This window comes from Dermacentor silvarum, chromosome 3 (assembly GCF_013339745.2).
Source record: "Dermacentor silvarum isolate Dsil-2018 chromosome 3, BIME_Dsil_1.4, whole genome shotgun sequence".
Classification (NCBI taxonomy): domain Eukaryota; kingdom Metazoa; phylum Arthropoda; class Arachnida; order Ixodida; family Ixodidae; genus Dermacentor; species Dermacentor silvarum.
Genome location: NC_051156.1, coordinates 60055538 through 60127626, shown reverse-complemented (window position 1 = coordinate 60127626; position 72089 = coordinate 60055538). Strand labels below are relative to the sequence as shown.

General features: G+C 47.6%; 1 protein-coding gene across 1 annotated transcript; it reads left to right on the top strand.

The window, feature by feature from the left end:
- The first annotated feature begins 32478 nt into the window (after positions 1–32478).
- LOC125944245 (uncharacterized) lies at positions 32479–37281 on the top strand. The gene is made up of 3 exons (XM_049664582.1): positions 32479–32574; positions 32699–32806; positions 36178–37281. The coding sequence occupies exons 1-3, from the start codon at positions 32479–32481 to the stop codon at positions 37279–37281; spliced, it is 1308 nt and encodes a 435-aa protein (XP_049520539.1).
- Positions 37282–72089: the final 34808 nt, after the last annotated feature.

Below are 72089 nucleotides of genomic sequence, written 5' to 3'. Positions count from 1 at the left end.
TAACCGGTCCTGCACATGTGCTCGAGGAGTTTGCCCACGCAGGACGTGAGGGAGATGGGACGGAGCTTTTCGATGCGAAGGGGTTTGTTGGGTTTGGGGATCATGGTGACCTCCGAATGCTTCCAGGCTGCTGATAGGTCCCCCTTTTCCCAGCAGTCGTTGTAGTACTGGAGTAGTGCTGTTGCGGCCGATTGCGGAAGGTTGCGTAGGAGCTTATTAGTGATTCTGTCCTTGCCGGGACTAGTGTTTCTAGTGAGTTTGGCTAAGGCTGCGTGGAGCTCTGTCTGCGTGAATGGTCGATCAAGGTCTGGGTTTGGTGCGCCGTCGTACGCCTTGCCGCTCACCGACGAAATGGGCTTGTCGCAGCTAAGTTTCTGCTGAAGTTCACGAAGGATATCATGCTCCGATCCAGCGTGGTTGTGGATTAGTCTGCACAGATCTTGCCGTTGCATTTTGGTGCGGTCGGTAGCTAGGAGAGCGCGGAGGAGGTGCCAGGTTTTCTTTGGTGCTGAGTGTTCCTTGTAGGCTGTCACAAAAGGTGTGCCTAATAAGTTGCTCCGCGTAATCTTGGGCCTGTATGGTGAGAAGGGCGATTCGTTGCTTAAGTTTTCTATTCAGTTTCTGCCTCTTCCACCTCCTCAGGAGGCTTCTTTTGGCCTCCCAGAGATGAAGGAGATGCGGGTCGACTGCGGGGCTGTTGGTGCTTAGTTGGATGTTCTTGGTGTGGTGTTCTGCGGTGATGAGAAGGCCCTTGAGCCAATGGTCAATATCGTCAATTGTTGTGTTGCCGCTGAGGTCTCTGAAAGACTTCCAGTCTGTTAGTCGGGCAACTCCAGTCTTGGTTTGCTTCCGGTTGTGGGCGATGTCAAGTTGGAGAATGTGGTGGTCGCTTCCGAGCGTCTCCGAGAGTCGGCTCCACTCGGCCCAGAGGACGTTCGATGTGAAGGTTAGGTCCGGGTTTGTGTCCCTGGAGACACTGTTTCCGACTCTCGTGGCCTGTAGCGGGTCGTTCCAGAGGGTCAGCCTGTGTTGTTGGGCAGTATCGTGTACGCGGGCTCCCTTCTTAGTGGTATTTGGATACGCCCATGCTGTGTGTGGGGCGTTGAAATCTCCCATGATGACAACTTAATGGCCTTTCGTGCGTTTCCTGAGTTCACGAATAAAGTGGTCGAATTCCGGAAGTTGGTCCCGAGGAGGACTGTATATGCTGACGATAAAGAGGCTTTGCTGCGTTTTTCTATCTGGTAGGATCTCCACTAGGGTGTGCTCGATGGGGATGTCTTCTATTTCATGTTCCTGCGTTGTGAGAGTTTTCCTCGTTAGGATGGCTGTGCGTTGGGTTTGTGTATGAGCAGTGTATCCTTGAAGTCGAATGTTGCGGGTGTTGGTTTCCTGTAGCGCAATGACATCGGGCTGGTCCTGTTTGACGAATTCTTGTAGGTTTGCATAGCGGGGGCGGAAGGACCGACAGTTCCATTGCCAGATACGCAGGGGTTTTTGCGGGCTCTTTGTTGCGGTTTTAGGTGTCGCCATCATTAGGCTCTTCAGTTTCACAGGGCGAGTCACCGTTAGGTGAGATCGAGCGGGATGCATTGTGACTGTTCGTGCGAGCCTTCTTTCTGCCCTGCTCGGTGGTGTTGAGAAGGCTGTCGAGGTAGGACTTGGTGACGTAATTATTCTTCGCGTGCGCTATGAAGTTGTTGACCTGGGCTGTTAGGCCGGTCGGTCACCTGGCTTGTGAGAGTGGTTACTTGATTTGCGAGGGACGCGACTTGCGTGGTAAGGGTTGCAATCTTCTCGACGATAGGCTTGGTGATGTTTTCGATCATGGTGAGGATGTTCTTTGTAAAGACATCCTCGAAAGTCAGGAGGTGCTTCTGAACTCTAGCTTCAATCGCGGCATGAACTGCCTCCGTGGTTAGCGTTGTAGATGGCTGCTTGCTTCCATGTTCGTAGTCTTTGCATCTTTGGAGTAGTCTTTCTATGAGGCTTTGTTGATTTTGCAGTTTGCTCTCGAGGGCTCTTACGGTTACCGTTTCTGCCGATTCGACGCTGGCGCTGCCAGAGCTGCCGACCGCTTCGGCGTAATTCACGCGTTTTCGGGAACGCGACCGCGACCGCGATCTTGACATGGATCTGCTACTTCTTGTGGTGCTACTGGTGGTGTTGCTTGAGTTGGAGGCGTGTCCATTGGCAGCGCTTACTTCAGGGAAGTCGCCGGGGTTGGAGCTCCATCGACTGTCTCGTTCATGGATCCTGTTTTGCCATTGCTGTCTTACTTGGTAAGGTGGTGGGTTAGGCTTGAGCTTTTTTTTTTGCAGTCTTTCCCGGCTGTTTCATGTCCTTCTCCGCAAATCTTGCACGTGGGTTGGCAGTCATGCTTTGAGGGTTGGTTTGTTTGGCCACATTTGTAACAGAAATTTGGGGTTGGTTTTGGGCAAACGTCTTGGCGATGTCCGAGGTTGCCACAGGTTCGGCAATATTGAACTGACTTGCCGTAGGGCTTGCATCGGTAGTCACCGCTCTGATAAATGATGCTGTAGGGAACGTGTGGGCCCTCAAAATAGATGACCGCCGCTGTAGACTGTCCAAGCATGCGGGCGTTGAGGACTGTATAGCGCGCTGGCACTCGGATTCCATCCATTAGCTCCGCACTGCAGGTCCCAGGCGTGATGCCGTAGATAACGCCTTTGCTAACATCTTCGGGTAGACGCAAGTTGGCTTTCACGTTGTAAATGCTGCCTCCAAGCTGTATGTTGCTGATCTTGGCCAAGTTTTGAGCGTAGGTTTTGTTGGCTGTACTTGCAATAATGAGGTTTTCTTCTTTTTGCATTTGTACGCGGACGTTGTCGTGGAATTCCTTTTGCATTATACCGCTGGCTCTTCCGACTGCGTGAGTGACTGCGACAAGTGAGCATTTGGCGAGTTCAAGGCCAGCTTGTGGGCGGTAGACGATCTTGATGTCGTCCAAAGGTAGGGGCGGCATTCTAGGTTTGCGCGGCGCTGGCGGCGTGGCTGGCTGTTGTGTGGATTGGGTGACTGCGGGGGCTTTGATGCGCGTGGTTTCCTTGTTGCTTTTCCTTTCCCATGTCAGCCATTGGTCATTGAGGTCTATAGTTCTGCCACTGTTCTTGTTATAGGTCCAAGATCGCGTGACGTTGGCTAATTCCGATGAGTCTGTTTGCATTGCGCTCGTTTCTTCTTGTCGTTCGCTTGACGTCGCGGGTGTTTCTTGGCTCATCTCAAGTATTGGCTATCAGCCGCAACGCCGGCGAGCGCCGAGCCTTTTCCCCGGCGTGCAGTGCACGTACGGCGCCTATTGCAGTGTTGCGCGTGCAGCGAGCGCTGTCGGCCTCCTCTCCCGCGCACCGTGTGGCTGTTGCACGTGCGTCGGCGGTTCTCCCCGGCAGGCCGGTGTGGTCTCGCGCGGCGTTAGGCTTAGCAAAACGGGAGGTGGTCGGTGAAGTTCAAGTTCAAAATCTTGACGAAAAACGCACTCACTTTTAAAGTAGGTGGTATTCGCCGATTCCTTGTAGCTTGCCGAATCTCTCGGTGCGAAATAAAAGGGGGTGAGCAGCCTATTCCGTAGAAATGAGCGCAAGACGCAGGAGCCCATGTGAGGCACGTCAGTACTCCACGGCCCCCTAGCGGAGAGTCACTTTCTGGGGTATTTGTTTTTTTACAACTGGAACTAACCCTGGGAGTGTACCCCTATTACTTTTAAACCGCGGCTTCGTAGCTTTAGCACCTTCCCGCAAAAATGAGCAAGTAGAACCGGAATTCTAAATATTGCTTAATTTCGGTCGCATTATTAGGAAAGCTAATAAAGGTACATGAATGAAATTTTGCGTCCTAAATGGAAATGCCTTGAGCTCTAATTTACCCAAAATTTAGCTTCCTTGATCATGTAGTTTCCGGGCTGTTTACAACAGATGATTGCGATATTTGGCAATATTCAAAAGCAAATTATCCCAAAAGTAAAAACTCAACATTATTTTGCTGCATCTAAGAAATAGATAAATATGCCCTAAAGCTACAGCGCAAGCCGCAATGCAGTACATGCGGTAGTTTCTTCTAAATATGGTCACAACTGAGACACAGTTCGCAAAAACCATGTATCTCATGCTTGTTCTTGAACATATATTTCTAAATCTCATTAATCAATTTCTTTATGTTATGTATAGTTGAAATCTACAAGAACTAAGCGTTTTATGGTATATTCGACAATCCTAAGTAGAAGATCCGCCACGATTGCTCCGAAAGTACAGAATACGGGGGGCTCGTGCCGCCGGAGTGGGACCGCCACCTTAAATGGATTAGTCAGTTTCTCTATTTGCAAGAGTCCTGCACCATGCGTAATGCGACACACACTAATGAAGTCCTCAGACTCTTCAAGAATAGTTACCTGAATCCTTCAGCAGTGGTCATGTGACCCTTTATCTTCAGTCGTCTGACCCATCTAGAAGAGTTAAGACTCCCTCAGCAGTAGTCTTGCAACCCTCTTGAAAGGGTCCAGGAGACTACTAGAAAGAGTGTGCATGACTATTACGTGGGAAGTTAAGTAACCACCTTGTATACATCAGAGATAGTCTTGGGACTCTCTGGCAAAAGAGACTTCGGGTGTCTTCCCCAAAGTGTGTCATATATGTGGCGAGTACAGACTCCGCAAAAAGAGTAAGGGATACTCTTTTTTCTTAGTGTGTAGATGGCTGCAAAAATAGTGACTGGCATATTGTCACGTAGTAGTGACGATGAAGAAAACAGCAGTAATGCTGTGAATGACGAAACTAGCTTTGTATTGGGCGATAAGACCAGGAAGTGCATGGCCACGACATCAGCCACGATGACAGTTCCAATATAAAGGAATGAATATGTGTGGTCAGTTCGTGGACCGTTGCTACATACGGACAGCCTCTGTTGCCGTCCGTTAATGTACGACTTTCCTCATGGATAAAAAATTACTTTTCACAAACGTTCATGTCAGCGATGTATCGCTTGCCTCCACAGCAAATGCTTCAACCCCGGGACGTCGGCAAGAGTGAGTGCCGCTCTTTAAACAATGACAAAGAGAGTAGCGCCGCTTCCGGGCATAGTAAGTTTAGCGCACGTTATCTACACACGCCTACCACAACTCGCCCGGAAACTTACCTACAATCAATCGTCAATGTAATAAGAATATGTGAATGGGCGCACACTTGCATCAATCCGCGAAAGCATGGGTAACAGCGCGCCTACACCGACAGAACACGAATGGTCGAAGCTGAATGTTTTGTGAGGGTAAGCGCTAGTAACTCGCTTGCAGGAGTAAGCGAGTTACTAGCGATACTACATATTTGCTACAGTTATTACAAAGAACAGAACACCGCAGGGGCGTCTGCGCAAGCAGGCGTTTGGTGAGTTGCGCCACCACGTACCTGAGCACATGGGGGTTGGACCCTCCCACGCGGAGTCGTGGGAGGGTCCAACCCCCATGTTCTCAGGTCTGGGTTTAGCCGTGTCTGGGAAAGGAGGATCCTGGAGGTAGAGCTAATGCCGGGTGTTTGAACTTTTAAGGCCCCCCGGCGGAGGCAACACACCTCTTTGGCCTCTGCTTCACATAGACGGCACCCCCGGACTGACCCACCCGGGGGAAATCGGCGGTCGCCTTTTCCTGTCCCCCTCTCCGCTCTTTTTCTTATCTATTTTTCTGTCCTCACTGTCCTGTCACCTCTTCTCTTCAGTTACTTCCTCACTTTTCATAGGCGGCTTGGGTTAACCTTGTGTAGGTGCCCTCTCTTGGGTGTATATATAAGGTTATAGCGGCAATGTACGGCTGGCGCCTGCAGCCTTACACGTTAAGTGCTGCAGCATCCCCTTGTTGGACTCCGAGGTGGGTGGCTGCCATTGCTGCCGAACTACACCAAATTGCTATGGGAACGCCCGCTTTTCCTAGGCTTCTTGATCGTCTCCATCAGAAGAGGGGACGCACCGATGAGATTATAAACTTGTTCACCCGACCTAAAGACATTTTCCCACGATTTCAAGTAGTCCACAGTGAAAGAACCGAAAAACTAGCAAGAACCACATCCCTATTTGTAGTTGCAAAAAACTTGACCAACACGCTAGGCCCTGGCTACAAGGTCACCAAAATTCCAAGCGGGGACCTTCTCCTTGAACTACGTGATAAAGAACAATACAATAGACTCGGCAAACTTGTTGCTTTTGGTGATGTCCCAGTTACCGTTTCCCTTACAATAGACTCGGCAAACTTGTTGCTTTTGGTGATGTCCCAGTTACCGTTTCCCTGCATCGGTCCATGAATACAGTACGGGGGGTAGTATCAGAAGCAGACCTCATCGACCTATCTGAATCCGAACTGTTGGAAGGAGCAAAACGTCACGAATGTGCAGCGCATTGTTATGAGACCGGACAACAAAGAAATTCCCACGAAACATCTGATACTTACCTTTGAATTGAGCGTATTGCCACAAACCATTGAAACAGGCTACACAAAGATAGCCATAAGACCATACATCCCTAATCCTAGGCGATGCCAAAGATTCGACCATGGCTCGCAGAGCTGCCGTGGTCGTCTCACCTGTGCTAAGTGTGGATTACAAGGTCATGCCTCAGAAAATTGCGATGCCACACCTCACTGCGTTAATTGCAATGGTGACCATCCAGCGTACTCCCGATCTTGTCCAAGCTGGAAAAAAGAAAAACAAATATTAACACTGAAAGTCCGTGAAAACATATCGTTCAGGGAAGCATGCAAAAGGTGCTCAACATTCCACGCGACTACTTACGCTGATGCGGCGCGTCAAGGGGCAGCGTCGCAGCGGCTACTGACACCTGCACAGCCCGCACGCAGCGAGCTGTCGCTTGTGGCTCCTGCCCCCAGGGTGGAAGGCGCTAAGCCTACTCCACCCAACCAGCAAACAGGCCCGGTTATCATATGGTTGCCGGCACCACAACAGTCCTCGGTGGCAGCCCGCGCTACGCGTAGCGAACCCGCAGGCCCGCCAGCAGCTCCCACGGTGGGTGCAGTCAAGGCTGCCTCACCCTCAAAGGCCCCTGCTGGCGCTAGCAGCAGCCGGCGCAGCTCAGGCCCAAAGGCAGCCCCATCGACCACAGGGCTCGTGGGCGCGAATGCCTCGTCCTTCGCGGGATACTTTCCCGCGAAACTTCTCTCACCAAGAGCGCGTGTCCGGCGCTTCACAAGAAGCAATGGACACCACACCCATCCCGACGGCGCACCAAGCGCCTAAGGAGCGGCGAGGTTCCCTCGACCGCTTCAGAAAGGACAACTCCCGCGTTACAGAGCCTGGAAAGGGCTGTGTAATCTAAGGCAACACTTCCTTTTTTTAGTACACACAGCACCTATTTAATTTCAGTATGGATACACAAATCATACAATGGAACATCAGAGGCCTTCTTAGGAATCGATGATGTGCAAGAACTTCTCCACGAACACAATCCAAAAGTGCTGTGTGTACAGGAAAGGCATTTAAAATCGACACATACAAACTTTCTCCGACAGTATGTTACGTTTCCTAAAGATCGTGATGATGCTTTCGCATCATCAGGCGGTGTTGCCATTCTAATTCACAAAAGCATAGCATGCCAACGTTTGCAGCTACAAACGCCCCTCGAAGCAGTGGCAGTTCGACTTGTTCTCCTAAACAGACACATCACCATTTGCTCGCTTTACATACCCCCACATTACCAACTAAACAAACATGAATTTCAGTCATTTATAGACGAATTGCCAGAACCTTATCGTGTTCTTGGCGATTTTAATGCGCACAGCGGTCTGTGGGGCGACTCTCGCATTGATGCACAAGGCCGTCTAATTGAGGACTTTCTTTTCTCATCCGGTGCGTGTCTGTTAAACAAAAAAGAAGCTACATATTACTGTCTCGCAAACAACACCTTTTCCTCCATAGATCTCAGCATAGCTTCTCCATCCATACTACCTGAACTTGAATGGGAAGTTATAAAAAACCCTTATGGGAGCGACCATTTCCCAATACTGCTGAGAGCACAAAGACAATACGTATCTCCACCACATGCCCCCCGGTGGAAGGTCGATGCAGCGAACTGGGAAAAATTCCAAACACTTACCAGTACGATCTCGTGTGCTGACATGTCTTTGCTCGGAGTTGACGGTGCCGTCGAGTATTTTACTAAGTTCCTAATTGATGCAGCATCTAAGTGCATTCCCCGAACAACTGGACTTCCTAGCAAACCCCGCGTTCCGTGGTGGAATGAACAATGCCGGAACGCGCGTAGGCAGCCGAACAAAGCATGGAGGCAGCTTCGCGATTCTCCTACTGCTGAAAACCTTCTCAATTTCAAGAAAATTAAGTCCCAAGGTAGGAGAACGCGCAGACAAGCCACAAGAGACAGCTGACAAAAATTCTTATCAAGTATTAACTCAAACGCGGATGAGGCCAAGGTTTGGAACAGGGTCAATAGAGTAAGAGGACGACAAACACATCCACCTCCCCTGGTACACACGCAGCGAGACAACCTGGAGGACCAAGCGAACCATCTGGGTGCACATTTCCAACATGTGTCTAGTTCGTCGGACTATTCTCCAGCGTTTAAAAGATACAAATCAGCAATAGACACAGAAAAACTAGACCGAAAGAGCACCGGGAACGAGCCATACAACTTGCCTTTCTCTCTAGCAGAACTGCATTCATCAGTGGCGTAGGCAGAAATTTTGTTCGGGGGGGGGGGGGGGGGGGGGGCTCAGCTTGCAGCGCGGCCTCCTCCGTATAGAATTTGTCGAGGGATCAAATACATGAATAATAACTGCATTGCCAATTCCATTGTATAATAGATGCTGCAAACGAATTATTGAACGTTATGCACTGTCCGTTAAAATATGTATGTTTTCATAAAACAATGTATTCGTATGCCCCAAAAATTGTGCCAGAAATAACTGATATCAATGCTTCCGCATTTTTTGTCTAATTAATAAGTAAAGAAACATCACATGAACTTTAGAACTATTGACTCTTTCGCGGAGCAGTTTGTTTTAGAGAAACGAGATGGCGCTCGCGGCGGCGCGCCATACCTCTCCTCAGCGACCGCGCACGAATACGAAATGATCACCGCTTCTACCTTGCTTCTGTGCTATCAGCCGTCGGAAATGCAACTGAGTTTTCGCTAACACACTGTGCTCCAATAATGCTAGATTGAATAATGTGGATTGAAGACGTGTGCAGTAGTTGGCTGCAAAAATAGTGACTGGCATGTTAGGAATAGAATGAATCTGTGTGGCGAAGTGCGCGGACCGCTGCTGCAACTGTCCGAACGTGTTACCGGCACTTCGTGATGTACGGATTTCCTCAAGGATACAGAAATTTGCTCATCCGCCAGCCTTGTATCGCTAACCTTCAAAGAAAGGGCATCATCTCGAGAACGTCGGCAAGAGTGAGTACCACTCGTTAAACAATGACAAAGGGAGTAGCGCCGCTTCTTGTCATAGTAAGTTTCGCGCACGTTATCTATACACATCTGTTCCGAATGGCAGGAAAACTTACGCCCACTCTATCGCCGACGTATCAAGAATAAGCGAATGGACGCACAGTTGAATATATGCGCACTGTATACACACAATAAATGACGGACTACACCTATGGCGCACCAATGGTCGAAGCTGAATGTTTCGTGACGGTCCATAAGAGTAAGCAAGTTACTAGCTGTAATATATATTTGCTACAAAATATTGCAATGTACAAAAAAGCTACGTTTCAAGCCTTGTGCGGAGCAAGAACAAATCTATCGGATTGGGAACTGAGCACACCCGCGAGTGGTTAGGCAGAAAGTAAGCAGATAGTGGCCGCACAGAGGAACTTCACTGAGTCAAACTGACAAGCCACTGCTTCAAAATATTTGCCGAATAAAGAACAAAGAGCAAAACACAGTAATGCTGGCTGAATTCATAATCGGAAAGCTTGGAATGCATATTTAGCCCGCTTTTAGAAGAAGCACCATATACACTGCTTGCGCCGTTTGCACATAGCCACATCCACCTGTGTTAATCACCTGTGTGATGTGTTAATCAGCTCTGAAAGCGCTTTTGCATGTTCTCTGCAGCTGTGATCAAAGCTTCGTGTCGTCCACCTAGTCACCGTCTACGATATCTCCGAAAACAGAGATTTTCTAAGCTGCGCCGGCGTCATACACTTCCATTGTAAACAAGGAGGCTGTGATGTGTGGTGCGCGACGGTTATATTTGTGGTGTGCGACAAGGTGCGGTACATTCAAACAAGAAGCAGACGACAAGGAGAGCACGCGCCGCTCTACCGCGCCGCGCCGAAAACGACGACGCCGAAGACCGTCCGGCGCGTGAACACGCGGCATAAGCAAAATACCAAAAGAAAGCGAATCCAATCACAAAGGAACACGGAGCCTCGAACAGCCAATGAGAAGTCGACGAATCGACCAGAGCAGCAGAAAAAGGAGCCGCGCTGGCAGTAGGGGGAGGAGTTCCAGAAGCGGCACCAGGAGAAGGTCGGCCACCGGATCAGGAGTTGAAGACGGCTGTCGGGTTCCGGACCCGAGCCACCAGGACTTCACCCGGCCGGAGCCTCCTGCCAACCCGTTCCTGGGCGCCGCTACTCCATCCGTTCGAGAGCTGCTGCCCGAGGCCGGCAAGCGTCTCCACCCGTGGGCAGAACGTGAGCTGTCGGGCTACGGGCCCGAGCTCCACGACCAGCTGCCCGGCCAGAACGCCGCCGCCGTCAACCCCTGCTGCCACGCCGCCTGCCTTCCCGGGCATCGTCACTCTGCCCGAGGCCGGTGAGCGTCTGCGCCCGTGGGCAGAACGTGAGCTGTCGGGCTACGAGCCCGAATGCCACGACCAGCTGCCCGGCCAGGACGCCCCCGCCGTCAACCCGTGCTACCGAGCCGTCTATCTTCTCCCACCGAGCCAGAGCTGCCACGCTCTGGCAGCCTGTACGACCTTCCGACACAACGACTTTTGGTGAGACCAACACCGCTTATCTCGTCGTCTCGTCTCCGCTTCGCCGCGTCGAGACTGTAGAGCATACTCACACCCGCAGCCTGCCCGAACTTGCCTCATATCATTAGCGTTCTAGCCACATGTGTGTTGTATTATGAGTTCTTTTTGAGTGTTTATTTTATGGGGTTTTTTTCTCGTTCTAGTTACATTAAACGGTTTGTGTGTGCGTTCCACAAACGGCTTTGTCCTCGATTGGGTTCTGGGAGGCCCTCATAGAACTGTCAAATATTAGAGAAAAGAACCTGCTCATCACAGAGGCAACGGAGGCAGTTGAGGCAAGCAATGGACGTGTCACCAGGTGATCAAATCCTGAGCTCCTTTAACACTGACGCGTTAAAACTAGGTATCTGTTTCAAGGTGGTAATCGAGGGGACATCAGGATTTTCTACCAAATACTCCCGAGGTTCGGCATTTGTTTGGAAATTAATAAGTAATAATGACAGTAAAGAACATTGATAACTACAATGAAATGAAACATTTTATTCTCGATAAGCTGGTCACTGATTTTTTACACATTTTTGTTAACATACATTATCATCGGCATGGGCAACAAGTTGGTCTCCATCAGAGACCTGTCCAATCTTAGAATGTACCTCAGCTGAAAGTTCTCTCGACATCACAGCTTCCATTAGCTAGGCACAACACTATCAATAAGTTACTAACTTGGAGTTAGGCGCGCTCGTTTGGCGGTTGGTTGAGAGCCGTGTAGCGTCCGCTGTGCTGCACGCAGCTTGTGAAATGAACTATAGGTCACTGGAGTTCACTTAAGCAACAAGATCTAACTTCGTTGTAAAAAAAGATAGGTTGGTATGTGGTTTTGGAATTTGGGGATAAATCGGGTTTAACCCAATTCTTCTGCAACAGGTTCGGGGTGTAAAAATCGGGTTTTACTTGAAAACAAACAACCCTGTGTATATGGTGTTGCGCTGCTAGGCACAATGTCATGGGATCAAATCCCAGCTGCAGTGGCCATATTTCGATGGGGGCGAAATGCAAAAAAAAAATGTCACAGTTTCGCCCTAATGGCGAAGCAATGAATGCGATAGCAACACAGCAATGTCATACGAAGTAAGGTGAGCGGCTTTGGTAGCAATATTGCTACACGCGTGTGGTATTTGATTGTTTGACCGAGGCGCGCGGGCGCCATCACTCGAGAAAAGAAGAGGAAGGACGAGCTGGGCTCGCACTGTGAACCTAACCGGTCAGCGCTGCAACCGCTGTTGTAAATACAACCTGTAAATAGTTGCCCGTCTTACTGACTCGTCTGCGTGACTACGGATGTGTCTCCCCGTCATCAATTTTGGCTTGACGAAGCAAGTGTTACCTGAAGGCATAGTGGTGGCCACGCTCCGGTCTGTGACAGACGACCACGTCACTGCTTTTGCAGCCGACGCGTCTCCAGATCCTCCCGATTACCCACAGGATGCCTTGAACCTCGATGGCCCATTACGTCCCATGGTCGCTCCGGACCTCGCCCCTGACCAAGCAGCCGCCCTATATCGCCTTTTGTTGTCCTACCGCAACATATTTGACACTGAAAATCGCCCACTTGGTCAGACGTCCCTTGTTCAGCATCGGATAAACACTGGTGATGCTGTTCCCATTTACCGCCGACCGTATCGTGTGTCCACGGCAGAGCGGCAAGTTATTCAGCAGGAAGTCAACAAGATGCTCGCCGAAGGCATTGTTGAGCCCTCGTCGAGTCCTTGGGCGTCGCCGGTCGTCCTCGTCAAAAAGAAAGATGGCACGTGGCGTTTCTGCGTTGATTACCACCACCTAAACCGAATCACTAAGGACGTTTACCCTTTACCACGAATTGACGACGCTCTTGATTGTCTTCACGGTGCCCAATACTTTTCGTCCATTGACCTTCGATCTGGTTATTGGCAGATTTCCGTCGATGAGCAAGATCAAGAAAAGACCGCTTTCGTCACTCCAGATGGCCTCTACCAATTTAAGGTTATGCCGTTCGGTTTATGCAATGCCCCCGCCATGTTTGAACGGATGATGGACTCTCTGCTTCAAGGTTTCAAATGGTCAACTTGCCTTTGTTACCTCGACGACGTCCTTGTGTTTTCTCCTACATTTGAGACGCACCTTGAGCGCGTTGCAGCCATCCTTGACGTCTTCCGCAAGGCTGGGCTCCAATTAAACTCATCGAAGTGCCACTTCGGGCGCCGACAGATTACAGTGCTCGGCCATCTCGTCGATGCTTCCGGAGTACAACCCGACCCGGAGAAGGTTCGAGCAGTAACGGCTTTCCCTGTACCTGAGTCTGTCAAAGACGTCCGGAGTTTTGTGGGGCTCTGTTCTTATTTCAGACGGTCCGTGAAAGATTTCGCAGCAATCGCTCAACCACTCACACAACTTATGAAAAAAGCTGCACTACGCTGCACACGCTAGCACAACGCGAAAGACGAAGCACGTAACTGACACACTAATACAACGCGCAAGACAAAGCACGTAACTGAATCGTCACCGAGTCAAATCAGCGCGTACAGCGCGTCGTAATTGCAGCCTCCGCGATCAACTTCAGAAACATTTTCAGAGCTAATTGCGGAGGCCACGCTCCGCTGTGCTGAGTACGGTGAACGCCACCTAGGTGGCGTTGGTAGTGCTTCTTGATGCCAGCGTCCCTTCGAATGCTGGCATCGAGGCGTCGTAGTGCTGAGACCACCGAAGCGTTCACTGTCGGTGCGCGTTAGTGTCATAATGCAGTACTTCTCTTTTATTGCGATAGCAATTATATGGACACTCAAAAGCAGATTTCTGCCGTCGGCGTCGCCGTGAGGTTCCGTATGACGTCAATGGAGATGAAATCGTCGCCGATGATAAGTGGTTCTTGAGGGAAAGGGAAAGGTAGGCGCTATCTTCTGCAGCCCTTGAGGGAGCACGGCTCAGCGCCAACGGGGAGGGGTAAGTGGGAGCGAAAGAAGGGATAGAGTGGAGTCGCCATGGCTGGGCGAAGCAAAACCGGCAGGCATAGGCGGCACGTATCAGGCCGAGATGGAAGGCCTTGGTGTGCTGCAGAGTCTGCAGGGGTGTTGTGCCAGGCCGGTCAGGCCCGGGGTGGGGTGGGAGGCCGTGAGGCCTTCCCGCTTGTAGAAATATCCTTAGAGGCGTGCGGAGAGCCCTGACGAGTCAAGGAACTCCACGACGCCTCGAAGTGCAGAAAGGTGGTGTCGGCCGGGGAAGAGGAGATCTTCCTCCTTGCCAGAGGGGAGGCCCAGGCGGCGGAACTCCTGCAGGAGTGGGCCCCGCTGCTGGAGGTACGCCGGGCAGGCCAGCAGGAGATGCGTCGCCGTGCGCCGAACGCTGTATGTGCGAGTGAAAGGGCGCGAGGGACGCGCGCTTTCACGGGGAGTGAACGCACGGCGGAGAACAAACGCGCGTTCTGCGCCGTGCTCGCTTAAGGGCTGCAGAAGTAAGCGTCTCTTTCCTCCTTTACAATCACCATATATGTAGAGCAAACGCGCCTTCTTCCGACGCGCGAGAGGCCGAGGGGGAGGGGCAGGGTGAGGGAAGGGAGGCGACGTTTAGCTGCGGCACCAACTGCCTATATCAGAGGCTCCGGCAACAGTCACCAACGGCGCACGCATTTTGAGCGAACGCGGGCAAAACGCCGAAGGCGTCCACAATAGTTCTGCGTGTTGCCGGTGCTGCTGCATGTCCAAGTTTATACAGCTGATAAAGCTAATATCATTACTCCGTATAGCTCTCTACAAATTTGCTATCGCAATTGATGCTTCGCCTTTCAGGTGAAACTGCGACAACTTTTTCTGCTCGTAGGCGGCGGCACCGCCCCGAGCAAGAGGGCGGGTACGCGGAGGAGTGTTAGATATATAAGGCGCGTCTGTGTAGCTCTCTGCAAATGCGTTTGTGGCGCAATGGGTTAAACGCTCGGCGATCTATCGTCGCGGACCGAGAGGTCGTGAGTTCGATTTCCAAATTTTGCATGTTTGTGGAACTTTTTCTTCTGGTTTCTTTCTTTGTATTATGTTCTATGACGTATTTCCGTGACGGAAATACGTCAGTGAAGTCTTGGTGGACCCCGGCATAAAACACTTTCGTGTTAAAAGACGTGCCTTTTACGTGGGGTTCCCCTCAGGCTGCTGCATTTTCACGCCTTATCACGATTCTGACTAATCCACCGATCTTGGCCCACTTTGACCCGTCCGCACCAACAGAGGTCCGAACCGATGCCAGTGGTTATGGGATCGGCGCCATCTTAGCGCAACGCCAACACGGACACGACCACGTTATAGCCTACGCTAGCCGACTCCTGACAACTGCAGAGCGCAACTATTCGATTACTGAGCGCGAATGTCTTGCTCTCGTCTGGGCTGTTTCAAAGTTCCGCCCATATTTATATGGCAAGCCCTTCTCAGTAATCACAGGCCATCATGCGCTGTGTTCGCTTTCGTCGCTCAAGGATCCTACTGGCCGGCTCGGTCGTTGGGCTCTCCGACTAATATCCCTACACAGTGACGTACAATTCGGGACGCCAACACCAGGACGCAGATTGCCTCTCTCGCTACCCAGTCGAAGACCCGACCTCTACGTCTGAGCCTGACACCGCCGCCTGCGTTCTCTCTGTTTTTCCACTGGTCCATGTCGCCGACGAGCAGCGCCGTGACCCGTCCTTGCATGTCATCATTGACCGCCTGGAATCTCCACTTGCCGACAGTTCCCTTCGCTTATTCACGCTTCAAGATAGCGTACTCTACCGCCACAACGTTCACCCCGACGGCCCAGCGCTACTCCTTGTGCTCCTTCGCTCGGCTGTTCTCCACGAACTTCACGACCTCCCCACTGCCGGTCACCTCGGTGTGTCACGTACCTACTACCGGATCCGCCGACGCTTCTTTTGGCCTGGGCTTGCTCGCTCCGTTCGAAGATGCGTAGCTGCGTGTGATAAATGCCAGCGACGCAAGACACCATCGACGCTACCTGCTGGGTACCTACAACCAATCGACATTTCCGCAGAGCCATTCTTTCGGGTTGGTTTAGATTTACTTGGTCCCTTTCCTCTTTCTACCTCTGGGAACAGGTTGATCGCTGTGGCCACAGATTACGCCACGCGCTACGCCATCACCCGAGCGCTCCCTACAAGCTGCGCCACAGATGTTGCCGATTTTCTTTTACGCGACGTGATTTTATTACATGGAGCTCCGCGACAACCTCTCGCAGACCGTGGCCGGACATTCCTGTCAAAAGTTATCGCGGACATCCTGCAGTCCTGTGCCACGATGCACAAGCTATCCACGTCATACCATCCGCAAACTAATGGCCTCACGGAGCGTCTTAATCGCACTCTCACAGACATGCTCGCGAAGTATGTTCACACAAACTGGGACCTCACTCTGCCGTTTGTCACCTTTGCCTATAATTTCTCGCGCCACGACACAGCCGGCTATTCCCCATTTTTGCTCCTGTTCGGCCGAGAACCAGCACTGCCCCTCGACACAACTCTCCCTGTTCACGCGGCACCCACCAGTGAATATGCACTTGATGCCGTCGCCCGCGCTGCTCACGCAAGGGAAATTGCCCATGACCGCCTTCTGAACTCCCAAGAGAGTCAAAGGCGTTTGTACAACCAGCGACACCGAGACGTGCACTTCCCGCCTGGTTCTTTGGTGCTTCTATGGTCTCCTTCGCGTCAGGTCGGCCTGTCAGAAAAACTGCTGTCGCGTTACACAGGCCCCTACCAAGTGATTCGTGCCGTGACTCCCGTCACATACGAGATCGCCCTGACGCCCCATCTGCTTCCCAGTTCAGCGATATTGTGCACGTTACACGACTGAAGCAGTATCACCCTCCCGGTGATGACATTTAGACGCTCCGGGACGTCGCTTCTGCCGCCGGGGGATTATGCCACACGCGTGTGGTATTTGATTGTTTGGCCGAGGCGCGCGGGCGCCATCACTAGAGAAAAGAAGAGGAAGAACGAGCTGGCCTCGCGCTGTGAACCTAACCGCTCAGCGCGGCAACCGCTGTTTGTAAATACAACCTGTAAATAGTTGCCCGTCTTACTGACTCGTTCTTCGCGTAACAATATGAATTGTAGTAAACATGAGCTGAATAAGTAAGCAGGTGTGCTACGGCGTAAGTAGACCGACATGAAGAGAGACTCGATGACCACGAGAAGGCGCGTATGAAACGGTGGTGTTGATAAAAAGCGCTTCCCGTGGGCAGCGCGTGCGAAGGGACACACCTGTAGTGCTGCACTGCCGATCCGGGCAGCATTGCATGTGTAGCGTGCGTTGGAAAATGTGGCCTGACTATTACTAACTGAATGAACAAGCGTGGTGTGAACGCGCACAAACAAACATGAATAGATCACACTGAATGACTGCAGACAACTGTCAAAACGCTGGCAGCAAGCGCATACGCCGCAGCGGCGAAGGTACGTGCGGTCTGTCGCTTCAACGGAAACTGAGCGGCGAATGCACGGCGCATAAAGGTCAGAGCCGTGTGGAGATAAGAGACGGTGCGGGCGAGCGACGAGCGCGGTTGTTGGCAGAGTAGAAGTGCCCCCTCCCTGCGGCCCTGGCTTCCCGCTTCCTTGCTTGCGCGTGGGAGATTGAGTGCATTCGCTCTTCGTGATAGCGCGCGTCCCCGCACGCTTCCGCTCGGGCATACGGCACGCGGCGAAGATTTTATCTATAGGGAACCTGATGGCGACGCCGACGGCAGAAATCCGGTTGAAGTGTCCATCTAATTGTTATCGCAATAAAACTCTCGTGTATCATGCATTTGGTGCACATTAAAGAACACCAAGTGGACAAACAAGCATGCCTATGCATGTGCATGTAAAACACAGACATGTTTTCATGAAAAAGCGGTTGAACTGATTGCAATCTAAAGTGTTGCATTTGACAAAAAGTGCAGCGCCTACAAGAAGCAGAATTTTGATTTCGGGCCTGATTTATTTTAACTCAAAGTTCATCAACAATTTAATGCTTTCAAATGAAAGTGCTAACAGAATGTTACGGCTAGTGATAATTTATGCATGGCCCTGCTTCAGCTTGATAGCAGAGAGCGAATACTCCAACTCGACGCATGTGCTTTTACGATGAAGCGATACCAGATTGCACGTGGTGCTTTTTCTTGTCCATACAGTGGCAGAACACTCTTAAATCTTGTGTTGTGCAATTTATTGTGATGGTGATGATGTGCAAACAGTCTCTTGAGAATATTGCTTTCACTGCCTATTGCAAACATCAGCTATTCTGAACATGCAAGCAGCCTGTGTACTTTGTCTTCAATCTGTTCTACACATGGTGTTAAAATGTTTTACAATATATGTACATGACTGTTCTTGCATATGCTACTTGTCATTGCAATAAACTTCGAATGTATAAACGCTGTAGCTTAGTTATATTATCCTGAAATTGTTGCAGTGTATATAACTGCTACTGTGTGAAACTGAATGCGCGTGCACACTTAGGTTTGTGACGGGAGCTGACAGATATTCAGTGGCAATAAAGTTCAAGCACCAATGGAGGAATTAGTTCCTTATACAGGCACAGAAGCCTGAATATTTTTTTTTACAAATGCATAACATGTTCTAAATGTATCTCGCAAACAGTAGCCCTTGAAACATCGCAGAACCTAACACAGGAAGTGCACCACTCTGCAGGCAAGTAGTTTTGCATAAATGACCACAGTAACAGGCAATTACCTTTTTTTATTATAAACATGAAACTGGCTCCCATGAATATACATTCAGATAAACAAAAGGCACAAACAACATAGATATAACCACAATTACAGTCAAAGGAGTCTTAAACATTGAACTTTGAAGGGGCTCAAAACATGTTTGAGCATACTACATATCAGTCCGTTAGGCAAGTAGAGGTACAATGGCAAATCGCAGTGCCCTGCACGTGAAAGTGCACTACTCTGCAGGCACGCAGCATTGTATATATGACCAGATTAAGAGAAAGTGAACACACAAGGCATAATTGCTAAAGTGACACAAGTATTGACCCTTTTCGCAAAGCAGTTTGTTCTAGAGAAACGAGATGGCGCTTATGGCTATGCGCCATGTCTCCTCAGCGACCACGCACGCATACGAAACCATTACCGCTTCTGTGCGATCAGCTGCCAGAAATGCAACTGCGCTTTCGCTAATGCACTTTGCTCCATTCATGCTGATTTGAATCGTGGATTGAAGACGTGTGCAGTAGTTGGCAGCAAAAATAGTGACTGACATATTAAGGAATGTAATGAATATGTGGCGGCAAGTTCGCGGACCGCTGCTGCAACTGTCCGTACATGTTTCCGGCACTTCGGGATGTACGGCTTTCCTCGAGGATACACAATTTGCTCATCCGCCAGCGTTGTATTGCTAACCTTCAAAGAAAAGGCTTCAGCCACGGTACTTCGGCAAGAGTGAGTACAGCTTGTTAAACAATGATAACGGGAGTAGCGCCGCTTTCTGTCAGTACATTTCACGCACACTGTCTACATGCATCTACCCCAACAAGCACGGAAACTTACACCCACTCTTTCGCCAACGTGTCAAGAATAAGTGAATGGGCAAACACTTGAATATATGCGCACTATATACGCACAATAAGCGACGGTACTACACCGATAGCGCACGAATGGTCGAAGCTGAATATTTCGTGACGGTCCACAAGAGTAAGCGAGTTACTAGCGATAATACATATTTTGCTACAAGGTATTGCAATGTGCAGAACAGCCACGTTTTAAGTGTTGTGTGCAGCAAGAATGTCTCTAACGGAACTGAGCACACCGACGAGCGATTAGGCAGAAAATGATCAGATAGTGACCGCATCGAGGAACCTTACCGAGTCAGAAACGTGACAAGCCGCTGCTTCAAAATATTTGCCAAATAAAGAACGAAGACCAAAACACCATAATCCTGATTCAATTCATGAGCAGAAAGTTTGGATAGCTTCGAATACATATTTAGCCCCGCTTTTAGAGCAAGCACCATATACGCTGCTCGTGCCATTTGGACATAGCTTAATCAGCTCCGAAAGTGCTTTTACATATTCTCGGAAACTGCGGCCAAATCTTCGTGGCGTCCACCCTGTCACCGTCTACGATATCTCCCAAAACAGAGGTTTGCAAAGCCGCAACGGTGTCATACACATCCATTGTAAACCCGGAGGCATTTGAGACAAGCAATGGACACGTCACCACGTGATCAAACATGGTATATGCTATGTTTGCCCATGGGATCGCCGCGAAAAGGGTCAATACATCACGACTAGAAGCACGAAATAATAGGACAAGAAACTATCTAGAGGTAGCATACTCTGACAAAACATTCTGCCAGAGGTGATCGTTATGAATAAACTAAAAGACAGCATTGCTGTTCAAGAGCTGCTGCTATTAAAGAAAGCAAAAGTAATCATTGCACAATACTGTAAGGCATTATAAATACACACACATATGGCTGTAGCCGTGGCAGTGCTTACTTTGAAGGGGCTCAAAACATGTTTGATCATATTACATCAGTCCGTAATGCAAGTAGTGGTATAAGAGCAAATCACAGTGCCCTGCACGTGAAAGTACACCTCTTCAGGCACAACAAAGCTCAAGATAGCAGATAGTGACAACTTGCGCGACAAACATGTACAGTGCATAATAATGATCATGTACAATCACAGTCGGCTTTAGATGATGCTTAGCGTGAACATATCCGCCTTCAAAGCACAAGTATACATCAAGACTAGAAGCACGAAATAATAGGACAAGAAACTATCTAGAGGTAGCATACTCTGACAAAACAGTCTGCCAGAGGTGATCATTATGAATAAACAAAAGGACAACATTGCAGTTTCAAGAGCTGCTACTAAGAAGCAAAAGTAAAGGAACACTTACAAATATTGCACATTATACTTAAAACTAAACTGCAAGTAACGGGCGGCCTTCATTCATGTACAGAGGATATATTGCACAATAAAAGTAAAATGCAAAAACGCCTGTGTACTTAGATTTAGGTGCACATTAAAGAACCCCAGGTGGTCTAAAACATTCAGGAGTTCACCACTAAGGCGTCCCCCACTTCCACAGCTGCAAGCCCCTCTTAGAACGTGTGGAAGTTTTGGCGAGACACAGCTTGCAGCTCACGCGGAAAATCATAGAAGCTGTTTTCATCCTCTTCTGTCGCACTGACACCTAGTGAAGTCATGTTTCTGAAAAAACTGATAGTTATGTACATTTTTTTCACGTGACTATGTACTTAGCACAAATGACTTCCTGTTAGGGTGGCCCTTCTGTCAGTCTCCTTTTTCAATTTTTGCACACGCCCTCTCATGTATATATGCACGATTTGGCTATGGCAATAAAATAGTTAAATAAATTAAGCTTGACTATCACACATCCGGCTTCCACGGCTTCATTCATTTCAGCCTCTGTAATATTACTGCAAGGCCATGTCCAGGCTTGCAAACATAGAAGCCTTGCTGCAGTTTTTTGTATGAAACATACTGCCCATTTAAATATAACCTGCCGAGTCGTTTCACGCGCTGTGTTATCAGCTCGGGTACAAGTGCCCATTTTGCAAAATGCAGAAGGGCTGGCAGCATTTCAGTTTCCCAAAAGTCACGGTTAAAATATATCCTCTGTACATGAATGAAGTCGGGTTCACCAGCTTTATCATTTTCTATCCAAATGACAAAATCGCACCATGCGTGGCCAGTGATGGCCATTTGCCCTTGCACTTGAAAGTAATAGGGGTGATCTTTTTTAAGTACCACTTCATTATCTTCTTCAAGAAAACAGCAAAACCTCTTGTCTATGCATGCCTCCTCAACTGCAAGACCCTTCTTCGAGAAGGGACACTTAAGCTCCAAGAGGCCTTCCTCTCCATCTAAAAGAACAATTCTGTCGGGTGAGGCTGCCAGAAAAGGATACTGTTGATGAATGTGCAGCCCAGTTTCTTGGATTTGCACATTTGTGCCTCTCAACTGCTGGAGCTGCACATAGGAATCAACAGCATCCTTTTCATGGTTACGTCCATAAACTATGGCCTCAGACATTGCTTTACCATTAGGATAAAGCACAGTCTTCAATAAGCCTTCAGGCTTTACACAACGGCAATACCTTTTGAACATGGATGCAGTTAGACGGCCAGTGCGTGCAGCATGCCACTGTTTGTTGTCTGCCTGGCCTACAGTTTGAAGGCGGATATGTTCACGCTGAGCATCATCTAAAGCAGACTGTGATTGTAGATGGTCACTTATTATGCACTGTACATGTTTGTCACACAAATTTTCGCTATCTGCTATCTTAAGTTTTATTGTGTCAACTACTCTCTTGGGAGGCTTGTGTTCTGCAGTGCCAAGATAACGCAATAGCTTTTTAGTTTTTGGCGAGCTGGTTGGTTGACCAAGTGTCGCTGGAATGCAATTTCTTTGAGGGGCAATCTTGGAGCTGGTTTCTTGGCTGGAATGAAATAGAAACAGCACATTATCAATGTAACTCTATGTACTGATTTGCATTATATGTGCTCAGTATTGTGCGTGGTGTCCCTGCAGAAAGGTGCCTAGTGATTTCAGTGAGTTCAACTGTCAGCGTGGTGCATTATAGAAACACAACTGTTCGCCTTGTAGTGCCTGGTGAAATAAATTGTTTTTTTAAGGCTGGAGAGAATAGGTGATTTGAAACACTCATGGATTAAAAACACACTCAATGAAGAAGAGAGTTCCAACTACAAAAGACTATGTTTGTTTAGAATAATACAATACATTGCACGTACCTTCTGGAGGTACAATCCATCTGCATGGAATGTCGGTGCAAGTCGTCTTGTCAGCTGCTTTCTCTGCAACTGCTAGCAACGCCGCAGCAACATGCTGGCAGGTTTCACTCAAGCTGCAAGCCAAACATTGATGAATATATATGATAATAAACGATATAGGCAAATATATGATGTCAGATGGAAAGCATAAATACTATAATCACAAGCACCAAGCCGGTGTGGCTATTTCGTGTCGCATTGAATAATTGCAGTGCTTGCATTCGGAAGCCCTCTACAAATAGGTGCAATGGTGGCATGCACAAGATGTTTGTCAAGGGGGCTCTGATACCTGCCATGCGGAGATAGATACCATGGCAACACTGAAGTTGCGCTACCTCGCTGCTCTTGGAGAATATTCTCAACGCGCTACTTGCTGCTTGTAAACTGCCCTTTGCCAGAGCCGCGAAGTTATTTCGATCTGCAAGCTTCGGGATGCCCTTAAATGTAACAGTATTTGCCGGAAAAGTGATACACTCAATATAGACGAACAGAGATAGAGCGCGCGACAACGCAGTGGTGTCGCTAGTTTTGTCTTTTCGTGCTCTTCCCCCTGCCAGACAAACCCAACTGGCTCGCCCTAGCATCCTCGTTTGCATATTTGCTCTCCGTGCAGAACTATCAATATTCTGAAATATATCGAACACTTGGTAAGCCGCCCGCCAGCACGCAAATACGTACACGTCCGAAAAGCTGAACATGATTCTCGAAATCAGCCACTCGCGCGGCAACTGACCTCACGTACTCATGCCGGCTACTGCTGTTTCGACAGTTCGCTTGTCGCAGCAGAACAAAAATAGCGACAAAAAAAGCACGGCACGCGCATGAACGAATCACTTTTAAACAGAGCTTAAGATTTGGGGACGCAAGCTGCGCCAAAGCTTTCGGGAAGGCAGTGCTCGCTTTGGGTTCTGTTACACGACCGGGGGTTATCATCCCTGAAAGCTTAGGTGCGGCTAGCGTCTGTACTGTCCCGCTGTCTTGCGCATAAACCGATATAGAAGCAAAAGTGTGTGCTCACCCGGCGACACATTGGCAGTGCGCTCCAACGACGTTGCCCGTTGTTTTCTGAAACCACGCAGAAACTACGTAAACTCCACTCTTCATTGAGGGAGAACACGTAGCTCGTACCACACCCATGTTGGGATCGGTAGTGTCCAAATTCAAGCGGATGTTTTTCACGTACTCTTCTTCTTTCAGTGCCCAGCCTCGATGGGCCTGACGCACGGTCGAAGTTTTCGACTGCAAGTACTGCCAGACACAGTCAGTCTGTATGCTACACTTCGACGAGTCAGATGTGCATGCAGTGTCCGCAAACGGGTACGGAACGATGCCGTCTACAATCATTTTCTAACACAGGCAATCGATGAAAAACCGCACAGAACGTAGCTGCCACATGGCCGCAAGCCCACAAGCGAAAGTCTCTTTCTAACCACGTACTCTCGCACGCAGAGCGCTGAAGCTTCGTTTGTTGTACGATAGGCGGCGCTCACTATTTTGCAAACCGTCAATTGCGGAGCATTTACGATCACAGCGCCACGTCCATATGGAGAAGCGCCACGCAGACACAGGTGAGATTTTGCTGAAGTGTTGGTGCTTTCAATTAACGGCTGCGTGAGAGTGAATGCAGCATGCTTCGTGCAGTTTCACGAGGTTTCGTCGTGCACGCTTAGTTCTATGCCAGGGTCTCAACAGACGTTTTTGTCCATTCAAACTTTCTAGGAAAAATGAAATGTGCTTCGTGTGTTTTGATATTTTAGTATTCATATATGAATTCATCATATGGGATTGATCAAGTTAGGAAATTTGCAGGCGCAAGTTGGAATAGGCTAGCACAAGACAGGGGTAATTGGAGATCGCAGGGAGAGGCCTTCGTCCTGCAGTGGACATAAAATATAGGCTGATAATGATGATATGAATTCATCTAAGATTTTCGGGTTTTGAGAATAATGCAAAACTCCGAATTTCGGAGAACTGGGGATTTACGGGAAATAAACTCCGATAAACGCTGAATTTCCGCCAGAAATATAAACTCCTATAAACACCCGCCGATTTTCAAGAAAAATAAACACCGAAAACACGGAGCCCTATTTATACAGAACAACAGGGTTGAGAGATACACAGATCTTTTAAAATTAATTTTATTGCTTACCTCAGACTTCCCACTTGTCTTCTCACAATTATTGGCCACATTGTGTCTGTGTGTATCCATGCACATGCAAAGCATGCTGGGAGTGAATAGCAGATGACAACGAATGCATCCAAGAGCATGAGGAGTACGATGTTCTTGAGCTGGCATGTGGCGCTGGATGTCGCTGTTGCTAGAATTTACATATCGTGTGTATGAGGAAGTGATTGGTAGCAAGTGAGGTTCCATTATTGGCTGCATGTACTTCAGCACTTGCCAGCCGCTGATGCAGCTTGAGCCAGTGTCGATCGCGTTCAGCCGTGGGGAGGCCTAGCACTGCCGTCGAGTTTGTGCATCTGTTACCAGCAAACCTCACCTGAAGTGTTAGCTGAATAAAATTGCTTTTATAAATCACTTTTGAGCCTATGGATTTTAAGTGAACCATTCTTTATTTCGTAAACTGCAAGACACAAAAGGCGAAAAGCAGCCAGACGGTGCACTGTTAACATCAGTACATTCTTGTCCTCAAAGGCAGCAAGTCTCACTCTCCGGCAGTTTTGTAAATTAAAGGTGACTATGTACATGAAGCTATTTGTGCGTGTTGTTATGTTGGGTAATTATTTAACTCCTGATATGCACTGTGTGCCTCTTATTCCAAGCGGGCAACAAGTGGTGGCTCCTTCCATAGAGCAGCGTAAGCAAGTGCCTCGTTCAGCTACCATCCATGTCAGTACTGGCATTGGCAATTCCTCAAGAAAACTACATGGTCTAGAAATGAGCAACCATAAGCACGAAGTCATAATCTATGTCTAGTTTATCGAACACAAACTCTGTGTGCACGAAGAATGATAAATAAGCAGTTATAACAGTGCATACAATATATGGTCACCCGCTGGCCGTTTTCCATGTCTGGTCTTTCACACCAGCGCGATCTAAAGATGCGATGGTGCTCACGTGCACAAAATCTGCTTCTTTTGCTATCTTCTGGTATTATTTGATGTCACCGAGGTACAGCTTGAATTCATTATCAAGCAAACAATGAGCGGTCGCTGTATCTGCTTAATGTAAACAAATGCACCGGTTGTTGCTTTGGGCTGTCACCGGTACTCTTCTAGGGAAATAAAATGAGCAATTAGGGCTATGTTCTTCACATTGCAATGGGATGTGCTGTGGTGGGTTACCGGCATTCTCAGCAACAGGCTAGTGTGTAGCAGCAGGTCAAATGGGAATCGCAATTCATGGCATCGCAACTGTCACTGTTTAAGAGCTCCGAAAATATAGTTCTATGGTACGAGTGTCCACAAATTGGCAGCATCTGCTAGCTCATCGCCTTCGCCGTTATTGTTCTGTGCACTGGCTAGACCGCAGACCGGCATGGTTTGCCTGCCTTAAGCACCTTTGTTTACAGAAACACAGGCTGCAAGAAAAACAAGTGGTCTGGCAGTAAGTACCACACCGGGTGTTTGCCAAGCTCTCAATGGCGTGAAATAATACCAGCTGTGCAGAAGGCCATGCCAAAATGGTAGGCATCTTAAATTCTTGCTCCCAGGACAAAATGGAGTGTCATGTTGCAAGTGTGCAACAAGCATCACATTCCTCCTCATCCTCTACAAGCTTGACAATGGTGAGCACCAGTGCCGTAGTCTTGCACCAATATTGGACAGTGCCAGTGCAGCTTGCACATTTTTGATGATTTTAGATAGCATTTTTTGAAATATTCTAGGTGTTGGCGATAAATAATTACTTTTATATATTGTAAAACCGATTTTCACTTTAATTTTTCAGTGCCTGAAGATGACTTCTTTAGTCCAGCACAAGAACTGGTGGCAGATGACATAGGTAGGAAAGAGGTTTCTTGCACCCTCATTGCACTTTTACTTGTCACTGTTAAATTCCCTCAATACACTGCGCGCATACGAAACTGACAATATGAGGCTACTGTATTTTTCTGTGTGGTTGGAGTACTAAGGACTCCTGTCCTGTGAAATTACCAAAATTTAACACAGAACATTTGCTGACAGAAAAATGACACTATGTGTTTGTAGAAATGCATCATCTGCAGCACTTTTTTGACAGGCCTGAGTGTGCAATTCATGGTGAAGCTGTAACTAATCTTGTCAACATTAAAGATTTTTTACGCACATTACAAAATTCTTTGGTTTATGACGTCATGCTGCTTGGACCGAAATTTTTATTGCCAAGCCCGGCGTGACGAAAGCGGTGACGTCAAAATCACTGCGGCTTACTTGGGAGCGTCACCATTAGATTTTATGGTAGTCGAGCAAGGTAGTATGACGTGCCGGATTGAAGGGCACCGGGCTTGTGCTATCCAGGAATCGTTGGCCAAGCGTCTCAACGCGCTCGCTTGTCCGCGAGTAGTTCATAACTCGAAGGACCGCTCCGCGGCCTTCAATTGGATAAATAAATGCTTTCGCATTTATTTATTTCTGCATTTATGTATGTATGTATGTATGTGTGTGTAAGTATTTATTTAATGAGTACCTGCTTCGCCATTCAGGCATTACAGCAGGGAGGGTACAGTTCATATAAATTCATGCAGTTCATTTACAACTCATGAGATGTGCTTAGGTGTTCTCGGATTTGTTTTTATCTTACAGCGCGTTAATGTGAAGCTCAAAAAGAAAAAAAAGAGAAAGAACATCTGGATTTGTAATATCCCGTTATGCACTGAGCCCAAAACGGGACGCAAATAACCCTGCGTGCAAGCTTACGGTTGGCAATGCTGCTTCTAATCGAAATGAGCACTGGTCATTTCCCTGTAGAAATCCCAAAATGACACTGAAATTCCGGGCTGAGTAGCAGGGTATCCATTTTTTCGTGACTATGCTCCAAAAATTTTAGCGCCGGGTTGTACATAATACATTTTATTAATATACCCCTGTCACACGCGTACTTTCAAAGAGCGTTTAAAAAAAGAGCATTGAAACCTACGAGCTCCATTGGCTGGTTTTCCGGGAGCTACAGCTACACATCTACAACTACATTCGAGCGTTCTTAACGGACCACACGGCAACGGTAGGCGTGGATAACCGGAGAACGAAAGGGAAAAAAGAAACGTCCCGAATAGAGGCAGTCCTCAGGGATCAGTATTATCACCTTTCTCTTCAACGTCGCCAGGAATAACCTTTCTGAGCATCCAGAAAATATCCCGTACCTTCGTCACGCAATATATGCGGACGACATTACCATTCGGATAACTCGAGCCTCGGAGGGAGAACAGCAGGACGCCCTATGGAAGCGGCGGCAGCAGTTATCATCAAATAGGCCCACAAGTGCAGCCTTGAGTGCTCCCCAGAAAAATCATCGTTCTCCAAACGAAATCCAGAAGAAAAAGCACATGTAGAGAGGCCATCGAAATACACGTCAACCAGAAACCTATACCACATTCCAGACACTACGCATACTAGGCGTTCACATGCAAGATAATGGTCGCGATAAGCACACTGTAAACTCACTAAGATAGATGGCCTACAGCGTACTCGCGTGATCAAATCAATAGAGTCGCCAGTCGCAGCCATGGCCTGAAGAAAGAAGGCCTACTACGTTTGACTCAAGCTCTTATGTTTAGTATAGTCACGCACGCGACACCTTATCTCAGTCTAACATCAACAGGAAAACCCGAAATAAACGTGTTAATGCCGGAAGCGTACAAACAAGCGCTCGGTCTTCCTCCACACGACCTTAGACGAACTAATTGAAGCACACCGACGTTCACAAATCACACGCCTCAACCTCAGTAGAACAGGCCGAAGAATAACTCTTCGAAGGTTGCAATACCCCGTGCCGACAACCAACAGTCATCAAGTACTCAAGTCCCCAGATAAGCAAATAACGGTGACCCCTATTCCGCGTAACATGCACCCGGAATGTTACTTGGGCAGAAGGAAAGCACGAGCCAAAACAATAGAAAGAAAATACGGCACTCTCTCCACTGCTCACTGGACAGATGCGGCCAAGTACCCGAATGGGGAGAGCATGGTGATCAGCAGGTGATTGTAGCCCGAGGTCACTGGAAGCGGGCACTGCAAGAGACGCCAGAAGCCCCAGTCCTGAAACACTACACGCTTACTCGTACTATGGCATACTTCAGCACTACCACCTTTCGAGAAGAACGATGCCACCACCACACCCATCCCTCAGCAGAGCTGAAGCCACAGCCTGGAGACAACTCCAGATCAGCACCTATTCTTCCCTCACACTCCTCCACACGATGTACCCACCTTTTATGAACCCCTTTGTTCTTTCTGTACAGAGCAAGCTACCCTCTACCATACCATGCGCCAAGAAACTCCCCAAACCGAAACACAACGCAAGATCAGTGAGACATGGTGCTTACCACCACTGGAGGATCGGTGAAAGCTGTTCGGCAGAGCTGAAAGTGCTGCCGCTGCCTTGTAACCCTGGACTCCACCCACCACACGACTATCATTTACATAATCACCTTGAGGCGCATGTCGCAGCAGTGGAGTTCAGGCCAGTATTGAAGGCATGCTCACTTTGTAGGAACAGCAGTTTCAAAATACCTGTCCCCAAATTTGCGGCGAAATGCATCGGCGTCGCCCCGCCTTCTCAGATGGAGCTTCGAAGACGGGCTATAGGGGCCAATGATAAATCAACACCTGTCAACAGGCAGGAAACTTGAATTTCAGAATTTTTGTACAGATCCCCAATTAAACCACATACTTAAAATATGCCAGCCTTAAAATTGCCTACACTTGCTCGTTTTTTAACCGTCTGTGGTTCCGCAGCTGGTTTGAGACTAGTGTTCAGGGCCTGTAGGATGCTATCGTCAAGCATTTCAGAGGCAGTTCTGCGCGAATGAACCGGTAAATTATTTTTCTTTGACGCAGAGATGTAGAGAGTGTCTGTCGCTGTAGTCAAGATGATTACTTCCGAAAATTACTGTGTTCTTCATAGCTTGTTTGTTCCGAGATCCTTCATTTTCTTTCGGGGTAATTGTATTTACCTCCGTTGGCCATTCAGTTTCATCGCCGTTACTGCATTGATTTTCCGTATGTATATACAATACCGAAATCACACAATATCCCTTCCTTGACTAGTATTCATTCGCTAGAATTTGTCACTTCCTGCAAGGCCAACAGCAGTGGGTCGTTATTTGCACATTGCTTTTCTTTAGCATCTCTTTCGTTGCCAATTGCTGTTTTATCGTTTATTTTCTCCTTACCACTCCAATGTGGGAATATCTGTAAAGGTGTACTTGTTTCACTTGCATAAGTTGTCATATTTATATTTACCATCATTTTTACGCGGAGATCGTTCGACTGCGAGGCGTCACGCGACCGTCTATATAATATTTAAGATTTTGCAGATTCTAAGGCATCTTTAAAATGTATTTATATCTATTCCGGAAAGGGCCCGGATACAACACGATACAACATGCTAGTCATCGCTACGATGACTCCATAGTTAGCTAATTGCTCCCAACTACAGAGCTAACTTTGTAAGGAGCAAATCCGACGAAGCTTCGTGTAGTAGCAGCGCAGTTAACTGTCCGTGTGCGGAGTATGCCAAGTTCCGTGTTAAGCAGGACAGTGTGTTTAGGCGGTCGTCGTCTCCGGCGCCGTTTCGATCGTGCTCTTCCCGTCTATCATTCCGCGACTAAGCATGTGGCACATTGATAGCGTGCCGGTGGTCACGATGTGGGAGACGTGCCGTCTCGCCGACTGCAAATACACGGAGATGTTCTGTCGACACTGTGGCGCTGCCCGCATAGGACCTCGGATCTTTGTTCCCGACCTTTGGTGCAACGCGCGAAGCCTCATGTTCTGCGTGACTGGATGCACCTACGAAGACGTGTTTGCTCAGTGCACCGCGTACCGGCCAGATTGCAATATATGCCCGACGAGTAAGCGTCCCTACAAGATGTCTACCTTGTGAAGTAATAAACGAACACCGTCGCAGCACATTCTTCAAGTGACCTGCGATGCCTCGAGATATAGACGCCCACACGTCAAGTTTCATCCTAGACGCCAGCGCTCGTTCCTCCCCTGGCGGAGCATTTCACCTCCCACGGGTGTACATTTCCGCCGCTTCCAGCGCTCGCGCAAGCCCGCGTTGCACGCGAAACATTGCAATCGCGCCTCTTCGGAAGCGTGGTAATTACTGTTGTGTTGTTAACTGCCATAACAGCAATGTAAACACGAAAGGGTTGATGCCACCAGTGAGATTCTACCGATTCCCAACTAAATGGTACGAAAAAAGCAGACGACAGGCATGGATTACCGCAGTGCGCCGAACAAAGTAAGTAAACAACTTTTTTTTTCCTTTCGCCTGTCTTTAACTTGGTGTGTTGCGTGTTTACGTTGTATAAACAACTTTTGTTGCATGCGCTAGCAGTGGTCGGAGTTCACGCGTGCCGAGAAACTGAATGTGTGCGCGGTGCGTTGAACATGACTAGAGTTCATTCCTGCATCACCACTGCACCGTTCGATCGAGCTACTAGGATATACACGCCCGCGTCTTGGTCGCGCCGGCATTGGTGAAGCAGACACAATTACTAGTGCTTTTAACTTCTTTCTCTTGACCACTGTTCAAAATTACTAGGCTATTTTCGCTCCTGCCGCTATTCCATACTGTAGTGGACGTACTTGTTAAAGTTGTGTACGTATGTCGTATTTGTGCATTGCGGTGATATATTTTGTATATTTCCGCATAGTGCTGATGGAAGTCCGTGGTCGCCAACAGAGACAACACGGATTTGTAGCAGACATTTTGTTGGAAACTGCAAGAATGACAGTAACCAACACCCGTCGTATGTGCCGACCATTTTTCCAGCGGCGTACAAGAAACGGACACCTGACCCAGAAGTGGCGCAGAGGTATGATGGCCTGGGGTGCACAGGAATGAGTGCGCGTTTTAAATCATTTCGCCTCCGTGCCCTGCGAGAATTTGTACCGCGCGCGACCTTGATAGTTAAGTAAGGCAAAAAATAGAAACTGTGCAGTACTGACTTCAGCCCGCATAGTCGCTGGATTTCAGCGAGTACGGTCGTTAAAACACAATCGAGACAGTCCACGCAGCTAGATTTCAAACCAGAAGATGTCATAATGCAATTTTTTCCTCGGTGCACAAGAACAACCGTGCCTAAAAAGTTGGGCCGTGCAGGAAATTTTCTCGAGGATAGAATTTTCTAGACAGAAAATTTTCTCGAGAATAGAGTGCCCGGTCTCCCCCCCCCCCCCCCCCCTGCACGTTCACCACCCCTTGGCTACTCCCCTGCGGCTGTGTCACCGTGGTAAAGTATCTGTGATAGATATGCTTAAAGTTGACTACAATACAGCTGATGAAAGGACAGACGAAACATAAACCTCGCAATGAATCGCTTGATGTAACCAGTGCCACACTCTTATTTTTCTTACGTGGAAACGGCGTATTGAAAGGGTAGCCAGAACAAATTCTGCGGAGCAGGCTGTGCCGCAGAGTACTCCTCAAGTTGATCCAGCAGTGCAAGATCAAGAAACCACTGCTTGCCTGGGCTTCGATGACACACTTCTAAGTGATTCGGAATCACCAGAGATGCCTCTTGCACCCATCAGTGATGATGACCCTCAGCCTTCGGCAGTACCTTGTGAAATACTAGGACAGGCTCATCCAGTTACACAAGCTGATGCTGTAAGCATACGTTTTTGAGATATCGAATTTGTATTTGTGTTTACGTGTGATTTCACTCAAGCTGCCTACTTTGAGCATTGCGTTAAATAATTGACAGTCTCTTTTACTTTTGCAAACCCCGCAGGCATGCCAAAAAGGGCCAGAATGCCGAGGAAACCTGATCATCCTCCTGTCAACAAGAAACGGGTCTGAGGCATCAACTCAAATTTCTCACACCGAACAATGTGACAAGGTACAGTCATCACTACACATTTGCTGGGTTTATCTCATACTGTGGTGCTGGGTTACATCATAATTGTTGTAGCAGTAATTTATCTATAGGCAGACCTCGTATGAACACATTGAAGTATGTATTCCTAGTAATAAAAATATTTAGATCACTGTCATAATGGGTAAAAGCTGCCTTTTGGTGACCGACATGGCCGATGATTTCACAACACTTTATAGATAATGCCTTCATACGGTATGTCACATCACCATGCATGTTGCATTCACTTGCCTGAATTCGTACAAAATGTGGTGATAGGCATCATTTATCACCACTACAACAAAGTTCTAACCCGTCATGCAGGCACCACTCGCGACTCTTATCGAAGCACAGATGTATGCAAGAATATTTTATCACATGACATACCATTGTTAATGAAGCAGCAATAATGCATGGGCTTGCTACACCGATCAATGACGTGGGCCTTTATATGCGACCTCCTACGCCCATGAAGAATAGCCACTTATAAGCAACTTTATTTTCTTAAAATTATTACAACTCTACAATTAATAAATATGGCCTGAAATTGCAACTTACTGCATGCATATTTGCTACCTATGCATATTGCATGCATATTTGCTACCTACTCATATTTGTGCTGATTGTGTGAAGTCAAGAGCAGCGGCAAGTACACGTGAAGTGCAGCCTGTAAGCTAACTTGTCAAAAAGCCCACCTGTACAAGCATCCAATAGGGGAAGAGGGACAGGAGAGGACCTGTACCACCGAACGCCGAGTTACCTCTGCCACTTCACCCCTAGAAGCATCCTTCTCTGCTTCTCTCTCTCCCCCAACAATGATGGGCTGTTAAGAGCAAGGGGATGGAGAGAACAGCACACAATTTTTTTCAAGGGATGTTTGCCGCTGAAATTTGTCACTGGCTAAGGGTTGCTCTGTTGTAGCATTTTTGTTCTCTTTATCGACGTAATCCTACGCTTGGCTTTTACCATACATTTGCTTGCTATGCCGTCTAAAACACGGCGATATGTATAAATAAGATGGAAGTCAAGGCTGCATGGTTTATGTCTAGATTCGCATTAAATCCTGTAAATGTAAACTCCATGTACAATTAGAGGAAATTTAATGGAAAAAGTTTACTAAGTTGAGTATAACAACATGACTGGTAATATTTACATAACATGAGACAACAGAGATTCACTAATAAAGCTTGTTGCTGGGCTAGTCGGTTCATGTTATACCTTAGACCATATCCTATCCACAGAGTGATCTATAGAGTGATAAAGCTATTTTGAAACACAGATCATGTTCAGAAAGTCAGAAATATATTCATAGCTGCTAGTCACTCAGTTGTACCTTAGACCATATGGTCGCTTAGTTCAAATAATGAAGGAGAGACGGGGTCAAGGGGAGCGCCAACTTTCGACTGTTTATTCATTTCTTTTTTCACTTATTATATATGCACAGACATGCTCAGCATACAGAAAACCATTTATCAAAAAATCTTTTTCCGCTAGCAACAGAGAAACTGACGTATCACTGATACATGATGGCCCATGTGCCTAAACATGAAAGGCCTCTAACAACTCACGTGCCGTGGCGTCCTTGCTTTTACCCAGAATTCGCACCTTATCCAGACGTGGCTGGCAATCATGTTCAGTTGAGTTTATTTCCTTTAAGGCCCCTTTTCAGGGGTGTTACATAAGGGCTGAAGCTGCACCCATCAATCATCATCACCCATCATCAATCGCTGCAGTCATGCAGCGAAAAATTCAACGTATTGACCAATGGGAACGACATTTCAAAAATGGTAGGTACACTGTGCAAACAAACACACATGTGAACTGCAGTGGTACGACAAATGTGCTCCATCTTTACCTTTTAAAGAAAGTTCGTGTTCCCTTGCACGGTTGTTAACGCACCTTCCCGTCTGGCCGACATAAGTCAAGCCATGAGAAATGGGAATCTCATAAACGACTCCTGTGGCAGATTTCATATACGGCATGACGTGCTCATTATTGCAGCCACTTTTTTGCTCCCATCAGACAGTATGCGCAGGCAGAGCTGACTGAGCTTGCGTGGCGCAGAGAAAACAATTGGCACCCCGTGCCTGTTTGCAACGGTCTTCAGGTTGTGGGCAACTCGGTGCATATAGGGTATGACCACTGGTCTTACCATACTCTGCGCTTGCAGCACCCTTGTGCTTAGTTGATCGCGCTTGAATTTCGGAAGCAGGGACTCTGAGACGGTGACAAGTAGCGTGCGGGGGAACCCAGCCAAAGACTGGCGATCCAGTTGGTTTTGAAATCTCCTTTGTAAAGCGTGAGAGCACAACCGTACAAAAGCACACTCAAGGCAGTGTTTAGCAATGGGCCTCTTAACAGTCTTTAAATGCGCTGTATCATAAGGCAGCAATTCCTTAGTGGTCTGAGGCGAGTAAAGCCAACAGGCACGACCCTTCTGCAAAGTGATGTTAAGATCTAAACACGGCAAAGAATTGTGAACAGGTAATTAGTGAGTAAAAACGGAACCCTTCCCGAGACGGCAAAAAGCCGCTAAAATGTCATCGATAATTGGCTGACATGAGGTAGTCATTTGAGGTTTTAAACCAACTAAAAAATCTTCAACGTACCTAAAAATTTTAAATACCCCCGCCCCCTTGATAAAATGTTCGTGCAAGGCACGGTCGATACTTGATAAAAACAAATTGCAAAGCACTGGAGTGACACACGAGCCTATGCATATGCATTGTCGTCGTACATAAAAATCTCCATTAAAATTGATGAAGGTGACCTGTAGATAAACTCCAACACGAACTATCTTTAGAAGGTAAACATGAGCACATGTGCCGTCCCACTGGTGTTTACATTATTGCGAGCCACGTCTGGATAAAGTGCGGTTTCTGGGTAAAAGCAAGGAGGTCACGGCACGTGAGTTTAAGTTAGAGGCCTTTCATATTAAGGCACGTGGGCCATCACATATCAGTGATACATCAGTTTCTCTCGTGGAAGCGGAAAAATATTTTTTGATAAATGGTTGTGATTCGCACGATGTGCGTATGATGTTTTTTCTGTATGCTGAGCATGTCTTTGCATAGATTAAAAATGAAACAAGAAATGAATAAACAGTCGAAAGTTGGCGCTCCCCTTGACCTCGTCCCTCCTTCATTATTTGCGCTAAGCGACCATATGGTCAAAGGCATAACAGATTTATTAGCAGCTATGAAGACATTTCTGAACATGATCTGTGTTTCAAGATAACTATATCACTCTATGCATAGGCTGGACAGGCTACATTGTTCTTAAAATAGTCACTTAGAAGTTTGTAAAATATTTGCTTATTAAGGCAGTATTTGAAATGTTTTCTGTTGCTTTTGTAGGTCACTGGGACTGATGGAAGCTGGAAGAGGAAGTGTGAATTCTTTGGATTTGAGACACTTAAGCAAAAGGAGACTGCTTTGCGAGATATATGCGGAGTCACCATACAGGTGCTTAGTCTTTTGCTCAATGTTCTGCCACAGCCCAGCTACCGAAGCACAGACATGACCCGTGAGGACAAGCTTTGTCTTTTCTTGGCCAAACTTAAGCTTGGTATAAGCTTCAGCGCTTTAGATGTGATTTTCAGAGTGGCTGCATCGACTGCATCCAGTTCATTTATAAAAACACTTGATATACTTAGCGCAGCCTTGCAGGAGTGGATATTTGTGCCACCAAGGGCTATCATCAAGCAGTGCATGCCACAGCCCTTCAAAGATAATTACCCAGATTGTACATTTATTATCGACTGCACAGAAGTTCTAACTGAAATGCCATCAAAGCCCGACTGCCAGCACATACTCTACTCTAATTACAAGGGAGGCTATGCATTGAAAGTCGTTGTTGGTATAATTACAAACGGAATGATAGCCTTCATGTCAGCGGTATATGGTGGGCGGCAGACTGATTCCTTTATTACCCAGGACTCTGGTTTTCTGAACCTTGTACAAGAAGGCGACATTATCTTGAGCGATAAAGGTTTTCCGCGTATCCAGACAGATGTGAAGGACAAAGATGGTGTCATTTTGATGCCTCCCTTTAACTCGGGAGGTGGCCAACTTTCTCAAGAAGACATGGATGCAACATATAAAATTGCATCTGTGCGTATCCACGTCGAGCGGGTTATTCGCAGACTGAAAGTGTACAGGATCCTGCGCAACACAGTGCCCTTGACTTTGGTGCCGCACATGGACAAAGTGTTCTCGGTATGTGCTGCCTTGGTCAATATGCAGCCACCGATAATTCGAAAGACTGAGTGCATTGTTTGTAATACTTTGCAAGCGAGTTTTGCACGCAAAGGGAATTTAACACATAAATCAAGATTACCAGTGTTATGTCTTGCACACATGCTAGTGGAGTCATCATCATCATTAGCCTATATTAATGTCCACTGCAGGATGAAGGCCTCTCCCTGCGTTCTGCAAATTACCCCTGTCCAGTTGCTCTAGCTGCTTCCAACTTGCACCTGCAAATTTCCTAACTTCATCATCCCACCTAGTTTTCTGCCGTCCTCGACTGCGCTTTCCTTCTCTTGGTATCTATTCTGTAACTCTAATGCTCCACCGGTTATCCATCCTACGTAATACATGGCCTGCCCAGCTCCATTTTTCCCTAGGCGAGTATAAAGTGACAAATGTGGCATCGTGATGCACCGGCACATTTCCGTTTCTAAATTTTCAACGATTTCTCATGTAGTTCATTTATCTGTGAGGCGTTTTTAGTTGTGTGCTGGGTGCACAGCATGATTGAGTTAGGTTGTTGTGCCCTGCAATATTACTTTGTCTCTACTGTATGCACAACTGTTTTGTTTGCATATGTATGGCTTATGCCTTCAATAAAGATTTCATTTATCAGTGCAGTCACCCTGTCCTTCTCTAACCTTTGCCAGATATTGTACCTCGAACCCCGAGGTGGACATTGAACAAAACTAGCCAGCTTGTCATCTGCTATCCTTTTAACCCTCTTGAAAATCACATTGCGTGTACCTTGATGTATTGTTTTTCAGGTATTGGTAAGCTTCTAGAATAGACAAACAATGGGATTATTGGGTCTAGGTTTTTATTTTTGTCATAGGAAAGAACGTTTTATGAAATGCTGTAACCTGTAGAATTCCAAGCACAGTGCATTCTTGCAATGCTAAATATGTGTAGTAATGTGATTTTTAATACAAAAGCAAATGTTTATGTGACTTGATTAAAAAAACTATGCCACGCGCAGGTAGCAAATGTAAACTGGCATCCGCAACAACAAATTTGCACTAAAAATACTGCATGTAAGCATGGTATGTTGCCCAGCATCATAAGTTCACGACACCACATTTTTATTGATTTCACATATTTCAAACTAAACACATAAAGGTAAGTACATTCATAAACATTAAATTGCATTAAAACATAGCATACAAAAGCAACTGCCCTGTCCAAAAGAGTAATAAAATATTGGATATAGACTAGATACATAGTAAAATCAAACAGGCACTGTACTTTCATTTTCAAAGCTTTGGCACACTGAACAGGTAGTAACATAAGCATAAACACATATTATTCGAGTTTTTATACCTGGATGGTCTATCCAGGTATAAACTTTAAAAATATCACAAATAATAAAATAGATAACTGCATATGTTTTCTCCTGCCACGTGAGGCCACTAAACATTGCATGTAGGCTAGACACGTTACCATATTGGAGACACTGTATTCATATTTTCAAAGCTGTGGAATACACGCCACCTCAACCGGTATTAATGTAGACCTAAGCACTATATGGATGCAGTACACCTTATAAACATCAGAAATTATAAAATACATACTAAAGTTTTCTACAGGACAGTGTGACATATCTATATTGCATGTAGACTAGACTCACAAATCTATATGAAGGCACTGTATTCATATTTTCAAAACTCGGGCATGTCCCATGCCAACTCATAGGTAGTGACAGTAGAAAACACACTCTCACACTTCGTCCACCAGTATGCAGCAAACACAAAAACATCACACATGGCAGAAATAAATAAATGCATGTTTCATCCAGAATTGCATGGCACTAAAATATTGCTTGTAGACCAAAGACACCACACATACAAATTAAAATAAAAGCACTGCACTTTCGAAGCTCTGACAATAAATGACTACTTTAGAACATTCCAACTTTTAAAGTGCATATACCCCTAAGCATTTTTAAAGCGAACTGAAAATATCACATTGTGAGAACAAACATTTTGCTGGACATGATGCTTCACAGAATACCTCTTTAAAATTGTGGACCTAAAAAGGACACCTCACGCGATGGAAACAGTTAAAATAATATTAAAACAGAGCAGGCACAAAGAACTTCAAATAAAAATACTCCATTTTCGGGATGAGCTCCCACAAAAACGCTTCATCCCTCTTTACAGCAACTATTACACACTGATCTTGACTGTACACAAAGAGCAAAGCTTTCTGCAAATTAAGAACATACATTTGGACCTGCGACTGAGTGTAGTATTGGTGTGACTTTCTTAATTCAATTATGTCATCAATGAATATCAAATATGGAAGCTCACAATGCCGTTCTTCGTATCTGATAAATGGTGCATCCTTGAATTTATATGTGCACTTGATTTCAATCAGGGCAGTCTCATTAGCAAGCTGTACAAGTCCGTCGGGGCTGCAGCACAGCCAAGGTTGGTCAGGAAGAACCACCAGTCCAGTCTAGAGAATACAGATATGACAATGAGGTTTGGAAATAACGCTATATGCAGAATATAATTTGTGGGCCTTCAGTGCTTTACATAAAATGAAGGAGTCCTACCTGCACAATTCGTGCTCCAAGCCTTCTCTCCAGGTCCTCTCATGCTGTGCCTTCAGTTGTAATTCCTGCAATGATATTTTTTGACAGTACAATACAAAATCAATGCTAATGGTTTTGTGTATAACCCAATAAAGGCACTTCAGACTAGCCAAGGCCAAAATTATTCTTTCCATTTCGGTAGTGGGAAGTGAAAAACGCAACATAGCACATGGCAGCACTCTTGTAGGATCTGGATTTCCGGGGTTGCTGAGCAGCTTTCTGAAGCCCTTTGTGTCCGAATCAGGTGTGCTTTGGTACTGCTGATGCGAAGCCTCCTCTCCTGATGCCATCTGCATATTGTGAAACATGAAATATGTCACTCCAGCCCATTGTGTGCACTCCAACTCTAAAATTTAATTCCTTACATACCGTGTATAGCTTGATTGTCCTTGTGTGAATAAAGCTAATTGACATGGGCTTTGCTCAAGAGTGACCTTTTCTTGATACTTTTCTCTGTGATCACTTTTCATTTCCATCAAAAAATCTCTTTTGTGGGTTGTCTCATCCTCCATCAGAATCAGAAGATATGGTACACAGGCCGGTGTGACATTTGTTTGAGAAGGTTCTCAAGGGTGTCTTTCTCTGCGGCCTTTGATACCTGCTCAACAAAAGTGTCGGGCACCTCTCTGCAAGTAAGCTCATCAGCACTGAGCTGCATCAACTCGAGCACTTCCTTTAGGGGGCAGTCAATCTCGGGGTAGCTCATCAGTGTTGTTCTTGGCACAATTTTGATGTCTGGAGCTGTTGATTTCTTACCTGTTTCACAGATTAAGAAACAATTGACACATTTTGGTTCCAATTTCGATGTGTACAGTCAGTTGAATATTATAAAACTCAACACTAAGTTACCTTAAGGTGTGACTAGACTGAGCATAGCAATGTCTACCAATAAAAGAAATGTTCTAAATTACCCAAAAACAAAATTATATTCCCAATTATAGGTCAGTGACGTGTTTGTATTCTCCAGTCAGAGCCTTTTTCCTACTGTGAGCAAAGGTATTTTTATGTTGCGCCACATTGCTGGTGAATGTCATGCAGCAAACTTACGAGGCACCACGTCTGATAAGTGTTGCGATCTCGGCATCCGGGGCTTTGCGCTGGGCTTTCCTCACTGCTGAGGTCGGCTTGTGCAGCTGTTCTCCTCATAGCTGTTGATGCGGAGGCATACGGCCACTGCATGCTTGCACTGACCCCGTACACCAGCAATGCAAGTGCACTTGACGCAGGAAATGCGAAGCTCTCGTTTCAGGGGGCATGACCATGACAGCCGCGAAAAAGGAAAAATGCATTGGCCGTTGTTGTACGCATATTAATTTTCTAGCACAAAGACACAGTGAACTAGCTCTTACTGTGCGAGAGTCATAGCCCAGTCACGCGGTCCACTTTCGATCGCGACCAAGATAAAATTTCTCGACAGAGATTAGCTCTTTCTCGCTGATGGCGCAAATTAACCAATCGCGATTGAAGAACTTGATCGCTATCGAAAGTGACTGGGCTATCAATCAAGTTCGCGAAAAAGAAGTGTGACCGTAAAATAGCACATACGGAATCATGATAACGATGTGTGCCATACGTTACCGAAAAAATGACAGGCTAACTGACGGCGTATCGCATATGGGTGCTAGTAATGTTAAATATCTCAACTAAAAGCAGTCACTGCGTCAGGGACGCTTATGAGGCAGCTTTATCTCGGGCCCAACTCCGATGCCGCTTATTTAAGTACATGTAAAACGCGGAAACACTTTTCTGAGATAACCCCTGAGTCGATTTTAATGAAATGTGTTGCAAACGGAATTTCGATTAAGGGCCTGAATTTTAAAAAATTAAAATATTTCCGCGCCTGTACTTCCATGAATAAGGTACAAGTGCGGCAATATGCAAGTTTGAGAAAAATAGAAGCACGAAGTTGACAAACTCGTAGCTCTGCGCCAAGAACAGGTATCGCAGTTGCAACAAACCTCATCACATTTGGTGCAGTAGTTGCCGAGAAAACCGATTTCTCCTTTTATGTATTTAATTAGGAGCCCCTGAGACCAAAATTTAGAGTGCGCCGTAGACACAGCAAACGAAACAAAACAGGAATGTAATTATGAATGTGCGGAAAATTGTGCTTACCTCTAACTCCACGTCGTAAACAAGGTCGTCCTTGACTTGCGAAACGCACTTCCCCTTGGCGAGGACGATGTCGTCTCCGACGAACTGCACAGCGTCAACTACATGGCTAAGCAGAAGCTGCCCTTTCGCCACATTGCAGCCGCGAAAATAGTTGTCCACCGCACAGATCTTCTTGAAGGCCGATCTAAGCGTGAACATCGTGCACGTGCGCGCTATGAGACCACGTTCAGTGCAGCAGGCAATCGAGGCGGTGTGAAGGAGAGACAGGAGAGGGTGTACACCCGCTCGTTGAGATTTTTCACCGCATGCGGCGCTCACGCCAGCGCCACTCGGCGGTGCCGTTGTTGTCTATTGCGCGACTTTGTGACAAAGCAGAGAACGGTCAAGTGACGCCACACTAGAAGACAACCACCTGTTGTATGAAGCACTCGGCCGCTGTTCAAACACTTGTGGTTAGAGAGACTGTAGTCGCACACAGAAGGTACACTAGTAGCCACTTCGTAAACCAGGGGCATACATTGCACCCGAGTATTAGAGCTTGTTTTCCGACGTCACGTGCCGCCTCCCAAGTTTCGCACTGATCGGGACTCTCTGGAATATGAAGCTTGGAAGACTACGTAAAAAGTGTTCAACTGTACAAAGATAAACACCACGATCACAATGCTGTAATTCTCGAAATGCGCTAAGTGCTCTTACTAGATGATCGAGCGGGCGAGAGAGAGAAAAAGAAAGCGAAAAGCACAGTATTTTTACTCGCTGACAATCATGAGGAGAGAGTACTGAGGATATCACAATTCGGGCATGTACAAGGCGACATGAAAGGTGGAATTCGTCATAAAATTTCCACCTCAGGTAACATTGATTTATATTGCCATCAAACAATGTGCTACGCTGAATTAAAAAACTAATCCAGTACTCGCAGTACCCGCAATACTGCCATGCATGTTTGCACCAACGCTACGGCGTCCATCTTAGGCGCGCGTTAAATTACGATTTCACAGTGTGATTCCACGACCTTAAGTCGTCGCTGCCGGTGGAGGGTCGGTCGGCTTCATCGGAGAAGCCCGCTGTTGTCGACGTGGGTGGGACGTAACGTGGACGCCACCACAAGCTAATGGGCACTCGCTCACCACTGGCACGTGACTCGGCGCTCCTCCTTACGACGCCGCGCCGGATCAAATTATTGCAATCGGTCCACGAAACGTTCGCGAAGGCGAAGCACTGGCCGTCGGCCAACAGCAGTCCGTAGCCTTTGAGGATATCATCCAGGCGGTCTGCCTGCTCCTGCGGCATCAGTCGCAGTAAGGCCTCTTGGTGGAGAGAGGTAAAAAAGGAAAACACAAATCAGTGCACATTTAGCGGTAAACTGCACTTGTGCAACAAAAATATGTCCGCTTTTATCAAGAGAGAATGCTAGGTAGTAAAAAAAAAAAGAAGAAACTGCATATCCCACGGCCTATTGAAGTCTATGTTAGGCGAAGCATTTTGCAGGCAGCGAGCTACACAGCGTCGTTCACTATTTTGCAAAGCATTACCAAATGAACCAACGTTTTCCTGTAAGTTGAAGAATTGTGGATAATATGACAGATGAAACGTGACGAGTATACAAGATGTCCCAACTATAAGGCGACAAGATTTTAAAATGTGCAAATGCTACGTAGTTGGACAGAACCAAGGTAATGCCAATTGCTATCACTTTGAGATATTAAAATAATTTTTGCATTCTGCCCAATTACATATTGGTCTAAAGAAATATTTAGCTTTTCAAACTTTTCAAAAAGTGTTTTTCTGAGCGTGAAAGAAGTCCGCAAATACACACAAAATTGATGGGCGATTGGCCCCTCGAGGCACTTTGCGTGTATTCGCGGTCTTATTTGACACTCGGAAAAAAAGACTTTTACGTATGTAGCACGTATTGAGCAACAGAAACCTATAGGGGGAGTTTTTCATGTTTCCATACAATTTTCTCATTGACACTCTTCATGAAATTATAATATTTGAGAAGTGGAATAATTAATCAATACTAATTATTTAATTAGGCGGAATGCAAAAAGAATAATCTGAATATCTCCAAGCGAAATCAAGCATCTTTACCTCGGTTCTGTCCAGCTGCGTGGCATTTGCATATTTTTAAACCTTGGTGCATGATAGTTGGGACACCCCGTATATCGTTTACGATTGACTGACGCTGGCTGCAGGACGACTCATTTATCGTATACTATGGAGGAAGAAACATTAGAGCCTGTTGCGTCAAGCCTGGACTGATCACAGAGGCGAAACACTGTCACACAGCGTCTGGTAGCAATACATGCCATGCGCGGAGGATTGGGATAGTGGTCCGCTGTTGACTGTTATACCAGCGGTTGTTGTGGTGCGACGTGGCGCACGTAAATGACAGATTACGTAGACAAGGTTGATACTTATACTGGCATTTGGTTCTCGCGTTTGTTGCGTAATTAAAACTGGCGCGCGGAATTGGTGCTCCCGTCTTTAAACAAAAATTGTCGTCTGCGAAGTGACGCTTGAGCCAACGGTTTCAAGGATCTAGTTAGCGTTGGCATGGACAAAGTACGTATGTTGCCTGTAGTGTAGAGCATCTCGGGGTATTGCGATGGGGGTCCATGGTTCGAGGCTCACTTATTCGTACACGAACGTTTCTTTTCTTTAATTGTGGCGTCTAGAAAATGAGGCGACACAGGAACCTATGTGTATCAATTACCGCAATGTGCCTGGCACGAGAAATGCTCCGCTTTTAAGACACGCAGTAACGAAAGAGTGGTGATGACGCTGCCCTGAAGTTTCCGCACCAAGTCACCGTGACATTACGGATTTACCCAACGACTACTCGGGTATGGTAATTCGAAAAGGAATAACTACACATCATTCTAAAAGAACCGATCAACTCGAACCAGCAGGTTTGCAAAAGCTTCACCGAAATGGCTTATCCGACAAGCAAATGCTTTGAATTCCATGACGTCCCATTAGCGTACTGGCTTAACTTGGCGAGGCCTTTGAAACTTCGCCCTTCTAATCTAAACCGACTTTGCGACTGAACGAATCGATCGTTTTCAACGAATTATTGTTCTATAAATAAAACAGTTCACATTTATTCTGCTTATGCGCCGAGACCTATTGCTTTTGCGTTGAGTGAACGGACTTTGTTTGAAACTTACGCCCAATAAAGGCATGGTGGGCGTAGTAAATGAAGACGCAAGAACCTCCGATCCGACAAACGTGTCCCACGCAAAATTTACCACTATCGCCTGATTTTTTTGGCAAACATGGAACTGTAAGCACGGAGATCAAACAAATGTCACGTAATCACCCTCATTCCCGCTGTAGCTTAACAATTGTAGCGCCGGAGTTGGCCTCTAATAATTTTAGTAAGAAACTGTAAGCGAGAATTCTCATCGGCAACTTACCTCCGACATCCAGCAATCTCAGCCTGTCCTGCAGCACACCGCCCTGCTGTGTTGTCTGTTCCATCAGCAAATCTCAAAATCTGTTATAGCTCCTTCTCCTGCTGTTGTTGTTGCTGTTGCAGCTCCTGCTGCTGCTCCCGGGACTCTTGCAGTGGTGACTGCAGCATGTGCAGCAGCTGCTGCTGCTGTTGTGGCGGCTTTTGCAATGACTGTTTCATCACCTGCTCTTCTTGCTCTAGTTGCACCAACGACTCGCCCGACAACGACTGCCACGGCTTCTGGAAGCTATCCACGACGGCCTCCACCATCGCCGCCGCTGTCCGCTGCGACGCCGTCGTCGCAGTCAGGGACGTGGTCGTTGAGCCAAGTGGTGCCGACGGCTGCCCATATTACGGCGGCTGCTCTTTCAATCATTCAAAGACTTTGCAGCTGCGCCACGGCTCGAGATCACATTGAGCCAAGAAAGAAGCAAGCATTCGGGCCGAGGGCACGTGCAGAGTGATCAGTCCTGCAGCCTACGTACCAGTTGTTCTTTTCTTTCGCGCTCTACGAGCCTTGGCCTAGGATATCCTGTTGCCACGGCAGTGACATCTTCCATTACGACAAGCTAACGCGCTGGTCGTAACCCTTCGGGTAGCCGCAACTACGATCGCACACAAGTACATCTTAAAAGTCGTTTTCCTGCCTGCGAATACTGGAATGCCCTCTTCCACATCTAGTCGCGACCATCGCCGACTCGTCGCAATTTGTCCGCGATTCAACCTTTTTTTTTCTCCATCTAAAAACTACTGTGGTACCTTTATGTCTATGTTGTATACAAAACCCTATCATCGTCTACAATCTTGCACGTTTTAAGCATACAGTTCTGTGGCATTGGCGGCGGTGTCGCCCACCATGATGCACCACCGAAAGCACGTACCGGTCGGAAGTACATGCCGTCCCACACGCTAGGTGGCGTGGACCAGGCGCTGACACTTGGCTGCTGCAAGGCCTGCTCCTCCGCTCTCCCTGGCGCCGGCCAGCCGACGGGATTCATACTCTCGGACTTCCATAAGTCCGCCGGCGCGATGTGGGAAAGCGAGGAAGGAGGGCTGCCCACGGAGACCGGGTCGTCCACCGACTGCGCAGCCGACGTCACCGGCGCGAACTCGCTGCACTGGACGGTGGACAGTTTGCGCTTGCCGCCCGGCGACTGGGGTTCCGGTGGCGCGAAAAGCTCGTGCACCATCCAGTTCGAGGCGGAAGGCCGACGGCATCAGCGCCGTCGTCGTCTTGCTCGGTGGCGCGGTGTTCACGTGTAGGCCGGAAAACAGCGTGGACGCCTCGTCGTCCCGCTGCTCACCTTCGTGGTCGGTCGGCAGGAACATCCCCGACAGTCCTCGGGGCATCTGCCATTCGCGAGGCCAGACCCAACCAAACAGTGGAGAGTTTCCCACTAAAGTTGCCAGCCTTCGAAGACCGAACGCAATCACATTTAGAAAGCACCTTTGAAAGTCAGTTTTAGCTTCAGAATCCCGAAAGTGTGCTTGCTTGTTCAGATTTCTCGGGCACATGCTCCCATCAGTGCCTCCATATCTGTGGACAGAGTCCATTTCTGTAGTTCGATCAGGTAAAAGCGTCTTCGGTTTTCTAAGAAAGAATGGGAACCGAGGGGATCGATTTTGTTAATCATAACCAACACAAAGTCAACAGAGAATGAAGGCAAGAGAGCACCAGGAAATTTACCAAATTACCAAATGAATTACCATTACCATTACCAAATGAACCAACGTTTTCCTGTAAGTTGAAGAATTGTGGATAATATGACAGATGAAACGTGACGAGTATACAAGATGTCCCAACTATAAGGCAACAAGATTTAAAAATGTGCAAATGCTACGTAGTTGGACAGAACCAAGGTAATGCCAATTGCTATCACTTTGAGATATTAAAATAATTTTTGCATTCTGCCCAATTACATATTGGTCTAAAGAAATATTTAGATTTTCAAACTTTTCAAAAAGTGTTTTTCTGAGCGTGAAAGAAGTCCGCAAATACACACAAAATTGATGGGCGATTGGCCCCTCGAGGCACTTTGCGTGTATTCGCGGTCTTATTTGACACTCGGAAAAAAAGACTTTTACGTATGTAGCACGTATTGAGCAACAGAAACCTATAGGGGGAGTTTTTCATGTTTCCATACAATTTTCTCATTGACACTCTTCATGAAATTATAATATTTGAGAAGTGGAATAATTAATCAATACTAATTATTTAATTAGGCGGAATGCAAAAAGAATAATCTGAATATCTCCAAGCGAAATCAAGCATCTTTACCTCGGTTCTGTCCAGCTGCGTGGCATTTGCATATTTTAAACCTTGGTGCATGATAGTTGGGACACCCCGTATATCGTTTACGATTGACTGACGCTGGCTGCAGGACGACTCATTTATCGTATACTATGGAGGAAGAAACATTAGAGCCTGTTGCGTCAAGCCTGGACTGATCACAGAGGCGAAACACTGTCACACAGCGTCTGGTAGCAATACATGCCATGCGCGGAGGATTGGGATAGTGGTCCGCTGTTGACTGTTATACCAGCGGTTGTTGTGGTGCGACGTGGCGCACGTAAATGACAGATTACGTAGACAAGGTTGATACTTATACTGGCATTTGGTTCTCGCGTTTGTTGCGTAATTAAAACTGGCGCGCGGAATTGGTGCTCCCGTCTTTAAACAAAAATTGTCGTCTGCGAAGTGACGCTTGAGCCAACGGTTTCAAGGATCTAGTTAGCGTTGGCATGGACAAAGTACGTATGTTGCCTGTAGTGTAGAGCATCTCGGGGTATTGCGATGGGGGTCCATGGTTCGAGGCTCACTTATTCGTACACGAACGTTTCTTTTCTTTAATTGTGGCGTCTAGAAAATGAGGCGACACAGGAACCTATGTGTATCAATTACCGCAATGTGCCTGGCACGAGAAATGCTCCGCTTTTAAGACACGCAGTAACGAAAGAGTGGTGATGACGCTGCCCTGAAGTTTCCGCACCAAGTCACCGTGACATTACGGATTTACCCAACGACTACTCGGGTATGGTAATTCGAAAAGGAATAACTACACATCATTCTAAAAGAACCGATCAACTCGAACCAGCAGGTTTGCAAAAGCTTCACCGAAATGGCTTATCCGACAAGCAAATGCTTTGAATTCCATGACGTCCCATTAGCGTACTGGCTTAACTTGGCGAGGCCTTTGAAACTTCGCCCTTCTAATCTAAACCGACTTTGCGACTGAACGAATCGATCGTTTTCAACGAATTATTGTTCTATAAATAAAACAGTTCACATTTATTCTGCTTATGCGCCGAGACCTATTGCTTTTGCGTTGAGTGAACGGACTTTGTTTGAAACTTACGCCCAATAAAGGCATGGTGGGCGTAGTAAATGAAGACGCAAGAACCTCCGATCCGACAAACGTGTCCCACGCAAAATTTACCACTATCGCCTGATAATTTTTTTGGCAAACATGGAACTGTAAGCACGGAGATCAAACAAATGTCACGTAATCACCCTCATTCCCGCTGTAGCTTAACAATTGTAGCGCCGGAGTTGGCCTCTAATAATTTTAGTAAGAAACTGTAAGCGAGAATTCTCATCGGCAACTTACCTCCGACATCCAGCAATCTCAGCCTGTCCTGCAGCACACCGCCCTGCTGTGTTGTCTGTTCCATCAGCAAATCTCAAAATCTGTTATAGCTCCTTCTCCTGCTGTTGTTGTTGCTGTTGCAGCTCCTGCTGCTGCTCCCGGGACTCTTGCAGTGGTGACTGCAGCATGTGCAGCAGCTGCTGCTGCTGTTGTGGCGGCTTTGCAATGACTGTTTCATCACCTGCTCTTCTTGCTCTAGTTGCACCAACGACTCGCCCGACAACGACTGCCACGGCTTCTGGAAGCTATCCACGACGGCCTCCACCATCGCCGCCGCTGTCCGCTGCGACGCCGTCGTCGCAGTCAGGGACGTGGTCGTTGAGCCAAGTGGTGCCGACGGCTGCCCATATTACGGCGGCTGCTCTTTCAATCATTCAAAGACTTTGCAGCTGCGCCACGGCTCGAGATCACATTGAGCCAAGAAAGAAGCAAGCATTCGGGCCGAGGGCACGTGCAGAGTGATCAGTCCTGCAGCCTACGTACCAGTTGTTCTTTTCTTTCGCGCTCTACGAGCCTTGGCCTAGGATATCCTGTTGCCACGGCAGTGACATCTTCCATTACGACAAGCTAACGCGCTGGTCGTAACCCTTCGGGTAGCCGCAACTACGATCGCACACAAGTACATCTTAAAAGTCGTTTTCCTGCCTGCGAATACTGGAATGCCCTCTTCCACATCTAGTCGCGACCATCGCCGACTCGTCGCAATTTGTCCGCGATTCAACCTTTTTTTTTTCTCCATCTAAAAACTACTGTGGTACCTTTATGTCTATGTTGTATACAAAACCCTATCATCGTCTACAATCTTGCACGTTTTAAGCATACAGTTCTGTGGCATTGGCGGCGGTGTCGCCCACCATGATGCACCACCGAAAGCACGTACCGGTCGGAAGTACATGCCGTCCCACACGCTAGGTGGCGTGGACCAGGCGCTGACACTTGGCTGCTGCAAGGCCTGCTCCTCCGCTCTCCCTGGCGCCGGCCAGCCGACGGGATTCATACTCTCGGACTTCCATAAGTCCGCCGGCGCGATGTGGGAAAGCGAGGAAGGAGGGCTGCCCACGGAGACCGGGTCGTCCACCGACTGCGCAGCCGACGTCACCGGCGCGAACTCGCTGCACTGGACGGTGGACAGTTTGCGCTTGCCGCCCGGCGACTGGGGTTCCGGTGGCGCGAAAAGCTCGTGCACCATCCAGTTCGAGGCGGAAGGCCGACGGCATCAGCGCCGTCGTCGTCTTGCTCGGTGGCGCGGTGTTCACGTGTAGGCCGGAAAACAGCGTGGACGCCTCGTCGTCCCGCTGCTCACCTTCGTGGTCGGTCGGCAGGAACATCCCCGACAGTCCTCGGGGCATCTGCCATTCGCGAGGCCAGACCCAACCAAACAGTGGAGAGTTTCCCACTAAAGTTGCCAGCCTTCGAAGACCGAACGCAATCACATTTAGAAAGCACCTTTGAAAGTCAGTTTTAGCTTCAGAATCCCGAAAGTGTGCTTGCTTGTTCAGATTTCTCGGGCACATGCTCCCATCAGTGCCTCCATATCTGTGGACAGAGTCCATTTCTGTAGTTCGATCAGGTAAAAGCGTCTTCGGTTTTCTAAGAAAGAATGGGAACCGAGGGGATCGATTTTGTTAATCATAACCAACACAAAGTCAACAGAGAATGAAGGCAAGAGAGCACCAGGAAATTTACCAAATTACCAAATGAATTACCATTACCAAATGAACCAACGTTTTCCTGTAAGTTGAAGAATTGTGGATAATATGACAGATGAAACGTGACGAGTATACAAGATGTCCCAACTATAAGGCGACAAGATTTAAAAATGTGCAAATGCTACGTAGTTGGACAGAACCAAGGTAATGCCAATTGCTATCACTTTGAGATATTAAAATAATTTTTGCATTCTGCCCAATTACATATTGGTCTAAAGAAATATTTAGCTTTTCAAACTTTTCAAAAAGTGTTTTTCTGAGCGTGAAAGAAGTCCGCAAATACACACAAAATTGATGGGCGATTGGCCCCTCGAGGCACTTTGCGTGTATTCGCGGTCTTATTTGACACTCGGAAAAAAAGACTTTTACGTATGTAGCACGTATTGAGCAACAGAAACCTATAGGGGGAGTTTTTCATGTTTCCATACAATTTTCTCATTGACACTCTTCATGAAATTATAATATTTGAGAAGTGGAATAATTAATCAATACTAATTATTTAATTAGGCGGAATGCAAAAAGAATAATCTGAATATCTCCAAGCGAAATCAAGCATCTTTACCTCGGTTCTGTCCAGCTGCGTGGCATTTGCATATTTTTAAACCTTGGTGCATGATAGTTGGGACACCCCGTATATCGTTTACGATTGACTGACGCTGGCTGCAGGACGACTCATTTATCGTATACTATGGAGGAAGAAACATTAGAGCCTGTTGCGTCAAGCCTGGACTGATCACAGAGGCGAAACACTGTCACACAGCGTCTGGTAGCAATACATGCCATGCGCGGAGGATTGGGATAGTGGTCCGCTGTTGACTGTTATACCAGCGGTTGTTGTGGTGCGACGTGGCGCACGTAAATGACAGATTACGTAGACAAGGTTGATACTTATACTGGCATTTGGTTCTCGCGTTTGTTGCGTAATTAAAACTGGCGCGCGGAATTGGTGCTCCCGTCTTTAAACAAAAATTGTCGTCTGCGAAGTGACGCTTGAGCCAACGGTTTCAAGGATCTAGTTAGCGTTGGCATGGACAAAGTACGTATGTTGCCTGTAGTGTAGAGCATCTCGGGGTATTGCGATGGGGGTCCATGGTTCGAGGCTCACTTATTCGTACACGAACGTTTCTTTTCTTTAATTGTGGCGTCTAGAAAATGAGGCGACACAGGAACCTATGTGTATCAATTACCGCAATGTGCCTGGCACGAGAAATGCTCCGCTTTTAAGACACGCAGTAACGAAAGAGTGGTGATGACGCTGCCCTGAAGTTTCCGCACCAAGTCACCGTGACATTACGGATTTACCCAACGACTACTCGGGTATGGTAATTCGAAAAGGAATAACTACACATCATTCTAAAAGAACCGATCAACTCGAACCAGCAGGTTTGCAAAAGCTTCACCGAAATGGCTTATCCGACAAGCAAATGCTTTGAATTCCATGACGTCCCATTAGCGTACTGGCTTAACTTGGCGAGGCCTTTGAAACTTCGCCCTTCTAATCTAAACCGACTTTGCGACTGAACGAATCGATCGTTTTCAACGAATTATTGTTCTATAAATAAAACAGTTCACATTTATTCTGCTTATGCGCCGAGACCTATTGCTTTTGCGTTGAGTGAACGGACTTTGTTTGAAACTTACGCCCAATAAAGGCATGGTGGGCGTAGTAAATGAAGACGCAAGAACCTCCGATCCGACAAACGTGTCCCACGCAAAATTTACCACTATCGCCTGATAATTTTTTTGGCAAACATGGAACTGTAAGCACGGAGATCAAACAAATGTCACGTAATCACCCTCATTCCCGCTGTAGCTTAACAATTGTAGCGCCGGAGTTGGCCTCTAATAATTTTAGTAAGAAACTGTAAGCGAGAATTCTCATCGGCAACTTACCTCCGACATCCAGCAATCTCAGCCTGTCCTGCAGCACACCGCCCTGCTGTGTTGTCTGTTCCATCAGCAAATCTCAAAATCTGTTATAGCTCCTTCTCCTGCTGTTGTTGTTGCTGTTGCAGCTCCTGCTGCTGCTCCCGGGACTCTTGCAGTGGTGACTGCAGCATGTGCAGCAGCTGCTGCTGCTGTTGTGGCGGCTTTTGCAATGACTGTTTCATCACCTGCTCTTCTTGCTCTAGTTGCACCAACGACTCGCCCGACAACGACTGCCACGGCTTCTGGAAGCTATCCACGACGGCCTCCACCATCGCCGCCGCTGTCCGCTGCGACGCCGTCGTCGCAGTCAGGGACGTGGTCGTTGAGCCAAGTGGTGCCGACGGCTGCCCATATTACGGCGGCTGCTCTTTCAATCATTCAAAGACTTTGCAGCTGCGCCACGGCTCGAGATCACATTGAGCCAAGAAAGAAGCAAGCATTCGGGCCGAGGGCACGTGCAGAGTGATCAGTCCTGCAGCCTACGTACCAGTTGTTCTTTTCTTTCGCGCTCTACGAGCCTTGGCCTAGGATATCCTGTTGCCACGGCAGTGACATCTTCCATTACGACAAGCTAACGCGCTGGTCGTAACCCTTCGGGTAGCCGCAACTACGATCGCACACAAGTACATCTTAAAAGTCGTTTTCCTGCCTGCGAATACTGGAATGCCCTCTTCCACATCTAGTCGCGACCATCGCCGACTCGTCGCAATTTGTCCGCGATTCAACCTTTTTTTTTTCTCCATCTAAAAACTACTGTGGTACCTTTATGTCTATGTTGTATACAAAACCCTATCATCGTCTACAATCTTGCACGTTTTAAGCATACAGTTCTGTGGCATTGGCGGCGGTGTCGCCCACCATGATGCACCACCGAAAGCACGTACCGGTCGGAAGTACATGCCGTCCCACACGCTAGGTGGCGTGGACCAGGCGCTGACACTTGGCTGCTGCAAGGCCTGCTCCTCCGCTCTCCCTGGCGCCGGCCAGCCGACGGGATTCATACTCTCGGACTTCCATAAGTCCGCCGGCGCGATGTGGGAAAGCGAGGAAGGAGGGCTGCCCACGGAGACCGGGTCGTCCACCGACTGCGCAGCCGACGTCACCGGCGCGAACTCGCTGCACTGGACGGTGGACAGTTTGCGCTTGCCGCCCGGCGACTGGGGTTCCGGTGGCGCGAAAAGCTCGTGCACCATCCAGTTCGAGGCGGAAGGCCGACGGCATCAGCGCCGTCGTCGTCTTGCTCGGTGGCGCGGTGTTCACGTGTAGGCCGGAAAACAGCGTGGACGCCTCGTCGTCCCGCTGCTCACCTTCGTGGTCGGTCGGCAGGAACATCCCCGACAGTCCTCGGGGCATCTGCCATTCGCGAGGCCAGACCCAACCAAACAGTGGAGAGTTTCCCACTAAAGTTGCCAGCCTTCGAAGACCGAACGCAATCACATTTAGAAAGCACCTTTGAAAGTCAGTTTTAGCTTCAGAATCCCGAAAGTGTGCTTGCTTGTTCAGATTTCTCGGGCACATGCTCCCATCAGTGCCTCCATATCTGTGGACAGAGTCCATTTCTGTAGTTCGATCAGGTAAAAGCGTCTTCGGTTTTCTAAGAAAGAATGGGAACCGAGGGGATCGATTTTGTTAATCATAACCAACACAAAGTCAACAGAGAATGAAGGCAAGAGAGCACCAGGAAATTTACCAAATTACCAAATGAATTACCATTACCAAATGAACCAACGTTTTCCTGTAAGTTGAAGAATTGTGGATAATATGACAGATGAAACGTGACGAGTATACAAGATGTCCCAACTATAAGGCGACAAGATTTAAAAATGTGCAAATGCTACGTAGTTGGACAGAACCAAGGTAATGCCAATTGCTATCACTTTGAGATATTAAAATAATTTTTGCATTCTGCCCAATTACATATTGGTCTAAAGAAATATTTAGCTTTTCAAACTTTTCAAAAAGTGTTTTTCTGAGCGTGAAAGAAGTCCGCAAATACACACAAAATTGATGGGCGATTGGCCCCTCGAGGCACTTTGCGTGTATTCGCGGTCTTATTTGACACTCGGAAAAAAAGACTTTTACGTATGTAGCACGTATTGAGCAACAGAAACCTATAGGGGGAGTTTTTCATGTTTCCATACAATTTTCTCATTGACACTCTTCATGAAATTATAATATTTGAGAAGTGGAATAATTAATCAATACTAATTATTTAATTAGGCGGAATGCAAAAAGAATAATCTGAATATCTCCAAGCGAAATCAAGCATCTTTACCTCGGTTCTGTCCAGCTGCGTGGCATTTGCATATTTTTAAACCTTGGTGCATGATAGTTGGGACACCCCGTATATCGTTTACGATTGACTGACGCTGGCTGCAGGACGACTCATTTATCGTAAACTATGGAGGAAGAAACATTAGAGCCTGTTGCGTCAAGCCTGGACTGATCACAGAGGCGAAACACTGTCACACAGCGTCTGGTAGCAATACATGCCATGCGCGGAGGATTGGGATAGTGGTCCGCTGTTGACTGTTATACCAGCGGTTGTTGTGGTGCGACGTGGCGCACGTAAATGACAGATTACGTAGACAAGGTTGATACTTATACTGGCATTTGGTTCTCGCGTTTGTTGCGTAATTAAAACTGGCGCGCGGAATTGGTGCTCCCGTCTTTAAACAAAAATTGTCGTCTGCGAAGTGACGCTTGAGCCAACGGTTTCAAGGATCTAGTTAGCGTTGGCATGGACAAAGTACGTATGTTGCCTGTAGTGTAGAGCATCTCGGGGTATTGCGATGGGGGTCCATGGTTCGAGGCTCACTTATTCGTACACGAACGTTTCTTTTCTTTAATTGTGGCGTCTAGAAAATGAGGCGACACAGGAACCTATGTGTATCAATTACCGCAATGTGCCTGGCACGAGAAATGCTCCGCTTTTAAGACACGCAGTAACGAAAGAGTGGTGATGACGCTGCCCTGAAGTTTCCGCACCAAGTCACCGTGACATTACGGATTTACCCAACGACTACTCGGGTATGGTAATTCGAAAAGGAATAACTACACATCATTCTAAAAGAACCGATCAACTCGAACCAGCAGGTTTGCAAAAGCTTCACCGAAATGGCTTATCCGACAAGCAAATGCTTTGAATTCCATGACGTCCCATTAGCGTACTGGCTTAACTTGGCGAGGCCTTTGAAACTTCGCCCTTCTAATCTAAACCGACTTTGCGACTGAACGAATCGATCGTTTTCAACGAATTATTGTTCTATAAATAAAACAGTTCACATTTATTCTGCTTATGCGCCGAGACCTATTGCTTTTGCGTTGAGTGAACGGACTTTGTTTGAAACTTACGCCCAATAAAGGCATGGTGGGCGTAGTAAATGAAGACGCAAGAACCTCCGATCCGACAAACGTGTCCCACGCAAAATTTACCACTATCGCCTGATAATTTTTTTTGGCAAACATGGAACTGTAAGCACGGAGATCAAACAAATGTCACGTAATCACCCTCATTCCCGCTGTAGCTTAACAATTGTAGCGCCGGAGTTGGCCTCTAATAATTTTAGTAAGAAACTGTAAGCGAGAATTCTCATCGGCAACTTACCTCCGACATCCAGCAATCTCAGCCTGTCCTGCAGCACACCGCCCTGCTGTGTTGTCTGTTCCATCAGCAAATCTCAAAATCTGTTATAGCTCCTTCTCCTGCTGTTGTTGTTGCTGTTGCAGCTCCTGCTGCTGCTCCCGGGACTCTTGCAGTGGTGACTGCAGCATGTGCAGCAGCTGCTGCTGCTGTTGTGGCGGCTTTTGCAATGACTGTTTCATCACCTGCTCTTCTTGCTCTAGTTGCACCAACGACTCGCCCGACAACGACTGCCACGGCTTCTGGAAGCTATCCACGACGGCCTCCACCATCGCCGCCGCTGTCCGCTGCGACGCCGTCGTCGCAGTCAGGGACGTGGTCGTTGAGCCAAGTGGTGCCGACGGCTGCCCATATTACGGCGGCTGCTCTTTCAATCATTCAAAGACTTTGCAGCTGCGCCACGGCTCGAGATCACATTGAGCCAAGAAAGAAGCAAGCATTCGGGCCGAGGGCACGTGCAGAGTGATCAGTCCTGCAGCCTACGTACCAGTTGTTCTTTTCTTTCGCGCTCTACGAGCCTTGGCCTAGGATATCCTGTTGCCACGGCAGTGACATCTTCCATTACGACAAGCTAACGCGCTGGTCGTAACCCTTCGGGTAGCCGCAACTACGATCGCACACAAGTACATCTTAAAAGTCGTTTTCCTGCCTGCGAATACTGGAATGCCCTCTTCCACATCTAGTCGCGACCATCGCCGACTCGTCGCAATTTGTCCGCGATTCAACCTTTTTTTTTCTCCATCTAAAAACTACTGTGGTACCTTTATGTCTATGTTGTATACAAAACCCTATCATCGTCTACAATCTTGCACGTTTTAAGCATACAGTTCTGTGGCATTGGCGGCGGTGTCGCCCACCATGATGCACCACCGAAAGCACGTACCGGTCGGAAGTACATGCCGTCCCACACGCTAGGTGGCGTGGACCAGGCGCTGACACTTGGCTGCTGCAAGGCCTGCTCCTCCGCTCTCCCTGGCGCCGGCCAGCCGACGGGATTCATACTCTCGGACTTCCATAAGTCCGCCGGCGCGATGTGGGAAAGCGAGGAAGGAGGGCTGCCCACGGAGACCGGGTCGTCCACCGACTGCGCAGCCGACGTCACCGGCGCGAACTCGCTGCACTGGACGGTGGACAGTTTGCGCTTGCCGCCCGGCGACTGGGGTTCCGGTGGCGCGAAAAGCTCGTGCACCATCCAGTTCGAGGCGGAAGGCCGACGGCATCAGCGCCGTCGTCGTCTTGCTCGGTGGCGCGGTGTTCACGTGTAGGCCGGAAAACAGCGTGGACGCCTCGTCGTCCCGCTGCTCACCTTCGTGGTCGGTCGGCAGGAACATCCCCGACAGTCCTCGGGGCATCTGCCATTCGCGAGGCCAGACCCAACCAAACAGTGGAGAGTTTCCCACTAAAGTTGCCAGCCTTCGAAGACCGAACGCAATCACATTTAGAAAGCACCTTTGAAAGTCAGTTTTAGCTTCAGAATCCCGAAAGTGTGCTTGCTTGTTCAGATTTCTCGGGCACATGCTCCCATCAGTGCCTCCATATCTGTGGACAGAGTCCATTTCTGTAGTTCGATCAGGTAAAAGCGTCTTCGGTTTTCTAAGAAAGAATGGGAACCGAGGGGATCGATTTTGTTAATCATAACCAACACAAAGTCAACAGAGAATGAAGGCAAGAGAGCACCAGGAAATTTACCAAATTACCAAATGAATTACCATTACCAAATGAACCAACGTTTTCCTGTAAGTTGAAGAATTGTGGATAATATGACAGATGAAACGTGACGAGTATACAAGATGTCCCAACTATAAGGCGACAAGATTTAAAAATGTGCAAATGCTACGTAGTTGGACAGAACCAAGGTAATGCCAATTGCTATCACTTTGAGATATTAAAATAATTTTTGCATTCTGCCCAATTACATATTGGTCTAAAGAAATATTTAGCTTTTCAAACTTTTCAAAAAGTGTTTTTCTGAGCGTGAAAGAAGTCCGCAAATACACACAAAATTGATGGGCGATTGGCCCCTCGAGGCACTTTGCGTGTATTCGCGGTCTTATTTGACACTCGGAAAAAAAGACTTTTACGTATGTAGCACGTATTGAGCAACAGAAACCTATAGGGGGAGTTTTTCATGTTTCCATACAATTTTCTCATTGACACTCTTCATGAAATTATAATATTTGAGAAGTGGAATAATTAATCAATACTAATTATTTAATTAGGCGGAATGCAAAAAGAATAATCTGAATATCTCCAAGCGAAATCAAGCATCTTTACCTCGGTTCTGTCCAGCTGCGTGGCATTTGCATATTTTTAAACCTTGGTGCATGATAGTTGGGACACCCCGTATATCGTTTACGATTGACTGACGCTGGCTGCAGGACGACTCATTTATCGTAAACTATGGAGGAAGAAACATTAGAGCCTGTTGCGTCAAGCCTGGACTGATCACAGAGGCGAAACACTGTCACACAGCGTCTGGTAGCAATACATGCCATGCGCGGAGGATTGGGATAGTGGTCCGCTGTTGACTGTTATACCAGCGGTTGTTGTGGTGCGACGTGGCGCACGTAAATGACAGATTACGTAGACAAGGTTGATACTTATACTGGCATTTGGTTCTCGCGTTTGTTGCGTAATTAAAACTGGCGCGCGGAATTGGTGCTCCCGTCTTTAAACAAAAATTGTCGTCTGCGAAGTGACGCTTGAGCCAACGGTTTCAAGGATCTAGTTAGCGTTGGCATGGACAAAGTACGTATGTTGCCTGTAGTGTAGAGCATCTCGGGGTATTGCGATGGGGGTCCATGGTTCGAGGCTCACTTATTCGTACACGAACGTTTCTTTTCTTTAATTGTGGCGTCTAGAAAATGAGGCGACACAGGAACCTATGTGTATCAATTACCGCAATGTGCCTGGCACGAGAAATGCTCCGCTTTTAAGACACGCAGTAACGAAAGAGTGGTGATGACGCTGCCCTGAAGTTTCCGCACCAAGTCACCGTGACATTACGGATTTACCCAACGACTACTCGGGTATGGTAATTCGAAAAGGAATAACTACACATCATTCTAAAAGAACCGATCAACTCGAACCAGCAGGTTTGCAAAAGCTTCACCGAAATGGCTTATCCGACAAGCAAATGCTTTGAATTCCATGACGTCCCATTAGCGTACTGGCTTAACTTGGCGAGGCCTTTGAAACTTCGCCCTTCTAATCTAAACCGACTTTGCGACTGAACGAATCGATCGTTTTCAACGAATTATTGTTCTATAAATAAAACAGTTCACATTTATTCTGCTTATGCGCCGAGACCTATTGCTTTTGCGTTGAGTGAACGGACTTTGTTTGAAACTTACGCCCAATAAAGGCATGGTGGGCGTAGTAAATGAAGACGCAAGAACCTCCGATCCGACAAACGTGTCCCACGCAAAATTTACCACTATCGCCTGATAATTTTTTTGGCAAACATGGAACTGTAAGCACGGAGATCAAACAAATGTCACGTAATCACCCTCATTCCCGCTGTAGCTTAACAATTGTAGCGCCGGAGTTGGCCTCTAATAATTTTAGTAAGAAACTGTAAGCGAGAATTCTCATCGGCAACTTACCTCCGACATCCAGCAATCTCAGCCTGTCCTGCAGCACACCGCCCTGCTGTGTTGTCTGTTCCATCAGCAAATCTCAAAATCTGTTATAGCTCCTTCTCCTGCTGTTGTTGTTGCTGTTGCAGCTCCTGCTGCTGCTCCCGGGACTCTTGCAGTGGTGACTGCAGCATGTGCAGCAGCTGCTGCTGCTGTTGTGGCGGCTTTTGCAATGACTGTTTCATCACCTGCTCTTCTTGCTCTAGTTGCACCAACGACTCGCCCGACAACGACTGCCACGGCTTCTGGAAGCTATCCACGACGGCCTCCACCATCGCCGCCGCTGTCCGCTGCGACGCCGTCGTCGCAGTCAGGGACGTGGTCGTTGAGCCAAGTGGTGCCGACGGCTGCCCATATTACGGCGGCTGCTCTTTCAATCATTCAAAGACTTTGCAGCTGCGCCACGGCTCGAGATCACATTGAGCCAAGAAAGAAGCAAGCATTCGGGCCGAGGGCACGTGCAGAGTGATCAGTCCTGCAGCCTACGTACCAGTTGTTCTTTTCTTTCGCGCTCTACGAGCCTTGGCCTAGGATATCCTGTTGCCACGGCAGTGACATCTTCCATTACGACAAGCTAACGCGCTGGTCGTAACCCTTCGGGTAGCCGCAACTACGATCGCACACAAGTACATCTTAAAAGTCGTTTTCCTGCCTGCGAATACTGGAATGCCCTCTTCCACATCTAGTCGCGACCATCGCCGACTCGTCGCAATTTGTCCGCGATTCAACCTTTTTTTTTTCTCCATCTAAAAACTACTGTGGTACCTTTATGTCTATGTTGTATACAAAACCCTATCATCGTCTACAATCTTGCACGTTTTAAGCATACAGTTCTGTGGCATTGGCGGCGGTGTCGCCCACCATGATGCACCACCGAAAGCACGTACCGGTCGGAAGTACATGCCGTCCCACACGCTAGGTGGCGTGGACCAGGCGCTGACACTTGGCTGCTGCAAGGCCTGCTCCTCCGCTCTCCCTGGCGCCGGCCAGCCGACGGGATTCATACTCTCGGACTTCCATAAGTCCGCCGGCGCGATGTGGGAAAGCGAGGAAGGAGGGCTGCCCACGGAGACCGGGTCGTCCACCGACTGCGCAGCCGACGTCACCGGCGCGAACTCGCTGCACTGGACGGTGGACAGTTTGCGCTTGCCGCCCGGCGACTGGGGTTCCGGTGGCGCGAAAAGCTCGTGCACCATCCAGTTCGAGGCGGAAGGCCGACGGCATCAGCGCCGTCGTCGTCTTGCTCGGTGGCGCGGTGTTCACGTGTAGGCCGGAAAACAGCGTGGACGCCTCGTCGTCCCGCTGCTCACCTTCGTGGTCGGTCGGCAGGAACATCCCCGACAGTCCTCGGGGCATCTGCCATTCGCGAGGCCAGACCCAACCAAACAGTGGAGAGTTTCCCACTAAAGTTGCCAGCCTTCGAAGACCGAACGCAATCACATTTAGAAAGCACCTTTGAAAGTCAGTTTTAGCTTCAGAATCCCGAAAGTGTGCTTGCTTGTTCAGATTTCTCGGGCACATGCTCCCATCAGTGCCTCCATATCTGTGGACAGAGTCCATTTCTGTAGTTCGATCAGGTAAAAGCGTCTTCGGTTTTCTAAGAAAGAATGGGAACCGAGGGGATCGATTTTGTTAATCATAACCAACACAAAGTCAACAGAGAATGAAGGCAAGAGAGCACCAGGAAATTTACCAAATTACCAAATGAATTACCATTACCAAATGAACCAACGTTTTCCTGTAAGTTGAAGAATTGTGGATAATATGACAGATGAAACGTGACGAGTATACAAGATGTCCCAACTATAAGGCGACAAGATTTAAAAATGTGCAAATGCTACGTAGTTGGACAGAACCAAGGTAATGCCAATTGCTATCACTTTGAGATATTAAAATAATTTTTGCATTCTGCCCAATTACATATTGGTCTAAAGAAATATTTAGCTTTTCAAACTTTTCAAAAAGTGTTTTTCTGAGCGTGAAAGAAGTCCGCAAATACACACAAAATTGATGGGCGATTGGCCCCTCGAGGCACTTTGCGTGTATTCGCGGTCTTATTTGACACTCGGAAAAAAAGACTTTTACGTATGTAGCACGTATTGAGCAACAGAAACCTATAGGGGGAGTTTTTCATGTTTCCATACAATTTTCTCATTGACACTCTTCATGAAATTATAATATTTGAGAAGTGGAATAATTAATCAATACTAATTATTTAATTAGGCGGAATGCAAAAAGAATAATCTGAATATCTCCAAGCGAAATCAAGCATCTTTACCTCGGTTCTGTCCAGCTGCGTGGCATTTGCATATTTTTAAACCTTGGTGCATGATAGTTGGGACACCCCGTATATCGTTTACGATTGACTGACGCTGGCTGCAGGACGACTCATTTATCGTAACTATGGAGGAAGAAACATTAGAGCCTGTTGCGTCAAGCCTGGACTGATCACAGAGGCGAAACACTGTCACACAGCGTCTGGTAGCAATACATGCCATGCGCGGAGGATTGGGATAGTGGTCCGCTGTTGACTGTTATACCAGCGGTTGTTGTGGTGCGACGTGGCGCACGTAAATGACAGATTACGTAGACAAGGTTGATACTTATACTGGCATTTGGTTCTCGCGTTTGTTGCGTAATTAAAACTGGCGCGCGGAATTGGTGCTCCCGTCTTTAAACAAAAATTGTCGTCTGCGAAGTGACGCTTGAGCCAACGGTTTCAAGGATCTAGTTAGCGTTGGCATGGACAAAGTACGTATGTTGCCTGTAGTGTAGAGCATCTCGGGGTATTGCGATGGGGGTCCATGGTTCGAGGCTCACTTATTCGTACACGAACGTTTCTTTTCTTTAATTGTGGCGTCTAGAAAATGAGGCGACACAGGAACCTATGTGTATCAATTACCGCAATGTGCCTGGCACGAGAAATGCTCCGCTTTTAAGACACGCAGTAACGAAAGAGTGGTGATGACGCTGCCCTGAAGTTTCCGCACCAAGTCACCGTGACATTACGGATTTACCCAACGACTACTCGGGTATGGTAATTCGAAAAGGAATAACTACACATCATTCTAAAAGAACCGATCAACTCGAACCAGCAGGTTTGCAAAAGCTTCACCGAAATGGCTTATCCGACAAGCAAATGCTTTGAATTCCATGACGTCCCATTAGCGTACTGGCTTAACTTGGCGAGGCCTTTGAAACTTCGCCCTTCTAATCTAAACCGACTTTGCGACTGAACGAATCGATCGTTTTCAACGAATTATGTTCTATAAATAAAACAGTTCACATTTATTCTGCTTATGCGCCGAGACCTATTGCTTTTGCGTTGAGTGAACGGACTTTGTTTGAAACTTACGCCCAATAAAGGCATGGTGGGCGTAGTAAATGAAGACGCAAGAACCTCCGATCCGACAAACGTGTCCCACGCAAAATTTACCACTATCGCCTGATAATTTTTTTGGCAAACATGGAACTGTAAGCACGGAGATCAAACAAATGTCACGTAATCACCCTCATTCCCGCTGTAGCTTAACAATTGTAGCGCCGGAGTTGGCCTCTAATAATTTTAGTAAGAAACTGTAAGCGAGAATTCTCATCGGCAACTTACCTCCGACATCCAGCAATCTCAGCCTGTCCTGCAGCACACCGCCCTGCTGTGTTGTCTGTTCCATCAGCAAATCTCAAAATCTGTTATAGCTCCTTCTCCTGCTGTTGTTGTTGCTGTTGCAGCTCCTGCTGCTGCTCCCGGGACTCTTGCAGTGGTGACTGCAGCATGTGCAGCAGCTGCTGCTGCTGTTGTGGCGGCTTTTGCAATGACTGTTTCATCACCTGCTCTTCTTGCTCTAGTTGCACCAACGACTCGCCCGACAACGACTGCCACGGCTTCTGGAAGCTATCCACGACGGCCTCCACCATCGCCGCCGCTGTCCGCTGCGACGCCGTCGTCGCAGTCAGGGACGTGGTCGTTGAGCCAAGTGGTGCCGACGGCTGCCCATATTACGGCGGCTGCTCTTTCAATCATTCAAAGACTTTGCAGCTGCGCCACGGCTCGAGATCACATTGAGCCAAGAAAGAAGCAAGCATTCGGGCCGAGGGCACGTGCAGAGTGATCAGTCCTGCAGCCTACGTACCAGTTGTTCTTTTCTTTCGCGCTCTACGAGCCTTGGCCTAGGATATCCTGTTGCCACGGCAGTGACATCTTCCATTACGACAAGCTAACGCGCTGGTCGTAACCCTTCGGGTAGCCGCAACTACGATCGCACACAAGTACATCTTAAAAGTCGTTTTCCTGCCTGCGAATACTGGAATGCCCTCTTCCACATCTAGTCGCGACCATCGCCGACTCGTCGCAATTTGTCCGCGATTCAACCTTTTTTTTTTCTCCATCTAAAAACTACTGTGGTACCTTTATGTCTATGTTGTATACAAAACCCTATCATCGTCTACAATCTTGCACGTTTTAAGCATACAGTTCTGTGGCATTGGCGGCGGTGTCGCCCACCATGATGCACCACCGAAAGCACGTACCGGTCGGAAGTACATGCCGTCCCACACGCTAGGTGGCGTGGACCAGGCGCTGACACTTGGCTGCTGCAAGGCCTGCTCCTCCGCTCTCCCTGGCGCCGGCCAGCCGACGGGATTCATACTCTCGGACTTCCATAAGTCCGCCGGCGCGATGTGGGAAAGCGAGGAAGGAGGGCTGCCCACGGAGACCGGGTCGTCCACCGACTGCGCAGCCGACGTCACCGGCGCGAACTCGCTGCACTGGACGGTGGACAGTTTGCGCTTGCCGCCCGGCGACTGGGGTTCCGGTGGCGCGAAAAGCTCGTGCACCATCCAGTTCGAGGCGGAAGGCCGACGGCATCAGCGCCGTCGTCGTCTTGCTCGGTGGCGCGGTGTTCACGTGTAGGCCGGAAAACAGCGTGGACGCCTCGTCGTCCCGCTGCTCACCTTCGTGGTCGGTCGGCAGGAACATCCCCGACAGTCCTCGGGGCATCTGCCATTCGCGAGGCCAGACCCAACCAAACAGTGGAGAGTTTCCCACTAAAGTTGCCAGCCTTCGAAGACCGAACGCAATCACATTTAGAAAGCACCTTTGAAAGTCAGTTTTAGCTTCAGAATCCCGAAAGTGTGCTTGCTTGTTCAGATTTCTCGGGCACATGCTCCCATCAGTGCCTCCATATCTGTGGACAGAGTCCATTTCTGTAGTTCGATCAGGTAAAAGCGTCTTCGGTTTTCTAAGAAAGAATGGGAACCGAGGGGATCGATTTTGTTAATCATAACCAACACAAAGTCAACAGAGAATGAAGGCAAGAGAGCACCAGGAAATTTACCAAATTACCAAATGAATTACCATTACCAAATGAACCAACGTTTTCCTGTAAGTTGAAGAATTGTGGATAATATGACAGATGAAACGTGACGAGTATACAAGATGTCCCAACTATAAGGCGACAAGATTTAAAAATGTGCAAATGCTACGTAGTTGGACAGAACCAAGGTAATGCCAATTGCTATCACTTTGAGATATTAAAATAATTTTTGCATTCTGCCCAATTACATATTGGTCTAAAGAAATATTTAGCTTTTCAAACTTTTCAAAAAGTGTTTTTCTGAGCGTGAAAGAAGTCCGCAAATACACACAAAATTGATGGGCGATTGGCCCCTCGAGGCACTTTGCGTGTATTCGCGGTCTTATTTGACACTCGGAAAAAGACTTTTACGTATGTAGCACGTATTGAGCAACAGAAACCTATAGGGGGAGTTTTTCATGTTTCCATACAATTTTCTCATTGACACTCTTCATGAAATTATAATATTTGAGAAGTGGAATAATTAATCAATACTAATTATTTAATTAGGCGGAATGCAAAAAGAATAATCTGAATATCTCCAAGCGAAATCAAGCATCTTTACCTCGGTTCTGTCCAGCTGCGTGGCATTTGCATATTTTTAAACCTTGGTGCATGATAGTTGGGACACCCCGTATATCGTTTACGATTGACTGACGCTGGCTGCAGGACGACTCATTTATCGTATACTATGGAGGAAGAAACATTAGAGCCTGTTGCGTCAAGCCTGGACTGATCACAGAGGCGAAACACTGTCACACAGCGTCTGGTAGCAATACATGCCATGCGCGGAGGATTGGGATAGTGGTCCGCTGTTGACTGTTATACCAGCGGTTGTTGTGGTGCGACGTGGCGCACGTAAATGACAGATTACGTAGACAAGGTTGATACTTATACTGGCATTTGGTTCTCGCGTTTGTTGCGTAATTAAAACTGGCGCGCGGAATTGGTGCTCCCGTCTTTAAACAAAAATTGTCGTCTGCGAAGTGACGCTTGAGCCAACGGTTTCAAGGATCTAGTTAGCGTTGGCATGGACAAAGTACGTATGTTGCCTGTAGTGTAGAGCATCTCGGGGTATTGCGATGGGGGTCCATGGTTCGAGGCTCACTTATTCGTACACGAACGTTTCTTTTCTTTAATTGTGGCGTCTAGAAAATGAGGCGACACAGGAACCTATGTGTATCAATTACCGCAATGTGCCTGGCACGAGAAATGCTCCGCTTTTAAGACACGCAGTAACGAAAGAGTGGTGATGACGCTGCCCTGAAGTTTCCGCACCAAGTCACCGTGACATTACGGATTTACCCAACGACTACTCGGGTATGGTAATTCGAAAAGGAATAACTACACATCATTCTAAAAGAACCGATCAACTCGAACCAGCAGGTTTGCAAAAGCTTCACCGAAATGGCTTATCCGACAAGCAAATGCTTTGAATTCCATGACGTCCCATTAGCGTACTGGCTTAACTTGGCGAGGCCTTTGAAACTTCGCCCTTCTAATCTAAACCGACTTTGCGACTGAACGAATCGATCGTTTTCAACGAATTATTGTTCTATAAATAAAACAGTTCACATTTATTCTGCTTATGCGCCGAGACCTATTGCTTTTGCGTTGAGTGAACGGACTTTGTTTGAAACTTACGCCCAATAAAGGCATGGTGGGCGTAGTAAATGAAGACGCAAGAACCTCCGATCCGACAAACGTGTCCCACGCAAAATTTACCACTATCGCCTGATAATTTTTTTGGCAAACATGGAACTGTAAGCACGGAGATCAAACAAATGTCACGTAATCACCCTCATTCCCGCTGTAGCTTAACAATTGTAGCGCCGGAGTTGGCCTCTAATAATTTTAGTAAGAAACTGTAAGCGAGAATTCTCATCGGCAACTTACCTCCGACATCCAGCAATCTCAGCCTGTCCTGCAGCACACCGCCCTGCTGTGTTGTCTGTTCCATCAGCAAATCTCAAAATCTGTTATAGCTCCTTCTCCTGCTGTTGTTGTTGCTGTTGCAGCTCCTGCTGCTGCTCCCGGGACTCTTGCAGTGGTGACTGCAGCATGTGCAGCAGCTGCTGCTGCTGTTGTGGCGGCTTTTGCAATGACTGTTTCATCACCTGCTCTTCTTGCTCTAGTTGCACCAACGACTCGCCCGACAACGACTGCCACGGCTTCTGGAAGCTATCCACGACGGCCTCCACCATCGCCGCCGCTGTCCGCTGCGACGCCGTCGTCGCAGTCAGGGACGTGGTCGTTGAGCCAAGTGGTGCCGACGGCTGCCCATATTACGGCGGCTGCTCTTTCAATCATTCAAAGACTTTGCAGCTGCGCCACGGCTCGAGATCACATTGAGCCAAGAAAGAAGCAAGCATTCGGGCCGAGGGCACGTGCAGAGTGATCAGTCCTGCAGCCTACGTACCAGTTGTTCTTTTCTTTCGCGCTCTACGAGCCTTGGCCTAGGATATCCTGTTGCCACGGCAGTGACATCTTCCATTACGACAAGCTAACGCGCTGGTCGTAACCCTTCGGGTAGCCGCAACTACGATCGCACACAAGTACATCTTAAAAGTCGTTTTCCTGCCTGCGAATACTGGAATGCCCTCTTCCACATCTAGTCGCGACCATCGCCGACTCGTCGCAATTTGTCCGCGATTCAACCTTTTTTTTTTCTCCATCTAAAAACTACTGTGGTACCTTTATGTCTATGTTGTATACAAAACCCTATCATCGTCTACAATCTTGCACGTTTTAAGCATACAGTTCTGTGGCATTGGCGGCGGTGTCGCCCACCATGATGCACCACCGAAAGCACGTACCGGTCGGAAGTACATGCCGTCCCACACGCTAGGTGGCGTGGACCAGGCGCTGACACTTGGCTGCTGCAAGGCCTGCTCCTCCGCTCTCCCTGGCGCCGGCCAGCCGACGGGATTCATACTCTCGGACTTCCATAAGTCCGCCGGCGCGATGTGGGAAAGCGAGGAAGGAGGGCTGCCCACGGAGACCGGGTCGTCCACCGACTGCGCAGCCGACGTCACCGGCGCGAACTCGCTGCACTGGACGGTGGACAGTTTGCGCTTGCCGCCCGGCGACTGGGGTTCCGGTGGCGCGAAAAGCTCGTGCACCATCCAGTTCGAGGCGGAAGGCCGACGGCATCAGCGCCGTCGTCGTCTTGCTCGGTGGCGCGGTGTTCACGTGTAGGCCGGAAAACAGCGTGGACGCCTCGTCGTCCCGCTGCTCACCTTCGTGGTCGGTCGGCAGGAACATCCCCGACAGTCCTCGGGGCGAATGGCCTCGGGCCATTCGCGAGGCCAGACCCAACCAAACAGTGGAGAGTTTCCCACTAAAGTTGCCAGCCTTCGAAGACCGAACGCAATCACATTTAGAAAGCACCTTTGAAAGTCAGTTTTAGCTTCAGAATCCCGAAAGTGTGCTTGCTTGTTCAGATTTCTCGGGCACATGCTCCCATCAGTGCCTCCATATCTGTGGACAGAGTCCATTTCTGTAGTTCGATCAGGTAAAAGCGTCTTCGGTTTTCTAAGAAAGAATGGGAACCGAGGGGATCGATTTTGTTAATCATAACCAACACAAAGTCAACAGAGAATGAAGGCAAGAGAGCACCAGGAAATTAGGTGTGGTTGAAATTGGAATGTAGAAAGTAATGAAGAAAAAGGAAATGGAAAGTGGACGAAAAGATAACTTGTCGCCGGCGGGAGCCGAACCCGCAACCTCCGCATTACGCGTGCGTTGCACTACCAATTGTGTGTTGCGGGTTCGGCTCCCGCCGGCGACAAGTTATCTTTTCGTCCATTTTCATTTCCCTTTTCTTCATTACTTTCTACATTCCAATTTCAACCACACTTAATTTTCCCGATGGTGCGTTCGCTCCCCGTGAAAGCGCGCGTCCCTTGCGCCCTTTCACTCGCACATACAGCGTCCGGAGCGCGGCGACGATTTCATCGCCGTTGACGTCATACGGAACCTCACGGCGACGGTAGAAATCTGCTTTGGAGTGTCCATATAATTGCTATCGCAATAAAACCAACTCTCCGCAGATGGGCAACGAACCCACGTCTTAGCATTAGGCGTGCGATGCTCTCACCATTGAGTTACCGCGGAACAGTTTTCCCATCCACTTTCTGGGGTATTTGTTTTTTTACAACTGGAACTAACCCTGGGAGTGTACCTCTATTACTTTTAAACCGCGGCTTCGTAGCTTTAGCACCATCCCGCAAAAATGGGCAAGTAGAACCGGAATTCTAAATATTGCTTAATTTCGGTCGCATTATTAGGAAAGCTAATTAAGGTACATGAATGAAATTTTGCGTCCTAAATGAAAATGCCTTGAGCTCTAAGTTACCTAAAATTTAGCTTCCTTGAGCGTGTAGTTGCCGGGCTGTTTACAACAGATGATTGGGATATTTGGCAATATTCAAATGCAAATTATCCAAAAAGTAAAAACTCAACATTATTTTGCTGCATCTAAGAAATAGATAAATATGCCCTAAAGCTACAGCGCAAGCCGCAATGCAGTACATGCGGTAGTTTCTTCTAAATATGGTCACAACTGAGACACAGTTCGCAAAAACCATGTATCTCATGCTTCTTCCTGAACATTTATTTCTAAATCTCATTAATCAATTTCTTTATATTATATATACTTGGAATCTACAAGAACTAAGCGTTTTATGGTATATTCGACAATTTTATATCCTAAGTAGAAGATCCGCCACGATTGCTCCGAAAGTACAGAATACGGGGGGCTCGTGCCGCCGGAGTGGGACCGCCACCTTAAATGGATTAGTCAGTTTCTCTATTTGCAAGAGTCCTGCACCATGCGTAATGCGACACACACTAATGGAGTCCTCAGACTCTTCAAGAATAGTTACCTGAATCTCAGCAGTGGTCATGTGACCCTTTATCTTGACTCGTCTGACTCATCTAGAATAGTTAACAGACTCCTTCAACAGTAGTCATGTGACCCTTTATCTTCAGTCGTCTGACTCATCTAGAAGAGTTAAGACTCCCTCAGCAGTAGTCTAGCAACCCTCTTGAAAGGGTCCAGGAGACTGCTAGAAAGAGTGTGCATGACTATTACGTGGGAAGTTAAGTAACCACCTTGTATACATCAGAGGTAGTCTTGGGACTCTCTGGCAAAAGAGACTTCGGGTGTCTTCCCCAAAGTGTGTCATATGTGGCGAGTACAGACTCCGCAAAAAGAGTAAGGGATACTCTTTTTTTCTTAGTGCATAGATGGCTGCAAAAATAGTGACTGGCATATTGTCACGTAGTGGTGACGATGAAGAAAACAGCAGTAATGCTGTGAATGACGAAACTAGCTTTGAATTGGGCGATAAGACCAGGAAGTGCATGGCCACGACAGCAGCCACGATGACAGTTCCAATATAAAGGAATGGAATGAATATGTGTGGTCAGTTCATGGACCGTTGCTACATACGGACAGCCGCTGTTGCCGTCCGTTCGCAATGTACGACTTTCCTCATGGATAAAAAATTACTTTTCACAAACGTTCATGTCAGCGATGTATCGCTTGCCTCCACAGCAAAGACTTCAACCCCGGGACGTCGGCAAGAGTGAGTACGCCTCTTTAAACAATGACAAAGAGAGTAGCGCCGCTTCCGGACATAGTAAGTTTAGCGCACGTTATCTACACACGCCTACCACAACTCGCCCGGAAACGTGCCTACAATCAATCGTCAATGTAATAAGAATATGTGAATGGGCGCACACTTGCATCAATCCGCGAAAGCATGGGTAACAGCGCGCCTACACCGACAGAACACGAATGGTCGAAGCTGAATGTTTTGTGACGGTAAGCGCTAGTAACTCGCTTGCAGGAGTAAGCGAGTTACTAGCGATACTACATATTTGCTACAAGTTATTATAAAGAACAGAACACCGCAGGGGCGTCTGCGCAAGCAGGCGTTTGGTGAGTTGCGCCACCACGTACCTGAGCACATGGGGGTTGGACCCTCCCACGCGTATCCGTGCGTGGCTTAGCCGTGTCTGGGGAAAGGGGGATCCTGGAGGTTGAGCTAATGCCGGGTGTTTGGACCTTTAAGGCCCCCCGGCGGAGGCAACACACCTCTTTGGCCTCTGCTTCACATAGACGGCACCCCCGGACTGACCCACCCGGGGGAAATCGGCGGTCGCCTTTTCCTGTCCCCCTCTCCGATCTTTTTCCTGTCTATTTTTCTGTCCTCACTGTCCTGTCACCTCTTCTCTTCAGTTACTTCCTCACTTTTCATAGGCGGCTTGGGTTAACATGGTGTAGGTGCCCTCTCTTGGGTGTATATATAAGGTTATTGCGGCAATGTACGGCTGGCGCCTGCAGCCTTACACGTTAAGTGCTGCAGCGTCCCCTTGTTGGACTCCGAGGTGGGTGGCTGCCATTGCTGCCGAACTACACCAAATTGCTATGGGAACACCCGCTTTTCCTAGGCTTCTTGATCGTCTCCCTCAGAAGAGGGGACGCACCGATGAGATTATAAACTTGTTCACCCGACCTAAAGACATTTTCCCACGATTTCAAGTAGTCCACAGTGAAAGAACCGAAAAACTAGCAAGAACCATATCCCCATTTGTTGTTGCAAAAAACTTTACCAACACGCTAGGCCCTGGCTAAAAGGTCACCAAAATGCCAAGCGGGGACCTTCTCCTTGAACTACGTGATAAAGAACAATACAATAGACTCGGCGAACTTGTTACTTTTGGTGAGTTACCGTTTCCCCGCATCGGTCCATGAATACAGTACGGGTGGTAGTATCAGAAGCAGACCTCATCGACCTATCTGAATCCGAACTGTTGGAAGGAGCAAAACGTCACGAATGTGCAGCGCATTGTTATGAGACGGGACAACAAATAAATTCCCACGAAACATCTGATACTTACCTTTGCATTGAGCGTATTGCC

What these genes read in the sequence shown, in the direction of transcription:
- LOC125944245 (XM_049664582.1), top strand. Translation starts at nt 32,479, where the DNA reads ATGCCTCTTGCACCCATCAGTGATGATGACCCTCAGCCTTCGGCAGTA. An exon ending in CAGTTACACAAGCTGATGCT is followed by an intron (nt 32,575 to 32,698) that starts GTAAGCATACGT and finishes CAAACCCCGCAG; the next exon opens with GCATGCCAAAAAGGGCCAGA. An exon ending in ACACCGAACAATGTGACAAG is followed by an intron (nt 32,807 to 36,177) that starts GTACAGTCATCA and finishes TTGCTTTTGTAG; the next exon opens with GTCACTGGGACTGATGGAAG.